Source organism: Monodon monoceros, unplaced genomic scaffold, assembly GCF_005190385.1.
Source record: "Monodon monoceros isolate NGI ecotype Baffin Bay Population unplaced genomic scaffold, NGI_Narwhal_1 Super_Scaffold_21, whole genome shotgun sequence".
Classification (NCBI taxonomy): Eukaryota; Metazoa; Chordata; class Mammalia; order Artiodactyla; family Monodontidae; genus Monodon; species Monodon monoceros.
This window is the reverse complement of record NW_021703778.1, coordinates 113925678-113997766: the sequence shown is the minus strand read 5'-3', so window position 1 is coordinate 113997766 and position 72089 is coordinate 113925678.

The window sequence follows — 72089 nt, the reverse complement described above, 5'->3', positions numbered from 1 at the left end:
AAACACTTCTGCATGTAACTCACATTTTCTGCAAACAAAATAGACCATCTTACCTCTCAAAAAAGAAAGACTAGTGCATTGTTTCAAATTCACACATACATATTGTTTGTATTATTCACCTCTTGATTATACAAGTTTAATTAATTGAAACTATTAAAACATTCCAGATATTTTAGGGTATTTTTTCTAGGTGTCCATTTTAAAAAATGAGCAAGTATCTGAATAGTTCAGACTCCTCAAACCCACAAAGTCTTCAGTTATTAACCTACTCCAAGCAAAGCTTGAAAAGGTCTTTTTTCAAAGTGTCAGAACAAGAGCTGTGTTCTGGTTTTTAATGCAGTGGTAGAAATTCTGTTTTTGCAGGAGAGATTGGTGCGGGCAGAGGCAAAACTATCTCAGTATAGTATATACAATCATGGTAATTGTATATCTTTTGGCTTAAATGCTGGAGCAACACTAAATTACTTACCACAAGCTTAATGAAAACATAACTAATGTCAGACCACACAGTTTCCATTAATGGAGCTACTCTCTATTGTCTTTTAACTCTAACGCCCGGATAAAATCAATGGAACAGAAGAGAGTGGTCAACATGACACACATTTTCATTTTAACTCTGCTCCTAAAAGAGAATGACAAGCATAATTTTCTCTCTACTGCTAGAGATGTCCTGGCTCAGAGAAGCTGCAGAAACAGTGTTTGGCATGGTTGTGACTTCTATCTGATATCTTCCTAAACAGAAGGAATTGATTGCTACAAAATTAGCTAATCTAAGATCTTGGAGGACATTTACCATATATTCATTGGAAGCAAGTCAAAGGCTTTTCATAGACCATCCTTCTGGAAAAGCTTTTGTAAGCTTGGTAACTTTTCATAAGTTAGCATCCTGGGCAGCATAAAAGGCAGTCTGGTAACATAATTATAATATGTTTCTTTTTAAGGTAAAGGTAAATTATTTTTAAAAACTGAAAGTAATTCCTTCTTCTCCTGTCCTATCAAGGACAGGTATTGGCCCATGCTGGTGATGAGCATCAAAGGGGTGAACTGACTGTAGTTAATCTAAAAGTAATAAAGTCAACAAAACGCTCCTCTGTTTTTATTATCACCACACACCAACAGTCCTAAGCGTTGTCAGTGATAAAATACTCAGCATTGAAAAAAATACTGTGTTGGTTTATGTTCAAACAATTGTTATAGTTACAACTGAGTTTACTGATATATCTGTAAAGTTCATACTGGTACATTTTATTACTTATCATTTGATAAAAACTCTATTCTACATGGAATTTAGTTCAGAGAATTTCCAATTATACTTTTCCTCCAGGACTCGGCCACACATTTTCAATACAAGAATAAGTTTGTCAGAGATCAGAATTATTTAAACTTGCTTCAGACTCAGTTCGTGTCTGCAATCCCTGTGGTACTATCGATACATATTTCTGTATTTAAACAGTAGATTGGAAATAAGCAATGATATCTCACAGTGATCATAAAGCCGAAGAAATAAAATGTGAGTTTCTTCAATCCTGTCATTCTAAGTGCAAATCACTTGCTTAATCTTGAGGATTTCACCCTTTGGAAGTGTTTTTTCTTTTTTCTTTCTTTCCTGTTTCTCTCCCTTTTTCTTTCAAAAAAGACATTAATATAATTAAATAGTATTAATCCATTACTTTTTTTTCTTTCTCTTTTTTAAACTTAATATTTAATTAATTTATTTTTGCTGTAATGAATATTTCTTTTCTGGCCATTATTATATGTTTCATTTCATAATTATTACTGAGAACCATTTCACCATATAAAGGAGTGTTTGTTGAAAACTGATCTGCTCTGGTTGTCAAATATGCTAGGGATGCTACTCTCCCATCTGAGGAGTTTCATTCGTCAATATGTCCTTTTGAAAATAGGAGCAGGTACAGTGCTTCATACATGATTCATGTAACTGGTTTCTTCAGACTATGTTCCACGGTGCATCCTTACATTACAAAGCAAGGACTAGGTGGAGTTGGATATACTCTTCCTTGTAGGAGACCTGATATTTGATGTGTTCTTGTTTACCTCTTTGGCCTAAGGTTTTTGTGATAGAGTTCGGGTGGAGTTTCAAAAGAGTGTCAATGGAAGGACATAGAAGAATGTTTCTGAAATACCAGATATAATGCCCCTCATGTGGGCCACTGTAGACAGAGAATTGGAAAAGAAACATACAAATAAAGAAACATGATTCTCAGAAGAATGAAGTTCACAAATAGAAAGCAAATCATGGAGAACCAAGACAATCTGCATACCTAAACACCAAGGCAGGGAAGGAAAGTTCCTTCAAGATCATGTGGAATGGTGGTGCTCAACTTTTATTGGTTAAAAATCACTGTCCTAGACATTGGTAAATGTTTGGGGCCCTCTCCTCAAAATATCAGATATATCAACACAAAGCATACACAAACTTCTATGGTGTTTCATATAATATCTGGAGTTTCATGACTCCATCTTTGTAGTCTGTATTCAGAAACTCTGGTCTAGTTCAGAGGTGATGAAAATGGCTCACAGAGGTGAAGAGATCTGCCCAGCATTCCTGGGAAGATCTCCTTGTTCTAGTCTAGTGCTTTACACCCTACTACTTTAACGTTTGCTGAATAATAGGTTCATAAATAAACATTTACTAAAATAAGATCAGGTAACAAATTTTAAATATACAAATAATTCATGCATTGCTAATTATTAGTTGGTATGCATTTCTCTTATCAATTTCATCTTGTTAAAATATTTTGTATATAAAATACAGAACTATGGATAAGCACTCGACAGCTGAACCACAATCTCTTCATCTTTTAATTGAGATATTGATTACTGCTTGGGAGAATTATATCAAATACTGTAGGTTCTCAGTAAATAATAGCTATTATGAGTTATTATTATTCTCATGATTAGTAAGGCTAGGAGAAACCTTAAAGGTCACATCATCTTTTTACAAACAAGAAAACTCAGACCAGGGCAGTGAATTCTTTAGGGATATGCAGCTAATTCATAGCAGTCTACTGGTAAAGAACTCACTAGTAATATGTATACGCTTCTCAGCCTCCTCTTTTCCCAAAACCTTTATCCACATGCCACATAAGCTCCAGGAACAGAGATAATTTCTGCTCCTACATGCATAAGGAATGCTTTCTCTTTTTCCTGGGATTTCCTTTTTTTTTTTTTTTTTTTTTTGCGGTACGCGGGCTTCTCACTGTTGTAGCCTCTCCTGTTGCGGAGCACAGGCTCCGGACGCGCAGGCTCCTAGCCGCTCTGCGGCATGTGGGATCTTCCCGGACTGGGGCACGAACCCGTGTCCCCTGCATCGACAGGCGGACCCTCAACCACTGCGCCACCAGGGAAGCCCTTCCTGGGATTTCTTGAATTCTTTTAATTTTTTATTTTCTTATTTTTTTTATACCTAGCCCACCTGATGGTGTGTGTGTGTGTCTTTCTCTCATTTCTCTGGCTTGTTTGGTTTTTTTTTTAACATTCCCTAATCAAATATTGGTAAAACATCCACAAGCACTAACTGAGGAAGTCCAGGCCTCATGTCCGAGGTGAAGAGCTCTAAATAAACATGGAGGCCAAAACTTCTCCTATATGCTACACTGGCTTAGAAAAATAAAACTGACTTTCTGTCCAGGCCAGAAAAGGTGAAACTGTCATCCGATTACTATGATGTGTGCACAACCCCCCACCTTATTGACATCCCCCCACCCCACTACCCTGCCACCACCCCTCCCCCACTGCCCAAAGATGGGGAGGAGGACTTAGAACTTTCTGGGAAAATGTATTAGAAAGGCAACAACTCCTCTTCCTACCCCATCACCATTTTCATTCAAGTAAAATTAGGTTAACAACAATTTCCAGAATGGCCTGGAATGGGGGAAAATGCCTCTAAAATCTAGTCTCAGAAGCCGTGTATAGAAGAAACAGACTGGGCTGAGGCGACTTTTGGATTGAGGAATGGTCAAGGTGGAAGAGATTGATAGAAGAGCTAGATAAAGACCCTCTAGGTGAGAGTTTCAGGTCTACTCCAGCAGCAGTTAGAGGACCGAACGCTTTCTCCTCTGCCAGCACCTCACAGCATAGGTGCCATGCCTCCAGCCCTGCCAAACAGGCCTGGAATGATCAAGCAGGTGAGTGTTTGTGAATGCGAAATGAAAATGACCCAGCAGAGGCAGCAACCTTAGAATTAATGACTTAGAGAAAGCAAAGGTCAAGTATTGTTTCTTATCTGTTGGAGAATGCTTTTTTACCAAATGCTTTTACTTTATCCTCCTCCATAAGTATTGTAGGTGTTTTTCATTGAGATATACTTTTTTTGACCTATTTCAAAAACTGGGTAGGGGGGGAAATCTTCTGAACTCTCTGATGCTCTCCTCCAAGTAAAATATAAATGCCAACTGTGCTCTCAAGTTTTATGCCGTCACGGATGGGACGAGATTTTCTATGCTCTGTTAACACTCGAACACAAGTTCCTAGCTAGCCGGCTCATTGTTATTTAAATTAAGTGAAATAAATACATATAAACCTACTATGCATGCCTGATATTTAATAAGTGCTCAACATATATCTAGGGCATGAATGAATAAATGTATGACATCCTGGACTAGATACCAAAATTTAAAACAATTGGTAGAAGTCTGACTTACTACTGTGTTTCTCAAATTATCTTTTTCTTTAAAGTGGTTCAAACAGAATGGGTAATACATATGCTTGCACATATGGCAAAACGTTTAAAAATTGGAATTGTATCTTTCAAATTTGTGGTTTTTAAGTCCTATCTTCTATGCATAGAACAACCATAACAAGAAAATAAAAAGAAAACAAAAGTATTACCCCTTGTATTTGAATATAATGTAAACTTTGATTCTACTACAGATGTGATATTGTAGCTCACCAAGTCTTGTCTCAGTGGACATAGTCCATTTTTTCATCACAGTCTGGAAATCCCAAAGAAACAGACATCTATTTTTTCCTTTTACCTAATTCACCCTAAAAGATTTCTCCCCTACCTGTGTGTATTGATGTTGTTTCAATGTTCACACACAGCCTCCTGGTGAGCCAGGGCTGTGTACTTCTAATTCTTTCTTGTACAATATTTTTCCCATCATATTTTAAGTCCTACACCCATACAAAGGCTATTTGATTGATATTTTGGTGCATAAAACCTAGGAACCAGTTGCTCATCCCAATTACTTATGCATAAGTTTCCAATTTTCATTTTCAAATGGCTGAACAAAAGGCTTTTGTGTAAGAAGCAATACTTCAATAATTCCTCCTTGATAATGATGATATGGCCATTTAATTATTTTTCCTGTTATAAAAAAAATTCATCAAGGATCCAGCCTTCTATTTATCACCAACTGGTCGACACCCACTGGTAATATAAATTGCTCTTTATTAATTTTATGCATAATTAAAATTTCATTTGAATGTACCAGATTATAAAGATGAGGAAAGTTAAAGCCAGACAAATTTGAAAGTGGTAATAATTACACTACCATTTTCATTTGGAATGAATGAGAAAACTACCCTTTTTAAGATTTCATTAAATCAAGCTGTAAATGAAAAGTGAACAAAGCTAAAGAATAATCTACTGTAGGTAGTGAGGAAAGAGGAAACCCCAGAAGAGGTTGCCAAATAATTCAGCTGTTTATGTGCAAACACCCAATGGGAAATCAATAGGATTCACACATTTAAAGCAAATCTTACCCCATGCTTCTCGGTGTCTTTGTAAATATGGCAATAGCAATCAGAGAATTCATTTTGAGCTTTTTTTACCGGTACTAAAATATGTAGACTCAATTTATAAATTTTAATATTAAATAGATTATGCAAAAAAGACATCAATAAAATTCAATTTTATAATGAAAATATTTACTAACTGAAGTCTTTATTGACATTTAGCTTTGAGATCAAGAGTTGGTACAGTACACTATTTACTGATCAATAATAATTTAGGATAATTTCACTGCTTTGGTTTGTGTATATACATAGCTCATAAAAAGGTAAGCTTCATTTGCTCATTCAGAAAAGTTAGACTTACTGAATTATGTTATCAATCACTGGGAGAGAGTCAGGTACCTTCAGAAGCTACATTAACATTTTAAGGTCACTAAGGGGTCATTAGAAAATTACAATAGGGCTTTATGTAGAAAGTTGGATGACAGGTGGATAGGTCAGCACCTCCACCTTTAGGCAAGTTCATGCCCTCGGTTACAAGTTGTTTTGGAAGAAATCACCTATTTGTTTTCCATGCGTACACGCTAGTAAGAAATTGAAGAATAAGAACTAGGACTCAAATCCATGAATGGCATTCATTCATCCTCAGGTGAACTTACATTTGCCCTTATTTTAAGGTATACTGGCCTTGTTCCCATGTGCGTTGAATAAATTTTTCTTCCAGAGTTACAGGAGCTCTTTCAGATCGACAAGCTGAGACTTCCCAAGCTAGAGTAAAAATTTATTTAATGGTACCCAGTCTGCCTAAAAGAGTTAATACAGATGATTTTTTTGTTCCTCCCTTTAACAGAATATGGCCTGAGATTGTTGTGGTTTGTTTCATTCTGAAACAAGGAATAGCTGACCATTTTCTACTGTTAACAGGGAAATATTACAATCAACATGGAAATATTTTATTAAAAATAAATTTGAAAAGTTGGGGAAGAAACAATGAGTCTTTTGTGAAAGACTGAGTTTGTGAAATCCTGAACTGCAGTGCTCAAGTCTTGTGTATGTCGCTCAGACTGTCTCTTGGCAACACAAAATAAAAATAGCAGTAATGAGTTTACAGGCTATGCCTATAATTTAAAAAAAAAAATTTTTTTTAAATCACACTGGTTGACAAGTGTAGAAAACCAGGCAAAAAAAAAAAAAAAAGGAAAAACCTATCAAGTGGGGTAAGAGAGTTCTGGCCTTGCAATTTAAAGTTTAATCAAAAAATGTTTGTAAGGCAAAGAGTGGGGGAAGAAAATATCAGAGATGAAGGAAATCAAACAAGAAATATTCCTTTATATAGCTCTTGTAATTTTACAGATGTATCTAGAATCATAGAATTTATACTGCCCAAGCCATTGACAGTTTTTCGATAAGAAACTAAAAATAGAGTAGGAGTGAGACCAACAAACATCCCCAAGTCAGTGGAGGGTCAGTGACCAGATTTCCTGGCTGGTGCTATTTCCACGCTCCATTCCTCCCTCTTGTTGTTCTGATCAGTGTGGCTGAGCTTTGTCACTGTGAAAGCTCTTAAGGAATAAGCACTGGTTACCATAAGGAACCCCAAATTGGGGTAGGGAGGTGCATAAAAGATTAATGAATGGCTTTACCCACAGATCCAGGCATTATTTTTTTAAGCAACCAAGTCAATGTAAGTTTCCATAAATAAGATTTTTCAGTTGATTCTCTCACTGTGAAAACATTGGCTTTCATTGTTAGAAGTAATTTCTCCCAATTTCTCTCTATATAGGAAATGCTGTAAAGTTTAGTCATGAATAAGCTCATAAAGATGAGAGAAATGCACTGTACAAGATAGAAGGAGAAGGAAAAACAAGGACATGCAAAGGAAAAAGGAGTCAGCCCAGTGACAGAGCTCTGTGCCATCCAACCTAGAGTCCCACTCTAGTTGTGTAAGAGATGGCAGCCTCAGTGGATGCTGGCACATGTACTTTGCATGACCAGGAATTTTATACAAACATATGGTTCTGTGTGATGCTCTTGAAGAAGAACAAAGTAGAGGACTTGTTCTCCCAGATAGCAAGTCTTAGTATAAAGCTATAGTAGGTAAGGTAATATGGTTTCGGCACAGGGGCAAATAAATAGACAAAAATATGTTAAATCAGAGCCTAGAAACAGACTCAAATATACATGAACAATTGATGAAGGAATGGTCTGACATTACAAACAAGTGGGTAAATGATGGATTTTACTAATTATTCTGGGACAACTGGTTATCCATATGAGGTCAAGATGGGGGAAGAATATGGATCCATACCTCTTTCCCACTGCCCTACACACCCATAGAGAAAAATCAGCTCTAGTTAGATTTAAAACCTAAAATAAAAGGCAAAAGCACAAAACTTTTAGAATAAAATATGAGATAATTTTTGAAGAATTTGGGGTAAGAAATTTTAACAATCCACAAAATGCCCAAATTATAGCCATACCTTTTCAACCAACCATATTAAAGTAAGAACTTCTGTTCATCAAAATACTGTAAAGAGAGGGAAAAACAAGACACAGAGTAAGGGCTTCCCTGGTGGCGCAGTGGTTGAGAATCTACCTGCCAACGCAGGGGATACGGGTTTGAGCCCTGGTCTGGGAAGATCCCACATGCTGTGAAGCAACTAGGCCTGTCAGCCACAACTACTGAGCCTGCGCGTCTGGATCCTGTGCTCTGCAACAAGAGAGGCCGCGACAGTGAGAGGCCGGCGCACCGCGATGAAGAGTGGCCCCCGCTTGCCACAACTAGAAAAAGCTCTCGCACAGAAACGAAGACCCAACACAGTAAAAATTTTAAAAAAATTTATAAAAAAAAAAAAAAAAGAGACACAGAGTAAGAAGAAGATAGCTTCAATTAACATAACTGACAGAAGAAAACAGTTCAACAGATAAATACATTAAGGTATATTCACAATGAAACAGCAGTGAAAATCAATGAACTGTAGCTATATATATGCACAACACAAACAAATCTCCAAAATAAAGGAGCAAGTCACAGAACTACCTATTAAATAAGTTTCAATTTACACAATGCTCACAAACAAGCAAAGCTAACATGTGATAAAACTGTAAAGAACCCAGGAGGATGTTTATTGCAAAAGGCAGGATAGTGGGGGATAAGGAGGGAATGCAATAATTGGGGAGGGACACAAATGGAAACACCTAAAATACTGACAAATGCTCTACTTATCCTGGACGGAGAATATATGGATAATCTCTTTATTAAACCATATACAGATACATACTTCTATAAATGGAAAAGATAAGTTACTTTTATTCTAATTTAGAATTTCTCATGTTCTGCAGGTTTGGAAAATAAGTAAGCTATTTAATTAAGAAAAGGTAATATTCAAAATTGGAGAAGGTGGGACAAGATTATATTATATACATGTATAAATGTATGGCCTTGAATGGTCTTTCTAATCAGTCCTGGTTAGAAGTTCAGTGTAATTCAACTCACCCAACATTTACTACACACATTTATTGATATGTAGCTCTAGGAGCACAAAAATAAAAAGAGATAAATCTTTTCCTAAGACTGGCCACAACACTTTTTTGGGGAACTTGCCGCCCCACTCCTATCCCTGTTTTCAGTTTAGTTTACAAATAAGTCATTTGTATTAATGCTTGGGCTTGTTCCATACGGGTGTATTTTCTTAGATGCTTAACCAAGTTCAGTTAGTGTAACTGAATTGTCAGAAAAGTTATAAAATGTAAACTTGAAGGAGTATTGAAGAACTAGGTCTAGAACCCAGTTTACTTGACATTTCTGTCATGGTTTTTTAACATATGACAAACAAACATTTCCCAGGAAAGATTTTCAGCTTGATTAGAGTATGTGTGTGACATTCATAATGCCTATATTCATGAGCTCCTTCAGGGCAAGGGATATGTCTTCTTCATCTTTGAATCCACTGAATCTAGCAAAGAGTCTGATACTTTACTAGGGTATAAATATGCCAATAAAAAACACATGCATGCTTTTCATCCACTCAAATATATATGTGTGGGACTTCCCTGGTGGCGCAGTGGTTGAAAGTCTGCCTGCCAATGCAGGGGACGTGGGTTCGGGCCCTGGTCCGGGAAGATCTCACATGCCACGGAGCAACTAAGCCTGCGAGCCACAACTACTGAAGCCCGTGTGCAGAGCCTGTGCTCCACAACAAGAGAAGCCACCGCAACAAGAAGCCTGTGCACCGCAACGAAGAGTAGCCCCTGCTTGCCGCAACTAGAGAAAGCCTGAGCAACACCACCAAAGACAAATGAATAAAATAAATTTTTTTAAAAAATTAAAAAATATATATAATATACGTGTATATATGTGTATGTGTTTACACATACATATACACACACATATATATGTATATGCCCACATACATATAAGAAAGTCTCTGTGTATATATTTATATACATACACACACAATGAAAGTGTACAAATATAATGTGTAACTTTCTTTTGACTGCTTACTACATGCCACAGACTATGTTAAGTGTTTTAATTATATTGACTCCTCTGGCCAAATGACCCTAAAGGACAGGTACCATTGTCATCCCCTTTTTGCAAATGAGGAAACTGAGACAGAGCCGATATGTAAACCCAGTCAGTTCACTCCAGAGTGATGCTCTTGACCACCACACTATACTATAATGACTCATATAATAAGGAAAGCTAAAATGTAATGCAATTCAATTTAATTCAACTCACCCAACACTGATTACCACTATTGGTCAAGTACTACAGTTAGCTCTAGGAACACAAAAATAAAGAGAGGTAAGTCTTTTCCTAAGACTGGCCACCATACATTCTTTTGGGAACTTTCCACCCCACCCTGTGAACATGTTTAGTTTCAGGACCTCATCACTTCATTCTAGCCCAGAGATAGCCATTTGATAAAGGCCTATCCTATTGAACTACAATATCTTATTCTCCTGGAACCAGTAACTGGTCTGGGAGTGAGCATGTAGACCAGTGAGACCAATCAGAGTTCTTTGGACTTGATATATGGATGCTGGTAAAAAGAAGTTGAAAGATGTTCCCTTCCCCTTGGACTGCTAAATACAGATGGTGAACGGGGGAGGGGGAAGGCGTGTGCATTTTCCTCAGAAAATGCTCATCTGTAGGAAAGAAGGAGAATGTCGGCAGCTAGTAGGAACAGACATAGAACCTAGAGGAGGGAGCAAGAAGCCCCACTATGTGGTTTAAGCCCTGGGATTCAGCCAAGTTTAAAGCCCCTGGACTCCCCAGTAAGTGAGTTAATAAACTGTGCTTTCTGCTGGAGCCTGAAATCCTCTTGTTCCTATGACAAAAAAACCTCAGGAGAGCATCTGCCACTCTGCTCAAGCAGTCAAGTCAGAAGACTAAGTTACAATGTATTCTGGTTATGGATAAAGAACTTACTAGAGTAAATATTCAATTTATCTTCAAGATAAATGCCAATCATGGATCTAGCAAAATTACAGGTAACTCATATTCCTTCTCTTGACTTATATGGAACAATACTATGATTTACAGCGCAGTAAAGGAGAGAATGTTCCCACAATTTCCATAAGACAAAGGGGAGCTGGGGGAAGGCGAGCATTGCGGAGTGGAAATTGTTTACATTTGGGAAGACAGTAGCTAGGCAAAGTTCAAGCTATCTGGTACAATGCTTTGTACCGATAAAAAATAGATAAAAATACAAATCTCAAAATAAAAACACTATAGTTAAAACACAAGAAATTCAGAATCAGGCAGTTGGCCTGGGAAATCTTTTAGGAAGAAAAAGCTTTAGGGCTTCCCTGGTGGCGCAGTGGTTGAGAGTCCGCCTGCCAATGCAGGGGACACGGGTTAGTGCCCCGGTCCGGGAAGATCCCACGTGCCGTGGAGCTGCGGGGCCCGTGAGCCATGGCCGCTGAGCCTGCGCGTCCGGAGCCTGTGCTCCGCGGCGGGAGAGGCCACAACAGTGAGAGGCCCGCGTACCGCAAAAGAAAAAGCTTTAGCTCAGATCCCAGTCTTCCATCCCCTAAGGGGAGGAAGTGCTCAAAACATCAAGCAGAAGCCGAGCTCTAAAGTGTTAGCGTTAACAGGTGGGCCTTTGTGTTACTCCATACCCATGTTTATGTACCCTATTCTTTCACCTAAATAATAATTCAATACATCTTAGGAAACAAAGCTCATTTTTCTTAAGACTGTCCTCAACAAAATACATAGAACAAAGATTTATTTTTGTTCTACTACTTGTTCAGTGGGAAATGTGTAATAATAACTGTAAGTACTTTTCCTTTTCCAGCTGCACTTGGTTTTCAAGTCACTTGGGCAAAAAGAGATTCCTGGAAAGGCTGAGATCTGGGATATTCAGCAATGCAGACTGAGATACTAGGACAAAAACAAAGACCTGTTTACCAGACCTAGAGCTCAGGATCAGAGCCAAGATCAGCATGGAGGGGCTGAGGCAAGGACCCAGTGTACTGTTTCCTATTGCTGCTGTAACAAATCACCAAAATTTACTATCTTACAGTCCTGGAGGTCAGAATCTCTAAAATTAAGGTGTCGGCACGACTTTGTTACTTCTTTAGGCAGTAGGGGAAAAATTCGTTTCCTTGTCTTTTCTAGCTTCTATGAGGACCCTTGTGATTGCATTGGGTCCACCTGGATAATCCAGGATTCACGGGTTCTGAAGGTTAGGATTTGTACATCTTTAGGGGGGGAAGGGGTGCACTGTTTTATTTACCACACATAGATTTGTGGCTCCCTTACTGAAACCTGTCCCAACTAAGGCCAGGATATGAGTTGTGGGATGGAGCTGGCATGGGGAGTCAGTTCACCTGTGGTGGGGAAAAAAAAGGAGGAGGGGTTGGAGACCAAATAAAATTCAATGAGTACAGCTGCAAATTCAGTGTTAAATTGCTTTTAGCCTCTAGCTTGCTAACATGGGTGATTTTTTAGGGTTGTGCTGTATTAACTTTTTAAATAAAATTATACGAAGTCATTTTTACTGTCTGGCCAATATATAATGACATTCAGTTTATGGCACAATAGAAAAAATGGACTTTGGATTATTTAGACTTGGTTTTGAGTCTCAGTTCTTATATAACTGTCATCTTGGGCATTACATATTCTCTCTCAATTTCCATTTCCTCATTTGCAAAGGGGTGGTAATTTCTGCCTCATAGGATTGTTCTGAGGATTAAATGTAATAATTATGTAAAGTGTTTACTTAGCACACTGCCTGGCATATAGCAGACATATAGTTTCAGCCTTCCTTTGAAGCATGTGAGCCTTCTGTTTTTTTGGTAGGAAATCACACTTTAGAAACTACCTGAATAATGACTGTTATTCAAGAAACTCTGTTTTTTCTTGAAAGTGGGAACATTTGTAAATTCTACTTGTTTAAGTTTTTCTTTCACCTCTGCATTCAGAGAAGTTTTAACTCCACAACTATTGGTGTAACTCACCAGATAAATGATAGTTTGAGTACAGTTAGTTTGAATACAATATTAATGCTTCCTTTTTTAAAACTAAAACCAATACCTAGCATTCAAATTGGTAGAACAACTGGATTTTAATGACTACAGTGATACTGGTTCACCTTTGGAACCAGTTTTCAGTTCTTCAAAGAATCCGTGGGGAAATATATTGACAACTTCTTATAGTCCAGTTGTTTGGCTGGCTTAAATGTGTCCCACATCCCCAGTGGTCTGGGAAATCTGTTATTTTCAGAAGCCTTTTGTGTTATGTCCTTGCTTTAACAAACTGAAAATTCCTTGTAAAGGAAAGAACATATTGTATGTCCACGGTGAAGCTCTCAGTAATCTTAAGATTTTAATCTTAGAGAAAAACCTTAAAGATTTTAATCTTAAATACTGCCTTTAGCAACTTGAAAACTTATGTTTTGAAAATAAAATTATGAAACTTAAGCTGGTCACAGCGGATAGCTGACTTGAGTTCACTTTCAGTTCAGAGTCCACAGCCACCAATGAATGTTTTTGCATAATACTGAAGCCTCTTATAGGGATCTATTGTTATTTATTGTAATATAAATAATAGCTATCGAAGATGGCGGAAGAGTAAGACGCGGAGATCACCTTCCTCCCCATAGATACACCAGAAATACATCTACACGTGGAACAACTCCTACAGAACACCTACTGAATGCTGGCAGAAGACCTCAGACCTCCCAAAAGGCAAGAAACTCCCCACGTACCTGGGTAGGGCAAAAGAAAAAAAAGAAAAAACAGGGACAAAAGAATAGGGACGGCACCTGCACCAGTGGGAGGGAGCTGTGAAAGAGGAAAGGATTCCACACACTAGGAAGCCCCTTCACGGGCGGAGACTGAGGGAGGCGGAGCGGGGAGCTTCGGGGCCGCGGAGGAGAGCACAGCAACAGGGGTGCGGAGGGCAAAGCGGCGAGATTCCCGCACAGAGGATCAGTGCCGACCGGCACTCACCAGCCCGAGATGCTTGTCTGCTCACCCGCCGGGGCGGGCGGGGCTGCGAGCTGAGGCTCGGGTTTCTGTCGGAGCGCAGGGAGAGGACTGGGGTTGGCGGCTTGAACACAGCCTGAAGGGGTTAGTGCACCACGGCTAGCCGGGAGGGAGTCCGGGGAAAAGTCTGCACCTGCCGAAGAGTCAAGAGACTTTTTCTTACCTCTTTGTTTCCTGGTGCGCGAGGAGAAGGGTTTAAGAGCGCTGCTTAAAGGAACTCCAGAGATGGGCGCGAGCCGCAGCTAAAAGCGCGGACCCCAGAGACGGGCGGGAGACGCTAAGGCTGCTGCTGCCGCCACCAAGGGGCCTGTGTGCGAGCACAGGCCACTATCCACTCCCCCCTTCCGGGGAGCCTGTGCAGCCCGCCAACGCCAGGGTCCCGGGATCCAGGGACAACTTCCCCGGGAGAACGCACGGCACGCCTCAGGCTGGTGCAACGTCACGCCGGCCTCTGCAACCGCAGGCCCGCCCCGCACGCCGTGCCCCTCCCTCCCCCCCGCCTGAGTGCGCCAGAGCCCCCAAGTCAGCGGCTCCTTTAACCCCGTCCTGTCTGAGCAAAAAACATACGCCCTCCAAGGGCCAAATCCAAAGCTGAGTCCCTGTGAGCTGTGAGAACAAAGAAGAGAAAGGGAAATCTCTCCCAGCAGCCTCAGAAACAGCGGATTAAAGCTCCACAATCAACTTGATGTACCCTGCATCTGTGGAATACATGAATAGACAACGAATCATCTCAAACTGAGGAGGTGGACTTCGAGAGCAAGATCTATGATTTTTTCCCCTTTTCCTCTTTTTGTTAATGTGTATGTGTATGCTTCTGTGTGAGATCTTGTCTGTATAGCTTTGCTTCCACCATTTGTCCTAGGGTTCTATCCGTGCATTGTTTTTTTTTTTAATTTTTTTTCTTAATAATTAATTTTAATAACTTTATTATACTTTACCTTCTTTCTTTCTCTCTCTTTCTTTCCTTCCTTCCCTCCTTTAGACAATGAATCATCCCAAATTGAGGAGGTGGACTTTGAGAGCAAGATTTATGATTTTTTCCCCTTTACCTTTTAGTGAGGGTGTATGTGTATGCTTCTGTGTAAGATTTTCTCTGTATAGCTTTGCTTCCACCATTTGTCCTAAGGTTCTATCCGTCCCTTTTTTTTCTAAATAATTATTTTTTAATTCAATAACTTTATTTTATTTTACTGTATCTTCTTTCTATCTTTTTTCCTTCCTTCCCTCCTTCCTTCCTTCCTTCCTCCCTCCCTCCCTCCCTCCCTCCCTCCCTCCCTCGTTTCCTTCTTGCCTTCTTTCTTTCTTTCTTTCTTTCTTCCTTCCTTCCCTCCTTTCTTTCTTTCATTCTTTCTTCCTACTTCTACTAATTCTCTCTACTTTTTCTCCCTTTTATTCTGAGCCGTGTGGATGAAAGCCTCTCGCTGCTCCAGCCAGGAGTCAGGGCTCTGCCTCTGAGGTGGGAGAGCCAACTTCAGGACACTAGTCAACAAGGGACCACCCAGCTCCACAAATATCAAACGGCAAAAATCTCCCAGAGACCTCCATCTTAACACCAGCACCCAGCTTCACTCAACGACCAGCAAGCCACAGTGCTGGACAACCTATGCCAAACAACTAGCAAAACAGGAACACATCCCCACCCATTAGAAGAGAGGCTGCCTAAAATCATAATAAGTCCACAGACACCCCAAAACACACCACCAGATGTGGACTTGCCCACTAGAGAGACAAGATCCAGCCTCATCCACCACAACACAGGCACTAGTCCCCTCCACCAGGAAGCCTACACAACCCACTGAACCAACCTTAGCCACTGGAGACACACATCAAAAACAACGGGAACTATGAACCTGTAGCCTGCAAAAAGGAGACTCCAAACGCAGTAAGATAAACAAAATGAGAAGACAGAAAAACACACAGTAGATGAAGGAGCAAGATAAAAATGCACCAGACCTAAAAAATGAAGAGGAAATAGGCAGTCTACCTGAAAAAGAATTCAGAATAATGGTAGTAAAGATGATCCGAAATCTTGGAAATAGAATGGACAAAATGCAAGAAACAGTTAACAAGGACTTAGAAGAAATAAAGATGAAACAAGCAATGATGAACAACACAATAAATGAAATTAAAAATACTCTAGATGGGATCAATAGCAGAATAACTGAGGCAGAAGAACTGATAAGTGACCTGGAAGATAAAATAGTGGAAATAACTACTGCAGAGCAGAATAAAGAAAAAAGAATGAAAAGAACTGAGGACAGTCTCAGAGACCTCTGGGACAACATTAATCGCACCAACATTCGAATTATAGGGGTTCCAGAAGAAGAAGAGAAAAAGAAAGGGACTGAGAAAATATTTGAAGAGATTATAGTTGAAAACTTCCCTAATATGGGAAAGGAAATAGTTAATCAAGTACAGGAAGCACACAGAGTCCCATACAGGATAAATCCAAGGAGAAATATGCCAAGACACATATTAATCAAACTGTCAAAAATTAAATACAAAGAAAGCATATTAAAAGCAGCAAGGGAAAAACAACAAATAACACACAAGGGAATCCCCATAAGGTTAACAGCTGATCTCTCAGCAGAAACTCTGCAAGTCAGAAGGGAGTGGCAGGACATACTGAAAGTGATGAAGGAGAAAAACCTGCAACCAAGACTACTCTACCCAGCAAGGATCTCATTCAGATTTGGTGGAGAAATTAAAACCTTTACAGACAAGCAAGTGAGAGAGTTCAGCACCACCAAACCAGCTTTACAACAACTGCTAAAGGAACTTCTCTAGACAAGAAACACAAGAGAAGGAAAAAACCTATAATAACGGACCCAAAACAATTTAGAAAATGGGAATAGGAACATACATATCGATAATTACCTTAAATATAAATGGACTAAATGCTCCCACCAAAAGACACAGATTGGCTGAATGGATACAAAAACAAGACCCATATATATGCTGTCTACAAGAGACCCACTTCAGACCTACAGACACATACAGACTGAAAGTAAGGGGATGGAAAAAGATATTCCATGCAAATGGAAACCAAAAGTAAGCTGGAGTAGCAATTCTCATATAAGACAAAACAGACTTTAAAATAAAGACTATTGCAAGAGACAAAGAAGGAAACTACATAATGATCAAGGGATCAATCCCAGAAGAAGATATAACAACTGTAAATATTTATGCACCCAACATAGGAGCACTTCAATACATAAGGCAAAAACTAACAGCCATAAAAGGGGAAATCGACAGTAACACATTCATAGTAGGGGACTTTAACACCCCACTTTCACCAATGGATAGATCATCCAAAATAAAAATAAATAAGGAAACACAAGCTTTAAATGATACATTAAACAAGATGGACTTAATTGATATTTATAGGACACTCCATCCAAAAACAACAGAATACACATTTTTCTCAAGTGCTCATGGAACATTTTCCAGGATAGATCATATCTTGGGTCACAAATCAAGCCTTGGTAAATTTAAGAAAATTGAAATTGTATCAAGTATCTTTTCTGACCACAACGCCATGAGACTAGATATCAATTTCACGAAAAGATCTGTAAAAAATAAAAACACATGGAGGCTAAACAATACACTACTTAATAACGAAGTGGTCACTGAAGAAATCAAAGAGGAAATAAAAAACTACCTAGAAACAAGTGACAATGGAGACACAACGACCCAAAACCTATGGGATGCAGCAAAAGCAGTTTTAAGAAGGAAGTTTATAGCAATACAAGCCCACCTTAAGAAGCAGGAAACATCTCGAATAAACAACCTAACCTTGCACCTCAAGCAATTAGAGAAAGAAGAACAAAAAAATCCCAAAGTTAGCAGAAGTAAAGAAATCATAAAAATCAGATCAGAAATAAATGAAAAAGAAATGAAGGAAACAATAGCAAAGATCAATAAAACTAAAAGCTGGTTCTTTGAGAAGATAAACAAAATAGATAAACCATTAGCCAGACTCTACAAGAAAAAAAGGGAGAAGACTCAAATCAATAGAATTAGAAATGAAAAAGGAGAAGTAACAACTGACACTGCAGAAATAAAAAAGATCATAAGAGATTACTACAAGCAACTCTATACCAAAAAAATGGACAATCTGGAAGAAATGGACAAATTCTTAGAAATGCACAACCTGCCAAGACTGAATCCAGAAGAAATAGAAAATATGAACAGACCAATCACAAGCACTGAAATTGAAACTGTGATTAAAAATCTTCCAACAAACAAAAGCCCAGGATCAGATGGCTTCACAGGCGAATTCTATCAAACATTTAGAGAAGAGCTAACACCTATCCTTCTCAAACTCTTCCAAAATATAGCAGAGGGAGAAACACTCCCAAATTCCTTCTACGAGGCCACCATCACCTTGATACCAAAACCAGACAAGGATGTCACAAAGAAAGAAAACTACAGGCCAATATCACTGATGAACATAGGTGCAAAAATCCTCAACAAAATACTAGCAAACAGAATCCAACAGCACATTAAAAGGATCATACAGCATGATCAAGTGGGATTTATTCCAGGAATGCAAGGATTCTTCAATATATGCAAATCTGTCAACGTGATAAACCATATTAACAAATGGAAGGATAAAAACCATATGATCATCTCAATAGATGCAGAGAAAGCTTTTGACAAAATTCAACACCCATTTATGATAAAAACCCTGCAGAAAGTAGGCATAGACGGAACTTTCCTCAACATAATAAAGGCCATATATGACAAGCCCACAGCCAACATCATCCTCAATGGTGAAAAAGTGAAACCATTTCCAATAAGATCAGGAACAAGACAAGGTTGCCCACTCTCACCACTCTTATTCAACATAGTTTTGGAAGTTTTAGCCACAGCAATCAGAGAAGAAAAGGAAATAAAAGGAATCCAAATCGGAAAAGAAGAAGTAAAGCTGTCACTGTTTGCAGATGACATGATACTATACATAGAGAATCCTAAAGATGCTACCAGAAAACTACTAGAGCTAATCAATGAATTTGGTGAAGTAGCAGGATACAAAATTAATGCACAGAAATCTCTGGCATTCCTATATACTAATGATGAAAAATCTGAAAGTGAAATCAAGAAAACACTCCCATTTACCATTGCAACAAAAAGAATAAAATATCTAGGAATAAACCTACCTAAGGAGACAAAAGACCTGTATGCTGAAAATTATAAGACACCGATGAAAGAAATTAAAGGTGATACAAATAGATGGAGAGATATACCATGTTCTTGGATGGGAAGAATCAACATTGTGAAAATGACTCTACTACCCAAAGCAATCTACAGATTCAATGCAATCCGTATCAAACTACCACTGGCATTTTTCACAGAACTAGAACAAAAAATTTCACAATTTGAATGGAAACACAAAAGACCCCGAATAGCCAAAGCAATCTTGAAAACGAAAAACGGAGCTGGAGGAATCAGGCTCCCTGACTTCAGACTATACTACAAAGCTATAGTAATCAAGAGAGTATGGTACTGGCACAAAAACCGAAAGATAGATCAATGGAACAGGATAGAAAGCCCAGAGATAAACCCACACACATATGGACACCTTATCTTTGATAAAGGTGGCAGGAATGTACAGTGGAGAAAGGACAGCCTCTTCAATAAATGGTGCTGGGAAAACTGTACAGGTACATGTAAAAGTATGAAACTAGAACACTCCCTAACACCATACACAAAAATAAGCTCAAAATGGATTAAAGACCTAAATATAAGTCCAGACACTATCAAACTCTTAGAGGAAAACATAGGCAGAACACTCTCTGACATAAATCACAGCAAGATCCTTTTTGACCCACCTCCTAGAGAAATGGAAATAAAAACAAACAAATGGGACCTAATGAAACTTCAAAGCTTTTGCACAGCAAAGGAAACCATAAACAAGACCAAAAGACAACCCTCAGAATGGGAGAAAATATTTGCAAATGAAGCAACTGGCAAAGGATTAATTTCCAAAATTTACAAGCAGCTGATGTAGCTCAATAACAAAAGAACAAACAACCCAATCCAAAAATGGGCAGAAGACCTAAATAGACATTTCTCCAAAGAAGATATACAGACTGCCAACAAGCACATGAAAGAATGCTCAACATCATTAATCATTAGAGAAATGCAAATCAAAACTACAATGAGATATCATCTCACACCAGTCAGAATGGCCATCCTCAAAAAATCTAGGAACAATAAATGCTGGAGAGGGTGTGGAGAAAAGGGAACACTCTTGCACTGTTGGTGGGAATGTAAATTGATCCAGCCACTATGGAGAACAGTATGGAGTTTCCTTAAAAAAACTACAAATAGAACTACCATATGACCCAGCAATCCCACTACTGGGCATATACCCTGAGAAAACCATAATTCAAAAAGAGTCATGTACCAAAATGTTCATTGCAGCTGTATTTACAATAGCCCGGAGATGGAAACAACCTAAGTTCCCATCATCGGATGAACGGATAAAGAAGATGTGGCTCATATATACAATGAAATATTACTCAGCCATAAAAATAAACGAAATTGAGCTATTTGTAATGAGGTGGATAGACCTAGAGTCTGTCAAACAGAGTGAAGTAAGTCAGAAAGAGCAAGACAAATACCGTATGCTAACAAATATATATGGAATTTAAGAAAAAAATAATGTCATGAAGAACCTAGGGGTAAGACAAGAATAAAGAGACAGACCTACTGGAGAACGGACTTGAGGATATGGGGAGGGGGAAGGGTGAGCTGTGACAGGGCGAGAGAGAGGCATGGACATATATACACTAACAAACGTAAGGTAGATAGCTAGTGGGAAGCAGCTGCATGGCACAGGGATATCGGCTAGGTGCTTTGTGACCGCCTGGAGGGGTGGGGTTGGGAAGGTGGGAGGGAGGGAGACGCAAGAGGGAAGAGATATGGGAACATATGTATATGTATAACTGATTCACTTTGTTATAAAGCAGAAACTAAGACACCATTGTAAAGCAATTATACCCCAATAAAGATGTTAAAAAAAAAATAGCTATCAAGTCTTGGGCCCTGCTGTGCATTCTACTGGATTTCGGATGGCGTACACTCCAAGTGTCTGTATTCTGCTTCCGTGCTCTCCGAGCAGAACACCGACACAGTTCTCTACACAATGATCAGGGTTTGGTATATCTGAATGAACTTTAAATTTTCTGAAAAGAATATATCTCCGCTTTGTTTACCCCAATGGTAAGGGCATTGCTATATATTGACAACTGCTCCTTTGATTTGAGAAAATTAGCGATGCAATTTCTTTTTGCTGGATCCTTTTCCTGGATCATTAAAATTATCAAGTGTAGTTCAGTTAACAGGCAAATAAGAGTCCTTTGTGGGAAATCCCCCATAATAGAAGATTACACAACATATAAAACAAATTTCCCAAATGTTCTTTGTTGAGACAGATAGTGAAACTATTCAATGTAAGCTACAGTACCTCCAATTGTAATATTTAAACATCTGAACAGTGATTGATGGAGCTTCTTTAGTAATGCAATCATCTCATTAAAAGTCTTGTTCATAGTATAATAGAAATAGACCTTAGTTTGCCATACGTTTGGCCCCTACATCGTCAATAACATCACACTCCAATACACCTTCTCTATATTGTTTTACTGCAAAATAAAATGAATGTCTTACAGCATGTGAGCCCTAAGAAGAGTAATTTAGAACATGAAAAATTTCAGGGGGCCCCAAAGCAGACATTTGAGGCCTGATCAAGTTTTGCTGTGGAGGTTGGATTCAATTGTTTGCCAAGACTATTTGAAAATGAATTTATACTGCCAGCTGCTGCCCAGCTTTTATTGCCAAATAAAACACTCTACTTTATTATAACTGAAAATTGACATAAATAACCTCCCTTTCTCCTGTAGCCTACCCAATAGGGAGGTAGCAAAAAGGAACAAGTTAAAAACAAAAAGTCAAAAATATAGAGAAGGTAAAAAAAGATCATGACACTACAGAATTTGGGGTGCTGAAAATGAGAACATGCAGTTCAGAGAATTAGGCTAAACTCAACCTTTGCTTTTGTCATGAAAAACTAAAAGGTTTATAATGGAGATTTTACTAATACAATATTGTCTCTTTTATTTATTTCTGCTTTATTTACATAGAAACTCAATTAAGTTAAAATCATAGCTCACACAATGGCTACTCAGTGATATGTATAACCTCTGAGGAAGTTGAACTGGTCCATCAAAGAAGGGTGAGTTCATTGTCCCTTGAAAGAAAACTTTAGTGATTTTTTTTCTTTCCTTTTCTTTCTTTTTTTTTTTTTTATTTACCATCGTCAAGTCTGGCTCTCAGTCTTGCAGAATGAGAGACTAAATCTTGTCTACCTGTGTATCAAGAGGTGAACGGACAATTAACCAAGCTTGCAAGATAATGATCTCAACCCAGAACACTTACATATGCAAGACCAGCCTATCTTTCTCCAGAAGCAGAATTACATGGGAAATAAAATTATAATCACAAGGTTAATCTATTAGTTAATAACTATTAATTCCTGTTACAGGGACAAAAATCCTTAAAAATGTTAATTCTCTTTCTATTGGAACAATGACATTGGAAGTCAATGATTAGAAAGCTGACTATTAATTATTTGTGTTACTTACGGTATAGGCTAATATATTATATCACAGAAAACCTGTCAAAAATCCAGAAACAGTAAAAAGCAGATCAGTAAAATAGTATTTAATGAGAGTTTAGTATGCTCAAAAGAATAGTTCACAAATTGGGAGTCTTCCAAAGCTGAGATGAAGTTCAGAGGCATGACGTTACAGGATGGCTTATAAAGTGAAAATGAGGAGTTGTTTAACCTTTACAATGATTAATTATTACAATGTGGGTTCCAGATGGTGGGAGATTGGTTAAAAGTGATTATCTTACATCATTTTAGGAAGATGACTTAAGTATCTTTTATGATTATCTGACGCATCTATAAGAAATAACCTAAGTTTAGTTTCACTTAACGTTCATGAAATAAGCTAGATTTAGTTTTGTTTACACGGCTCAAATGGTTTTGTCTGCTTGGGGGATTTTCAAGTCTGGTCTCCATTTTATTTTACTTTAACAAATGCCAGAATACCATGGCTTTCACATAACCATCCGGACTGGACAGGCTATTCTGCTCCAGGAGGCCATCTAGGGATCCGAATTCTGCTGTGGTGGCATATCGTTATCCCTCAGGGCTGCCCTTGTCCACCTGGTGGGAGCTGTCTCACAACCACCCACATCTTCCAGCCAGAGGCAATGGAGCAAAAGGAAGATGTGGGGGAGGGGATGGAGGTGTGTTTCTGCTTTAAAGCTATGATCAGCAGTTTCACAAAATACTCTGCTCACATCCCATTGTCCTGAATATTGTAGCATTGTAAGAGAAGCTGGAAGATGTAGTCTCTAAGGAGGTGGCCATGTGTCCTGCTAAAACTCAGCTGTACAGCAGAGGTGAGCGGTTCTGTTACTCAAAGGACAGTCTCTGCCAGAGCACGGTATCTGAACAAAATGAGTTGAACTAAATGTTTAATAGAATCAAGTTATTGTAAGCCATTCCAGCTCTAACAGGTGAAATATTCAGTCTGCTTCTTCCTTCCTCGTTGATCTGCGATGCCTCCTTTGACATGAAATGGGCATAATATATAAACATCAATTGTTCCTACCTCTTGAGGTTGTTATGAGGATTAATCCTCAGGTCTTAGCTTTTTCCTCTAGAAAGTCTTCCAGGCAACTTCTAAGTTCCTTATAGCCCAGCATATACTTTTTAAATCATAAAGCTGTCACACACCCTTAAAACTGTTTGCTTATTTATCTGCCTCTGCCATTAGACTATTAAGCCCAGGGAGAACAGGCTTTTAGGTTTTCTTGTTTACTCTTATACCCTAACTCAATGCTTGACACATTATAACTGACTAAGGTACAGCCTGGCCCACTGAGGTAGTTTATGGGGAGGGGGAAGGCACGTTCCTGAGCTGCCAGAGGCAGCAAAAGGGCCCTGAAATATATGGAAGAGAGGAGAAGATGCTGAAAGGTTTTCAGAGAGTGGAACACATCCACTTCACAAGCTTGGTCTGAAGCTCCATGAATATGAATAAGTAAAAATAAGGAAGGGAATCTTCAAGATGATTAGAATGAGGAAAAATTAGGAAACAGTTGTGCTTAGTAAGCAATCGCAACCGGTTTGCACAGTTGACCCCAGTTCTTTTACTGACAGTAGAAGTTGAGGGTAGCTTTATCCCCTCCCTCATCACATGAGGAGATTCTGGGTGAGGTGAGCACCACTCCTATTCTAGGAAGAGCTGTGCCATTTTTTTCTTTTTTAAAAAATTTTTTTAACATCTTTATTGGAGCATTTTTTTCTTGTGTTTATGAATTATACAAGATGAATCTTAGGATGGGCCTCAGATTGGCTGTGTGTCACTTGGCACACTGGTTTTGCATCTTCAAGAAGGGGAAATACCACAGTGAGTTATATTCATAACCACACAGGAGACACATTACTGTGGAACCTGGCTAGCATGGCTGTAGCTCGGCATATGGGTCATCAGGTATAAAACAAGTGATAGGATACCTGCAGGGGTATCACTATGGTTGTTCAGTATTTTTAAAAGTTCCTTGTACCTCAGAGGCCTTAGAGGGCTGAAAGCTCCTACAGACACATTTTCCTATCCCCTCTCCAATATCAAATAGAATCCAAGTTCTGAAGAGAAGAGAGTAGTTTTATCCCCTTCTCTCAGGAACTCCATGTGGGAAGAAACAAACAGGGAGGCAGAATTTAGGGAAACATAGTGGGATGTTTACCACCTTCAGAGCTGTCTAAAATGAGAGTAAACTAATTGCCTCTCAAATACTGAAGTTCACTTCACTTTCAGCCAGAGAGGAAAAGCTAGATCTTAGTTTTCAGCAGTGATTTGGGGCAGAGAGGATGTGATGACCTCTAAGTTCTATTCTGATTATAAAATTCTATGATGTAACTTTTTCTTGATGACTCAGAGGAACATGATGAATGTGAATGATTGTACTGTACAATGATGAAGTGAGGTCCTCAGGGTCTATGAAGTGAGTTCAGCTGCATTTCCCTATAATGCCTTGCTCCAGACTTTGGTGCTTTTGCTGTTAGTTTGTATCCTTCTGCCCTCAACTCTGTCCATCCCCCTGCCCAGACTGGTCAGTTAACACACTACATATTGACTTCTCATCTAAACTGAAATCTTTGGTGGACAAGAAGCAAATTTACTCTGGGAACATAAGACAGGGCTTTGGCCAAAAAATTCCACTCAATGAATATTTGGTGATATTTGATGAATATTTGGTGAATGAATGATGAGTGATTTCTTATGAGAGAATGCTACTCTTTAGTTACGACTGCTTAGAAAGGATCCCTGCACCATGCATTCACCCCAAGTCCAAGCCACATAGACCCCTTGCCCTTTTCTGAGCAAAACACCTTGTGCTAGATCCTTCCAGTGGCTCAAAATTTCAACTGTTTCTTCCCTGTCTTCTCAATGCCTACTCATCATTAAAGCTCCCATTTAAATATCATCTCCCGTGTGAAGCCTTCCTAGGGCATAATTAACTGCCTCTCTTATGCCCTCTTAGAATTTTATGCATACTTTTATTATGTAACTTTAATATTTCATCATAGCTATTTATTCCCACTTATTTCTCCAGTTAACTCTGAGCTTCTCGAGGACAGAGTATCCTACCCTCAGTGCAATGCCTAGCATATCGTAGGTGCTCGGTAGACACTGGGTGGCTAGGTGATTGAATGAGGCAAGTTAATGTCACCTTCTGATGGAGAAAAGCCCATGGCTTTAAGGCATTTATCTCAGGAGGCGTTTTTGTCAGCTTTCTAATTCCCAACTTTATTCTAGGTCTAAAAATCTTATGTCTACATTAACAGGTCATGCTGTACTACAGTGAGGTTTATTGGAGATTCACACACATTCACACACACAAACCCTCAAGCACCCCTATTAAATTTTAAATCTTTTCTATTTTGACACATTTTGAGAAAACCATTTTTTATCATTTTAAGTGTTCTATTTCTATGAGATAAATGTGTTATAAAAAAGCCAATTCGATTATTACTTTTTAAATGACCATAGAATTGTATAAGGTATGGTCTACACAGAGCTTCTTGCTCCAAATTTGAAAGAATATGCAGCTAGAAGAGATTTATCCACAATGTAATAAGTTATTGGAATCATTAATATATAAATAGATTAGATATGGGCCACAACGTGCATGTGCAATCAGGGATGCAAATACTGCCTCTTTCCATCATCCCTGTCATCATATCATTTCAAATATTATGTTCAAAGAACAGTTTAAGTGTTAGTTATCAAAAAACAGTTTAATTGTCTGTACATCTTTACTACAAGAAAATTGTAGAAAGTGAGCTTGAAGCCCAAACCTTAAAAATTAGGTCTGCTAATTAATGACATCTGTTTTCACATAATTTGATTATCAAAATTCTGCCATTTTCCTGCCTTACTGATTCATTTGTGGGAACTTATGAGATCATTTTTGGCACTTAAAATATTGCTGGCAATTCTCTCTTGGTAGGTAGGAGGAGCAGGTATAGTTTTTTCACCATCATCATGCCCACCCTGGCTCACCCCTGCATCACCTTTGCAGTTTTCCTGAGCCGAGAGAGTTCTGCCTTATGGACCTTGTCTTAGTATTTGAGGACACCAGTGACTGAAGGGTGATCCTATGTGGCTTAGGCAAATGGAAGAATTTGACAGGAAAACAGAAGTTTCTACTTCTCCTTTACATGAGCTGCTTATTTCTAACCATGGGTTTCCAGCAACACAAGACATTTCCAGTTATGTCAGAGAACAGTTTTCAAAACAAAAAACATTTACATTCAGTCTGCTTTATTTATTTATTTTTTTGCGGTACATGGGCCTCTCACTGTTGTGGCCTCTCCCATTGCGGATCACAGGCTCCAGACGCGCAGGCTCAGCGGCCATGGCTCACGGGCCTAGCCGCTCCACGGCATGTGGGATCCTCCCGGACCGGGGCACGAACCCGCGTCCCCTGCATCGGCAGGCGGACTCTCAACCACTGGGCCACCAGGGAAGCCCAAGATTTTTTTTTTTTTTTTTGATGTGGACCATTTTTAAAGTCTTTATTGAATTTGTTACAATTTGCTTCTGTTGTTTATGTTTTGTTTTTTTGGCCACGAGGCATGTGGGATCTTAGCTCCCCGACTAGGGACCAAATCTGCATCCCCTGCATTGGAAGGCGAAGACTTAACCACAGGACTGCCAGGGAAGTCCTTAACTTTTTAATAGTTTAGAAAACTTATAAATTGATTGATTGGAGCTCAGAATTAATTTCCGCAGGTAGATAATGTTTTACATGGGGTTGGTCCACAGGTCTACCCACAAAAAAGTTTTTAAAGTGTAGTTTACATGAAATACCACTAGGTTTTATTAAGACCTAAGTACTGTAAAGATTGTGATCCCCTTACACGTGATTCAAGATAATACATTGCCGTTTTTGAAAGACACAAAATTTGTCTACATCCAATAATTAAAATAACCTTTTAAATTTCTGACTGCAAACATTTTAGATAAGTATATCCAAAATGAAGATGAATTCTTTTCATTTCTTGTGCCATAGCTGTGCTGGTGCCTTCAGTAGGGCTTAATCAGCCTATCGCATGATCAAGTGCTAAGCACTCATACATAACAATGCTTTATATAAAAACGGATCCTCAATTCCACATTGGGACGCCTGGTGCATCTCTAGTTCACAGTGTGAGACAAGGTCTGTTCCAGACTCATATTCTCAGTACTTAAATTCAGTGATGACCATGCAAGATTGCACATTGGGTAAAGATTGTCACATCGGGGTCCTTTACTCTGTACACACTAAATAAGAAGTAATGGGATGTCTGTTGCAGACATCCACTGGACTAGTGGTCAAGAAACCTTGACCACGAATTCTCTGTGTGATTTTGAATAAGTCTCTGGACTTCATTATCAGTGTATTGGAGGGTTGGACAAAACTACAGCATCTCCAAGAGACCTTACCACTCTTTCACAAGCGTGTTTCTTATTTCTCGGCTGAGCAAACAGAGTTTTCCTGGATCATTAAGCAGTCCAAAGGCAATGATTCTAAAATGGAGTAGAAATGACTGAACAATCAAACAGTGGGTCCCAATAGTGAGTCTTGGAAAACAGGGAAAATCCTAACCTATAACCACAGAGCCACTTGCAGATGTCAAATTGCTATTTTCCTATTTAATAATTTCCACATGCAAAGTCTTATCCCTATTCTAAATATCTAGTATTAGTATAATGAGGCAATCTTATTCAAAAACAGATTTAAGCAAATAGTCATAATAATTCTAACTTTACTGATAGAGTTATTCAGTAGACCAACAGAAGTCAGTTTGGTGACTGCCTATATCCATTCTTAAAAAAAAAATTCCCATTATGAGAGTCATTGCACAACTCTGATAGTATCAAAGTGACTCTTACTCATTAGAAGGTCTATTCCAAAAATCTTTATTATAATTTCATCATCTTGTGCTTTCATGAATCACAAAACTTTTCTGAAATTTAAACCAAACTGAGGCATGAGAATGGCTTGTTTTTCTAGTGAAATATTATCTCTGTGTTAAAGTGGAAGCTAACATTTATTGAGTATTTCTTTGTGTAGGTTTTATGCCAGCCAGAACCTACCAGACCTAATGAGACAGCCAGGCATTAGTATTACTTCATTTTATACATGACTATTTGAGACACTTGTTATTGGACAAATATTCCACCAGAATGGAAATCAGTTTTTCTTTTTTGTTTGGGGACTTCTGGTTCACCCTTGATTCTTAGGGCAAGAAAGATCAGTCCAAAGGGCTCACTTTTGTTAGAGTTACAAAACGTATGACCCAGTTTCAAGGCCAGTCTGTGTGACCGAGTCATGATGTTGGCAATTTATCCACCAAGATGAGGCTTCAAGTTGGTGAAAGTAAACCTGAGGGTTAACATTGAACAGAGATCTCTTGTCATTATCAATTGTCACTTTATCTTTTTAAATAATGTCAAAACAGTTCATACATTATATTTATAATATTTAGCTGAACATATCTAAGTAAACAGAAATATAACTAAAGTTTAACTATGCAAATCTTTAGCTTTAGTTACCTTTAAAAAATCTAAAAGTACACATTTCCTTATTTAATGGTGAGACATATGAGTCACCACAGTACAAAATTAGTCATGACTGAAAGACTAGCTTTGGATAATTATATTCATGACAAAAATAATGATATTACCAAAATATAAATCTGCTCAATAAAGGGCATGTACTCACATAATTTTATAGAGCAAAGAAATCACTGGTGTAATAAACTTTTCTCAGCTACACCTTCAGAACAGGGATATTATTTTTCTTAAATAGCTTAAACATTGAAAAATTCATATCTAATATAGCCTTTCCCTTTTGATTTTGATCCCAGAGAAAATCTCTCCACGTGTATTATTTATTTTATATAAGATATTCAGACATATTTTTATTTAACATTAACTGTGGTTAACAGAAATAACTGCCAAGCTCAGATTAATATTAGTGTTTGATATTATTTTCATTGTTTATGTTAAAGAGTCATACTAATTTTCAGTAAAATTTTATGTTATGTAGTCACATCCTTCTCCTTATTTGCAGTGGGTTCATGTACTAAAGTATTAGTTACTAATACTAACAGTTTTACCAATTCCCAGGGTTTAATTAGAATACCATACAATGTACATAAGATGTAAAAACACACAAAAGCACACATGCACAGTGCTGTGATTTTAGAGTCAGAGAAACCTGTATTAAAATCCTTTAGACACCACTAATTCACTACAAGAGGTCAAGGAACCTAGTAGTTGCTGTAAAATATAAACACTAGTCCTTACATCTAGAGCACAGAGTGATGTTACCTATCAATGAGGTCGCCAGTGGGTCCTCTTGCTCAAAATGCTTCTTGTGCCATCAATTTTAGGGGGACACTGCTCCTTCTTTACCAAGTCATTCTTTTATTGGTCTTCTAACTTTTTTTTGAGTCCATTTTTTGCACGAACAGTAAAGTGACATTTATGAAATATGAAAGATGTGTCTCTCTTCTGCTTAAAATCCATCCATCCATCTATGCATTCATCCACTTAACTATTTATTCTTTATTATATTGTCTCAGGTCATTTCAATTGTTTTGATTTATAATTCAGCTCTATAGTTTATTATTTAATAACCTGTATGATCCAAAGTGTAGTCAGTACAAGTCATAAAATAAGGAGAGAATAAAAAATTAAACAGACATTTTTCCATTCTCTATAATTTAAAGAAAAGTTATATTAGATGATAAGGCCTGCAACTGCATTAACCATTTTGTGATCTGTTCAAGATTTTGGATTTGGATATAATTACCTGAAATTAAATAAAATCATGCCTGCAACATAATTTTTTAAAAATACAACACAGTAAGTCATTTCAAAATGAACCTCTCACACATCATGTACAAGTAATTCTGGTTTTATCATATTATAAAAAGTCCAAATAAAATGAGATATTCTTGGGCTTCCCTGGTGGCGCAGTGGTTGAGGGTCCGCCTGCCAATGCAAGGGACACGGGTTCGTGCCCCTGCCCAAGAGGATCCCACGTGCCGCGGAGCGGCTGGGCCCATGGGCCATGGCCACTGGGCCTGCGCGTCCGGAGCCTGTGCTCCACAGAAAGAGAGGCCGCAGCAGTGAGAGGCCCGCGTACCGCAAAAAAAAAAAAAAAAAAAAAAAAAAATATATATATATATATATATATATATATTCTTACAGTAGTGCAGTCGTGGACACAGATGCCTAACGTTTTATTAGCCACCCATTTATTTATTTTATTTATTTATTTATTTTTAAAAGGAGAAAAGCTGTGGTTTTCTTTTTTTTTTTTTTGAAGATGTTGCGGGTAGGAGTTTATTAATTAATTAATTAATTTTTGCTGTGTTGGGTCTTCATTTCTGTGCGAGGGCTTTCTCTAGTTGTGGCAAGTGGGGGACACTCTTCATTGCGGTGCGCGGGCCTCTCACTATCGCGGCCTCTCTTGTTGCAGAGCACAGGCTCCAGACGCGCAGGCTCAGTAGTTGTGGCTCACGGGCCTAGGTGCTCCGCGGCATGTGGGATCCTCCCAGACCAGGGCTCAAACCCGCGTCCCCTGCATTAGCAGGCAGATTCTCAACCACTGCGCCACCAGGGAAGCCCCACCCATTTGTTTGTTACTGGAGAAGCCTGTGCTGGATTCTCTAGTATGATCTTTATTCTCTCATTTCAGTATTGAGAGGTTCACTTCACTCATACACCCTAAACCTATTCTAAAGGGAACCAAAACCCTAGATTGCCATAATCACTAATGGGAAATGTATGCTTTAGATTTCAATATATCCTGCATGCAAATTTAGAAAATGACACACTAGGATACACTGGAAACTATTTTGCACTATGGTATTATTTTTTTAATCTAAGAAAAAATTAATTTTAGAATATAATATACCTAAGCAGTCAAGTTAGTCACATCTTCAGTGCATTTAAAACATACATAACAAATTAGTTTATTCTGCTTGTCCTTTTCCAAAAAGAAACATCCATTTTGCTATAAACTCTGACAAAAATATACACTTTAAACAATCCAGTCATTTCTACTCCAGAAAGTTATCACAAAGCTCAGAAACAAGAGCATATTTACAGAGCAGAGTTTAGTTTCCACCTACCCTGCTGCTATCAAGGCTGGGTACAGTGAGATATTTTTCTTTATATATTTTCTTATTTCTTATTTTGTCCTTTTCTTTTCTTTTTTAAAAAACACTTTAACATTTCTTGTAAGTCCACTTTAGTGGTGATGAACTCCTAGTTTTTGATTGTCTGGAAAACTCTTTATGTCTCTTTCAATTCTGAACGATAACTTTGCCAGATAGAGTGTCCTTGGTTGTAGGTTATTTTTCCTTTGAGCTTTTAAAATATATCATTCCACTCCCTTCTGGCCTTCAAAGTTCCTTCTAGTGTACTTTTCATTTCAGTTATTGTATTCTTCAGTTTCAATTGGTTCTTTTTTACATTTTTTTGTTGACGTTCTCACTGTGTTCCTTTATTCTTTTCCCAAGTTCAGTGAACATTTTAATGGCATTTCTCACAGAACTAGAACAAATAACCTTATAGTTTGTATGGAACTACCAAAGACCCCGAATACATAAAGTAATCTTAAGAAAGAAAAACAAAGTTGGCGGTATCATGCTCCCTGACTTCAGACTATTCTATAAAGCTGTAGTAATCAAAACAGTATGGTATCGGCACAGAAACAGACACACATATCAATGGAACAGAATAGAAAGCCCAGAAATAAACCCACACGTGTATGGTCAATTAATCTATGTCAAATGAGGCAAGAATATAAAATGGGTAAAAGGTACTGGGAAAACTGCACAGTTACATGTAAAACAATAAACTAGAACATTTTCTTACATCATATACAAAAATAAATTCAAAACGGATTAAAGACATAAATGTAGGACTTGAAATTATAAAACTCCTAGAAGAAAAAGCAGGCAAGGGCAACAAAAGCAAAAATAAACAAATGGAACTGTACCAAACTAAAAAGCTTTTGCACAGTGAAGGAAAACATCAACAAAACAAAAAGGCAGCCTACTGAATAGGAGAAATTGCAAGTGATATATCTGATAAGAGGTTAATATCCAAAATATATTAAGAACAAACCCAAATCAATTTTTTACAATCTAAAAAGATGGGCAGAGGCTCTGAATAGACATTTCTCCAAGGAAGACATACAGATGGCCAACAGGTACATGAAATGATGCACAGCATCACTAATCATCAGGGAAATACAAATCAAAACCACAATGAGATAGCACCTCACACCTCTCAGAATGACTACAATCAAAAAGACAAGAATTGTGTTCGTGAAAAGGTGGAGAAAAGGGAACCCTTGTGTACTGTTGGTGGGAATCTAAACTGGTACAGCACTATGGGAAACAGTATGGGGGTTCCTCAAAAAAATAGACATAGAACTACGATACAATCCAACAATTCCACTCCTGGTTATTTATCCAAAGAAAATGAAAACACTAACTCAAAAAAGACATATGCACTCCAATGTTCAGAGCAGCATTATTTACAATAGCCAAGATATGGAAGCAACCTAAGTGTCCACTGACAGATAAATGGATAAAGAAGATGTGGTATATATACAGTGGAATATTACTCAGCCATAAAATAGAATGAAATCTTGCTATGTATGACAACATGGATGGACCTGAATGTTAATATGCTTAGTGAAATAAGTCAGAAAAAGACAAATATTTTATGCTTTCACTTATATGTTGAATCTTAAACAGAAACAGACTCCCAGATACAAGAACAAACTAGTGGTTGCCAGAGGGAAGAGGGTGGGAGGAGGGGTGAAATAGGTGAAGGGGATTAAGAGATACAAATTACCAATTATAAAATAAATAAGTTACAGGGACATAATGTACAGCACAGGGAATACAATCCATATTTTATAATAACTTTGCATGGTATGTAATCTATAAAACTAGTGAATCACTATGTTTTACACCTTAAACTAATATCACATTGTAATTCAACTATACTTCAATAAATTTGAAAAAAAAAAGGAGTGGGTACAAAGCCTGCTGTTGGGCACTATTATGGAAACTTGTCTTCCCTCTTTGTACTCTCTTTTTCCTTCCTCAGTGGTGTTACTCACAGCTCTTGCTTCAGAATTGTTCGCGTATAAAAATCACATAGGTTCAGATGTAAACAGCTCACTACAGAGCTTCAATATCTTGAATTTGGCAGAGGTGTGCCCCTTAATAAGAGAATATAAATCTTAAATCAAAGCAGAGCTTCTCAAGTGTAGTAAACTCTCAGAAACATCTGGAATCCTTGTGAGAAATGCACATTCCTAAATCCCACTCCTGAGGATTCTGATTCAGCAGATCTCAGGGAACCCAGGTGTCAGGGAACCCCGGTGTCAAGGAACCCAGGTGACTCTGAAAATTAACCACACTTGGAAAACACTGACCTAAAGAATTATGTTTTAATTGTAGATTTCAGACATCAATGAGTGAGTCAAAGGTTCTTTCTGACAGGGCTGGCATAAGGTTGTGGTGATGGTTTTAAAATTGTTTACTGCAGGGAATCAGGGGACTAGGATAATGTGTTTTGTAATTTCCATATAAAATACGTGTAATTGATCATTGAGATCTGCCTTTCAATTTCCCATTTTAAGTAGCTTTATAATTAACAAATAATAAATGATGGACCTCTCACAGACAGCTAGCATTTTCTGCCCCTTAATACTGAATATAGCTATGAACATTAGAACAACTTCTATTTAAGACTATTTAACATATCAGTTAGAAGCTAACCCCTAGTGTTTAATTTGAAAAGGAACCTGTGCTGGAAGTCAGAATCTAATTTTCAAAATGGAGAATGAGGTTGGAAATAAATCTGATGATTATTGAAGCAAATTGAGTGTGACATGGGAACGATGTAAGAGTCCCTTGGGAAATAATGGTTGGGAAGGATTATTAATAGAGAGTTTGGGCTTATTTTTCTGTTCCAAGATTTGGAACACTGAACTTAAGCTTTATGTCATGAACTGTAGGTGACAGAGTCACTTTCCCTTCAATATTCATCACATATTAAATGAGTTTGACCTTGTATGAGACTCAGGGAGATGTGAGTAAGAGGAGTATTCCACTTTGCATTCATAGTTTCAAGAACTTCAAAGAAATAAGTGGTAAAGAAAATCCAAACATGCCATGTCATCATTTTGTTTGCTTATATGTTCGAAGTAATTTAGAATTATAAAATATGTCACGGGCTTCCCTGGTGGCACAGTGGTTGAGAGTCCGCCTGCCGATGCAGGGGACATGGGTTCGTGACCCGGTCCTGGAAGATCCCACATGCCGCGGAGCGGCTGGGCCCGTGAGCCATGGCTGCTGAGCCTGCGCGTCCGGAGCCTGTGCTCCACAACGGGAGAGGCCACAGCAGTGAGAGGCCTGCGTACCGCAAAAAAAAAAAAAAAAAAAGAAAGAAAGAAAAAGAAAATATGTCACATTCAACTCTCCCTTAAGGGAAATACCCTGGTAAGATTGGGTGGTTTTATTGTTCATTATTACTGTTGTTTTATGAGCATAAACTTCATTAAAAGAGTGGGAATAAAATAACATTCAGACTGTTTGTTCTTTATAAAACCAAAGGCATATGAGCTCTGAACTGGCTACCAATTAACTTTGCGAGTTTGGGCAAGTTGACTTCACCTCTAGCTTGCAGCTTCCTCATCTGTAAAATGAGGGAGTCAGATTAGACAACGTCAGCATCCTATGTGGCTGGAATATGGTGCGAAGGAGTGACTTGACCTGACTCCTGGTTTAGGCAGGATGGTGGGTAGTGAGGGTTACTCATAGAAGTTGTATGAGGGTGTGTTTATGCATTTTACACAAATTCACTACATTACCTGGATAGGTCACATTTTACAAAAGCTTTAGCAGGCGTGGCAAACTCTTCTTAGCACTTTACTTACATTAACTCATTTAATACAACAAAACTATAAAGTGCATACTATTAGCATTGTCATTTCCATTTTATAGACAAGGACTTTGAAGCACAGAGAAGTTAAGTAATAAGCCCTGAGTCACCCAGCTAGTAACTGGCAGAGCCAAGATTTGGATCCAGACTGTGAGGTCCCAGAGAACGTGCGTTCTTAACCACTGTGCTGTACCACCTCTCTGCTAGGCTGTGTGAGGAACTTGTTTAGATCTCATTGCTAAAGCTGAGTTGTGGGTGTGCTGAGACATTGATGTGGGGTCAATAACTTTATTGAGAAGTTAAACCAGGGTTGCTAATCTGATCTGGGGAACCAGAAGTGCAATGTCTGTTACAGGAAACCAAAATGGCAGTTACACCAGGTACAGCCTCAGTGATGCCCAACAGGTGTCAGGGGCCCTCTCAAGGCGGGGAATAGTGAGGAGTTGATCCCAACATCCAATGTGATGATGCCCCCAATTTCATGACCCTCCACAGGTCCTTAATAAACTGCTGCATTTGTAAAACATACTAAGACCACCAAAAATGCTGTCACTCTAACCTAGAAACCAAACACACAATATGTCTATGATTACTTGTGCTTTTTCTTTTCCTAAAAGTTCAGTCTAACTTAAAAAACAGCATTGACAGTGATCAGCCTAGTGTTGGTCTTACTTTAATGGAATTCTTTTCATGTTTTACTATTAAGTGTATTTGACATTAATTTCTGAATTGTGAGCGTGTGTGTGTGTTTAATGCTAAGGGTATTTCTTTCTCTTCCTCTTTTCAACATTATTTTTTAAGAATGACTGTTGAATTTTACTAAATGCTTTTTTGGTACTTATCAATATTGTCATAGCTTTCTTTTTCTACTCTAACTACTTTAATGTTAATATTTAATGAACATTTCTATTGTTGAACCATACTTATATTTCATAACAGACCATGCTGGGCTACTTTAAAATATACACTAACAAGTAATATTACAATTTTTTAAATACAAAAAAAAATTTAGTCCTACCAGACAAAATTGTGCTTAATCCTACCAGACAAAATTGTGCTATAATATAGCAGAAACCACTGAACCAATTAGTACATGCTCCTTTCTTCTTTTGTCTGTCAAATGTTCACTTCTTAGTGAATTATTTCCCTAGTCAATAACAATATTTAGATCCATGAAACAAAATAAAATGAAGTATAATAACTGTATGAGAATGTTGCTCTTAGGAGATTCTTAACTTATGGAACCTCAGCTTAGAAGATTACCTCTCTGCCTAGGAAAATTCAAGATGTGAGAAGGGACAGCTCATAAGCATAAAGGCTCATCCATCATTTTTTAAGAGAGATTAGACTAAAGGGAAAAACCAAACTTCCCCTCAGTGCAGAGGTATGTTTTCTGTGAGATTAATGCTTTTTGAAAAATCTCCTTTGCTCCTAGAAAACAGATGAAAGAAACACTAAAGCAATTGGCTCTGCAAAAGAAGAAAATCCTTATCTTTTCTGGACACAATAGGCAGCAGCAGGTGGGTACTTGCTTTCTTTGTGGAAGATGAGGTGATTTTTAAAGATTTAGAAATTGGAAAGCTTCCTCTGAGAACTCCAAACGTGAATGTGAGACAGGCTATGCCTCCTTCAAAAAGAGAACAGTAGAGCGCTCAGCTTGAAAATGCAGGTTCGGGACTCAGAAGACAAGTTCTGCCACTAATTATCCATGCAACTTTAGGTAAGTCCCCTAACCTCTCAAAGGCCTGTTTCTTTATCCTTAAAATGGTGAACATAACACATTCTCCTAAGGGTGAACTAAGCAATGTACAGTACTTAGCTCAGTGTCTGGTACAGAATAAAGTACTCAGTAAATGTTAGCTAAATACATATACATACGCTCACAGGCACACATTATGAAATACTTTCAAAGCTTGGAGAAACAACCAGAAATGCCTTGCTGAGTCCTCTGGTTCCAAGGATACAGCTGAAGAAGTGCCCTGAGACACAAAACGGATTGTAATTCTAACTAATCCAGCTAACCCAGCCACTATGGGACAAGCAGAGCTGTACCTAAAAGCTTCAAAGCCAGGGGAATGATTCTTGTTATGAAAATTTACCAAAGCCATGTTTTCCCCAGTGAACAGACACCTTTTACAGCACAAAGGTCTTCCTCATAGGAGGATCTGACTTCTTTCTGGCTTAGAAACTAATTACAAGTCTTTGCTATAAGAAAGAGCACACAGAAAGGGAGAGGAATCTAATGCAGATACTCTGCCCCCACCAAAATTCAAACATTAATATATTTAAAAGTAAGAATTAAGTATTTATCAAATTATCCATTGATGGAATTAAATGTTATTACTAGGGTAAGTATTGGTAAAATTAAATATTGATCAAAAATGATTCTAAAATTAATTTCACTGAAGTGTGACAGAATAGGAAGGCAGCCTGGCCTGTGATGAATACTATACTTGGGAGAGGTGGGCTTTATTCTTGGCTTCACTTTTCTGGGTGTGTGGAACATTTCAGAGATACTGTGAAATCCAGCTGTGAGACCCCCAGAAAATAACCACTTTGTTAGCCTTACTTCATTTCTACCTCTGTGAACTGGGCAGGTGAGGCTAAAAGCTCCCAGGCAGCTCTAGAATTCTCTAATACCAAATTGTGGCAGGGTGGGTCACACAGCACAGCTCCAAGTGGCAAGTTACTCCTGAAGTTTTGCAAGCCAGCAGAGCATATTCTAGGATGGCCAGAATGGGGCCTGAGGAAATTAGTCAGCTCTGAGCCCCACCGGCCATGTTCCCTGCACCTTGGTTTGCTCATTCGTAAAGGGAAGAGATGACCAAATTCTTTTCCAGGGCACCTGTGAGTCCTTGCATTTCTACCCTGAGAGCCCAAAGCTCTTGCCTTCAGAAAAAATGCAGTTAGGTTCCATTTGGAACTGCCAAATTAGAATAAAAATGAGTATTAAGAACCAGCACCTGGATTATAGGAGGAGGAGCTTCAAGAGAGCGGAAGAGTAAGATGCGGAGATCACCTTCCTCCCCACAGATACATCAGAAATACATCTACATGTGGAACAACTCCTACAAAACACCTACTGAACGCTGGCAGAAGACCTCAGACCTCCCAAAAGGCAAGAAACTCCCCACGTACCTGGGTAGGGCAAAAGAAAAAACAGACACAAAAGAATAGGGACACGACCTGCACCAGTGGGAGGGAGCTCTGAAGGAGGAAAGGTTTCCACACACTAGGAAGCCCCTTTGCGGGCGGAGACAGCGGGTGGCGGAGGGGGAATCTTCGGAACCACGGAGGAAACCGCAGTAACAGGGGTGCAGAGGGCAAAGCGGAGAGATTCCCGCACAGAGGAGCGGTGCCGCCCAGCACTCACCAGCCCGAGAGGCTTGTCTGCTCATCCGCCGGGGTGGCCAGGGCTGGGAGCTGAGGCTTGGGCTTCGGTCGGATCGCAGGGAGAGGACTGGGGTTGGCGGCGTGAACACAGCCTAAAGGGGGCTAGTGCGCCATGGCTAGCCAGGAGGGAGTCCGGGAAAAGGCTGGAGCTGCCAGAGAGGCAAGAGAATTTTTCTTGCCTCTTTGTCTCCTGGTGCGCGAGGGGATTCAGAGCGTCACTTAGAGGAGCTCCAGAAACGGGCGTGAGCCACGGCTATCAGCACAGACCCCAGAGACGGGGATGAGATGCTAAGACTGCTGCTGCAGCCACCAAGAAGCCTGTGTGCGAGCACAGGTCACTATCCCCACCTCCGCTCCCAGGAGCTTCTGTAGCCCGCCACTGCCAGGGTCCCGTGATCCAGGGACAACTTCCCGGGGAGAACACACGGCGCACTTCAGGCTGGTGCAACGTCACGCTGGCCTCTGCCGCCACAGGCTCGCCCCACATTCGGTCCCCCTCCCTCCCCCCGGCCTGAGTGAGCCAGAGCCACCGAATCAGCTACCTTAACCTGCTCCTGTCTGAGCGAAGAACAGACGCCCTCAGGCAACCTACACACAGAGGCGGGGCCAAATCCAAAGCTGAACCCCAGGAGCTGTGAGAACACAGAAGAGAAAGGGAAATCTCTCCCAGCGGCCTCAGGAGCAGCGGTTTAAATTTCCAGAGTCAACTTGATGTACCCTGCATCTCTGGAATACCTGAATAGACAAAGAATCATCCCAAATTCGGGAGGTGGACATTGGGAGCAATGATATATATTTTTTTCTCCCCTTTTCTCTTTTTGTGAGTGTGTATGTGTATGCTTCTGTGTGTGATTTTGTCTGTATAGCTTTCCTTTTACCATTTGTCCTAGGGTTCTGTCTGTCCGTATTTTTTGTTGTTGTTATTGTTTTAGTATAGTTTTTAGCACTTGTTATCATTGGTGGATTTGTTTTTTGGTATGGTTGCTCTCTTCTTTCTTTCTTTTTTTTTATTTTTACTTAAAAAATTTTTTTTAATAATTATTTTTTATTTTTCATTTTAATAACTTTATTTTACTTTACTTTATTTTATCTTCTTTCTTTTTTTTCTCCCTTTTATTCTGAGACATGTGGATGACAGGCACTTGGTGCTCCAGCCAGGCATCAGGGCTGTGCCTCTGAGGTGGGATAGCCAAGTTCAGGACACTGGTCCACAAGAGACCTCCCAGCTCCACGTAATATCAAACTGCAAAAATCTCCCAGAGATCTCCATCTCAACACCACGACCCAGCTCCACTCACTGACCAGCAAGCTACAGTGCTGGACACCCTATGCCAAACAACTAGCAAGACAGGAACACACCCCCATCCATTAACAGAGAGGCTGCCTAAAATCTTAATAAGGCCAAAGACACCCCAAAACACACCACCAGACGTGGACCTGCCCACCAGAAAGACAAGATCCAGTCTCATCTACCAGAACACAGGCACTAGTCCCCCCCACCCCCTACACAACTCACTGAACCAAACTTAGCCACTGGGGACAGACAAAAAAACCAACGGGAACTAGAAACCTGCAGCCTGTGAAAAGGAGACCACAAACACAGTAAGTTAAGCAAAATGAGAAGACAGAGAAACACACAGCAGATGAAGAAGCAAGGCAAAAACCCACCAGACCTAACAAATGAAGAGGAAATAGGTAGTCTACCTGAAAAAGAATTCAGAATAATGATAGTAAAGATGATCCAAAATCTTGGAAATAGAATGGACAAAATGCAAGAAACATTTAACAAGGACCTAGGAAAACTAAAGAGCAAACAAACAATGGTGAACAACACAATAAATGAAATTAAAAATACTCTAGAAGGGATCAATATCAGAATAACTAAGGGCAGAAGAATGGATAAGTGACCTGGAAGATAAAATAGTGAAAATAAATACTATAGAGCAGAATAAAGAAAAAAGAATGAAAACAATTGAGGACAGTCTCAGAGACCTCTGGGACAACATTAAATGCACCAACATTCGAATTATAGGGGTCCCAGAAGAAGAAGAGAAAAAGAAAGGGATTGAGAAAATATTTGAAGAGATTATAGTTGAAAACTTCCCTAATATGGGAAAGGAAATAGTTAATCAAGTCCAGGAAGCACAGAGAGTCCCATACAGGATAAATCCAAGGAGAAACATGCGAAGAAACATGTTAATCAAACTATCAAAAGTTGAATACAAAGAAAAATATTAAAAGTAGCAAGGGAAAAATAACACACAAGGGAATCCCCATAAGGTTAACAGCTGATCTTTCAGCAGAAACTCTGGAAGCCAGAAGGGAGTGCCAGGACATATTTAAAGTAGTGAAGGAGAAAAAGCTACAATGAAGATTACTGTACCCAGCAAGGATCTCATTCAGATTTGGTGGAAAAATTTAAACCTTTACAGACAAGCAAAAGTTAAGAGAATTCAGCACCACAAAACCAGCTTTACAACACATGCTAAAGGAACTTCTCTAGGCAGGAAACACAAAAGAAGGGAAAAGCCTACAATAACAAACCCAAAACAATTAAGACAATGGTAATAGTAACATACATATTGATAATTACCTTAAATGTAAATGGATTAAATTCTCCAACCAAAAGACATAGACTGGATGAATGCATACCAAAAAAAGACCTGTATTGTCTACAAGAGATTCACTTCAGCCCTAGGGACACATACAGACTGAAAGTAAGGGGATGGAAAAAGACTTTCCATGCAAATGGAAATCAAAAGAAAGCTAGAGTAGCAATTCTCATACCAGATAAAATGATTTTAAAACAAAGATTATTAAAAGAGACAAAGAAGGACGTTACATAAAGATCACGGATCAAACCAAGAAGAAGATTTAATAATTGTAAATATTTACGCACCCAACATAGGAGCACTTCAATACATAAGGCAAATAATAACAGCCATAAAAGGGGAAATCGACAATAACAAAATCATAGTAGGAGACTTTAACACCCAACTTTCACCAATGGACAGATTATCCAAACTGAAAATAATTAAGGAAACACAAGCTTTAAATGATACATTAAACAAGATGGACTTAATTGATATTTATAGGACATTCCATCCAAAAACAACAGAATACACTTTCTTCTCAAGTGCTCATGGAATATTCTCCAGGATAGATATCTTGGGTCACAAATCAAGCCTTGGTAAATTTAAGAAAATTGAAATCGTATAAAGTATCTTTTCCAACCACAATGCTATGAGACTACATATGAATTACAGGAAAAAAATCTGTAAAAACATACAAACACATGGAGGCTAAATAATACATTACTTAATAACCAAGATATCACTGAAGAAATCAAAGGGGAAATCGAAAACTACCTAGAAACAAATGACAATGAAAACACGACAACCCAAAACCTATGGGATGCAGCAAAAGCAGTTCTAAGAGGGAAGTCTACAGCAATACAATCCTACCTTAAGAAACAGGAAGCATCTCAAATAAACAACCTAATCTTACACCTAAATCAATTAGAGAGAGAAGAACAAAAATACCCCTAAAGTTAGCAGAAGGAAAGAAATCATAAAGATCAGATCAGAAATAAATGAAAAACAAATGAAGGAAACAATAGCAAAGATCAATAAAACTAAAATCTGGTTCTCTGAAAAGATAAACAAAATTGATAAATCATTAGCCAGACTCATCAAGAAAAAAAGGTAGAGGACTCAAATCAGTAGAATTAGAAATGAAAAAGGAAAAGTAACAACTGACACTGCAGAAATACAAAGGATCATGTGAGATTACTACAAGCAAGTATATGCCAATAAAATGGACAACCTGGAAGAAATGGACAAATTCTTAGAAATGCACAACCTTCCAACACTGAACCAGGAAGAAATAGAAAATATGAACAGACCAATCACAAGCACTGAAATTGAAATTGCCATTAAAAATCTTCCAACAAACAAAAGCCCAGGACCAGATGGCTTCACAGATGAATTCTATCAAACATTTAGAGAAGAGCTAACACCTATCCTTCTCAAACTCTTCCAAAATATAGCAGAGGGAGGACCACATCCAAACTCATTCTACGAGGCCACCATCACCCTGATACCAAAACCAGACAAAGATGTCACAAAGAAAGAAAACTACAGGCCAATATCACTGATGAACATATATGCAAAAATCCTCAACAAAATACTAGCAAACAGAATCCAAAAGCACGTTAAAAGGATTATACACCATGATCAAGTGGGGTTTATCCTAGGAATGCAAGTATTCTTCAATATATGCAAATCAATCAATGTGATACACCATATTAACAAACTGAAGGATAAAAACCATATGATCATCTCAATAGATGCAGAGAAAGCTTTTGACAAAATTCAACACCCATTTATGATAAAAACCCTGCAGAAAGTAGGCATAGAGGGATCTTTCCTCAACATAATAAAAGCCATATATGACAAACCCACAGCCAACATCGTCCTCAATGGTGAAAAAGTGAAACCATTTCCACTAAGATCAGGAAAAAGATAAGATTGCCACTCTCACCACTATTATTCAACATAGTTTTGAAAGTTTTAGCCACTACAAACAGAGAAGAAAAAGAAATAAAAGGAATCCAAATCAGAAAAGAAGAAGTAAAGCTGTAACTGTTTGCAGATGACATGATACTACACATAAACAATCCTAAAGATGTTACCAGAAAACTACTAGAGCTAATCAATGAATTTGGTAAAGTAGCAGGATACAAAATTAATGCACAGAAATCTCTTGCATTCTATACACTAATGATGAAAAATATGAAAGTGAAATTAAGAAAACACTGCCATTTACCATTGCAACAAAAAGAATAAAATATCTAGGAATAAACCTACCTAAGGAGACAAAAGACTTGTATGCAGAAAATTATAAAGCACTGATTAAAGAAATTAAGGATGATACAAATAGATGGAGAGATATACCACGTTCTTGGATTCGAAGCATCAACACTGTGAAAATGACTATACTACCCAAAGCAGTCTACAGATTCAATGCAATCCCTATCAAACTACCACTGGCATTTTTCACAGAACTAGAACAAAAAATTTCACAATTTTTATGGAAACACGAAAGACCACAAATAGCCAAAACAATCTTGAGAAAGTAGAACAGAGCTGGAGGAATCAGGCTCCCTGACTTCAGACTATACTACAAAGCTACAGTAATCAAGACAGTATGGGGCTTCCCTGGTGGTGCAGTGGTTGAGGATCTGCCTGCCAATGCAGGGGACACGGGTTCGAGCCCTGGTCTGGGAAGATCCCACATGCCGCGGAGCAACTGGGCCTGTGAGCCACAGCTACTGAGCCTGCACGTCTGGAGCCTGTGCTTCACAACAAGAGAGGCCACGATAGTGAGAGGCTCGCGCACTGTGATGAAGAGTGGCCCCCTCTCGCCGCAACTAGAGAAAGCCCTCGCACAGAAATGAAGACCCAACACAGCCAAAAATAAATATATTAAAAAAAAAAAAGACAGTACAGTACTGGCACAAAAACAGAAATATAGATCAATGGAACAGGATTAAAAGCCCATAGATAAACCCACGCACATATGGTCACCTTCTCTTTGATAAAGGTGGAAGAATATACAGTGGAGAAAAGACAGCCTCTTCAATAAGTGGTGCTGGGAAAATTGGAAAGCTACATGTAAAAGAATGAAATTAGAACATTCCCTAATACCATATACAAAAATAAACTCAAAATGGATTAAAGACCTAAATGTAAGGCCAGACACTATCAAACTCTTAGAGGAAAACATAGGCAGAACACTCTATGACATAAATCACAGCAAGATCCTTTTTGTCCCACCTCCTAGAGAAATGGAAATAAAAACAAAAATAAACAAACGGGACCTAATGAAACTTAAAAGCTTTTGCACAGCAAAGGAAACCATAAACAAGAGCAAAACACAACCCTTAGAATGGGAGAAAATATTTTCAAATGAAGCAACTGACAAAGCATTAATCTCCAAAATTTACAAGCACCTCATGCAGCTCAATATCAAAACAACAAACAACCCAATCCAAAAATGGGCAGACGAACTAAATAGACATTTCTCCAAAGAAGATACACAGATTGCCAACAAACACATGAAAGAATGCTCAACATCATTAATCATTAGAGAAATGTAAATCAAAACTACAATGAGATATCATCTCACACCAGTCAGGATGTCCATCATCAAAAAATCTAGAAACAATAAATGCTGGAGAGGGTGTGGAGAAAAAGGAACCCTCTTCCACTGTTGGTGGGAATGTAAATTGATACAACCACTATGGAGAACAGTATGGAGCTTCCTTAAAAAACTAAAAATAGAACTACCATGCGACCCAGCAATCCCACTACTGGGCACATACCCTGAGAAAACCATAATTCAAAAAGAGTCATGTACCAAAATGTTCATTGCAGCTCTATTTACAATAGGCAGGACATGGAAGCAACCTAAGTGTCCATCAACAGATGAATGAATAAAGAAATGCGGCACATATATAACAGTGGAATATTACTCAGCCATAAAAAGAAAGGAAACTGAGTTATTTGTAGTGAGGTGGGTGGACCTGGAGTCTGTCATACGGAGTGAACTAAGTCAGAAGGAGAAAAACAAATACTGTAGGCCAACACATACATTTGAAATAAAAAAAAAAAGGTCATGAAGAACCTAGGGGGAGATGGGAATAAAGACGCAGACCTACTAGAGAATCGACTTCTGGACACGGGGAGGGGGAAGGGTAAGCTGTGACAAAGTGAGAGAGTGGCATGGACATATATACACTACCAAACGTAAAATAGCTAGTGGAAAGCAGCCGCATAGCACAAGGAGATCAGCTCAGTGCTTTGTGACCTCTTAGAGGGGTGGGATAGGGAGGGTGGGAGGGAGGGAGATGCAAGAGGGAAGAGATATGGGGACATATGTATATGTATAACTGATTCACTTTGTTATAAAGCAGAAACTAAGACACCATTGTAAAGCAATTATACCCCAATAAAGATGTTAAAAAAAAAGAACCAGCATCTGTGAGTCTTTTCCTAATGCGTGTATAAGGTATAAGTGGGTTTAAATTTTCTGACACATTTAGACTGAATGGTAAGTCACCCACCATCTGGCCCTGGGAAAGTTATGCAAAGTGCTGCTCCCCACCTGGGCACGGAGAACATTTTTATTAACATCCTGCTGGGCAGGTGCATGCATAAAAAGATACTGTGATTGGTCCAAGGTCAAAAGCCAAAGAAATTTGAAAAACACTTGGACTCTGAGAACAACAAAATAAACCCTTTTTCTGATGAAAATTATGTCTGTGAAGCTAAATGGCTGAAGTAGGAAAGTACATAGGTTAGACTTCAATAAAGAAAGTCTTTAGCTTAGATTTAAAAACATAACTATGGTGAAGGTTTAACTGTCCTTTCGAAAATCCATCTTCCTTCAGAATTGCTGGTAAGAGATGACTTCAAAAATGTTCCTCATCCCTGATATGATCATATTAACACTGCTGGTCACCATCACTAGATTCCATTTTTGCCAGTTGGCCTTTGGAAAATGTCTGCTTGCCTGGAGAAGTATAGCCCTTGTTACATATATTCATCATATATTTGTGCTTCAGAGATAAACTCACACCTCTGAATTTGATTACTTTTCCTTAATTATAGATTTCTATGGCTCCCACGTGTCTGGAATAAATCTGATTAAAAACAAGACTCCTGCTCCCTGTGCCAGGCTGAGACTGTTCCGCTTTGCTTATTAGTAGGACGAGCACTTGGATGGTGGTCTGCACTAGCATGCACTCAGTCCATGAACAGGGAAGCCCTTCCTTCTCCAGTTTCTTCTGCTTGCTCATTGATTCCTTTAACAGGGAACACAACTAGAAGTACAGCTTAAATTCAGGTATCACTGAGAGAGGTGATGTGTTCACAGGAATTCAAAGAGCCAGAGAACTAATCCCCTCCTCTTCCATACTTCACAGAAGAGATTTTAACCTTTTTTGAATATTTCTATATCATCCTGGAATAAAACACAACTGCCCAGAATACTAGAAATGAGTCAAATGTGTATTTGACTTCTCAATATGTCAGAGCCCATGAGGTAGGTGGGGGAATGTGTCTTCTGCCACTGTCTCAGCCCCGAACTAAGGATGTTCAACCAGGGAGCTCCTTGAGCCAAGGTCACCAAGCTGCCCCTTATCTCCCAGGGATGTGTCTGCCTTAATAGCCTTGTGATGGATTTCAGGTGCTGGGACCCTGTGTCCATTACTCTCCTTGAGGTAGGACGTCTGCAAGACTCCTTCTCATGGCTGCCCAATAGGTCAGTCAACTTAATTTGCTCCAGATCTCACAGCTAGCTAGTGGCAAAGGAATAAGACTTGTCAATCCAAGTCCTATCGCCACACATCCAACATATATGATCAGAAGCCTAGAGGTGCCCTATGCCGGGCACAGCCCCCTTCCGTGTTCTGCCTCTCACTCCAGACTCCCCAGTCCACAAAGGCAGGCAGGCATCGTGAAGCTGTGGCACCCTGGGGTTGGGGGTGGTGCAGGAGAGAGCCCCTGTCAGAGGCAGTGCCTTGCTACTGAGTGCACTGCTCTCCCACTGCTTTAATAATTTGTTGTAAAACAAACAATGTCACCAGGGGAATTGCTGCCAGTGGATAATGGCCTCTTGCTTTGCAATTAAGCGCTGACATTCAGTTGTGCCTCACCAGCCATGGTATACTGCTGCTTCCTGTTCCAATGTTCTCACCCATGAGCGTTTTCTGCTAATCAAATTTATTATCCTATACCGCAGATCTTGACATTCACTTCCTTTTCAGACTGGTGGTGAAGATTTAGAGAATATAATTTTTAAGCTACCTGTCCTTTCCAGCCTGGCATTCATAGGGCCCACAAAGAAACACAAACAGATTTAAATAAAGCGCAAAAGCTCCAAAAGTTTATGTTGGTAAGAAATACCAGTTGTCAGGGGATTCAGTAGCAAGACAACTTTTTCAAGTGGATAAGGAGAAAGAGATTTGTGAAAGTACCTTTCATGTCATGCTGAGATTATTCCCTACTGACCACTTAACTCAGGTTCAAGTCCATAAACCTGGCCTCGGATATGACATCTTGTGGCATCTCACAGGATCTCTCAACTCAGACCTAACAGGAATAACGCTCTGATCTGCAATGATGTTTCAGTTCTTTCATCAGAAAAGGGTATTTCATGTACCACCTATGTCTCCCTGGTGAGTTCAGAATCATTAAAATACTAGTTACTCCATAGAAGTGGCTACTTTCTTAGCAGCTCAGGGGCATAGAACTGTGCATTACCCCAGGCTCTGAAAACCTCACACCTGTTGCCCTGAAAAGAAGGGATAGAGAGCCATACTTTCCACAAGTATAACCACTGTTTGAAATGTCTGTGCAAGAGCTAGGAAGATGAGCTCCCGAGGTCTCGATTCTCTCATTTGTAACTTGAGGGCAGTAAAACAGATGATCTCACAAACCTCCTAGACCATGATTTGTGATAACCAAAAGGTCTCATGAATAGGCACCAGGAGCCCATTATTCTCCCTCATTTCTCCACACCAATCTCCTTGCCCCGAGTAACAAGCCATTTTTAGGGGGCAGCCCCTTCTCCTCATCTTGTTTAGGGTCCAGCCCCCAGCATCTGCTGTCTCCAGCCCATAGCCACCTTATCCTCCTCCTCCACCTCCTCATTGCTTCCCTGGTTTGCTCTCTCATCACTTTGCTACCCTGTAACCCAAATTTATCCCCAGCCTGCCCCAGAGATCCATTTTGTCGTTGTTTTCTATCTTCTTTTCCAGAAGAAAATGAAACAAATTTGCTGTACAGTTAAATGCAAACCACCTTCAAGTAGTTAACAGGTTATTATAAATTCACACTAAATTTTAAAAGACAAAGAAAATCCTTTCCTGGGCACACAGGGAAAAGCATATGTGTTGCAGAGCAGGGGATGAGGAGGAGATTGTGAGGGAGGAAAGGAACAGTCATTCACTGAGCATCAGGTAATGTCAGGAAGTATACTAGGTGTACTGCTCTTTAATAAATTATTATATCGTTCTTTTAGATTTCAAAAGCAATGTGTACATTTTCACAGAATGCAAACACAACCAGTGCATAAAATAAAGTCAACTGTATTCTTATCACCCCCCCAACACCACCCTCTTCTTCTAAAATCAGCATCCACAATAGTTTTGTTGTGTATTGATTCAATAAATATGTGTTGACTATTCACTTTTTATCAGGCCCTATTATGACAGAGGTGTGTTTTTGGTGTGTGAACTAAACAGAAAGAAATACCTGCTTTCCTGGAGCTTACATTCTAGTGGAGGAAGACAGATAGTTTAAACTAAATAAGTAAAATAAATATTATATCAGAGATGATAAGAGCTATGGAGAAAAATAGAACAGGGAAGGGGATAGAAGGAGCAGGGGTACAGGGCAGGTGAACAGTTTTGAATAGTGCCATCAGGAAATACCTTGCTGAGAAGTTGGCACTTGAGTGAGTATATGATATTGGAGAAGTGAGTGAAAACATCTTTCGGTAATTTTCTCTGTTCTCATAAGTATTCCAAATATAAATGCTTGCATATTGTTTGCCTAAATGCTTTTTACACAATGGGATTATATTATACTATACACATTACTTTGCAACCTGTGTTTTCACCTGAAAAGTAAATCATTGACACCTCTCTGGGTCAATACATATAGATCTAGTTCATTCTTTTTAATAACTACATAATTTTTCAGTTTGTGTGTATCATAATTTACATAAATGTTCCTATTGATGGAATTCAAGTTATTTGCAGTGTCTACACTCTGTTTTATTTTCTTTGGAAATGCATGCAATGTTGTAAAGTTTTCTAGGTTTTATTTTATTCATGCCAAAGTTCTAGATATTTTAAATATTCTATCTATTTTATTCAGGACAACTTAACTAAGAGCTAGATTTATTATATTCTTTTATAGAAGCAAAGAAGCAGACATTTAGAATAGTTAAGCTGGTTTGCACATGGCCATTTAGCTACTGAATAAGAAAACAAAAATTTAACCTCAGGACAGTATTGTGTCAAAAAGTCTATATTCTTTCCAAAACTACACCAGATCTCAGAGCTGAGGACAGAGCAGCATTACCATCCCCAAGACAGTGGGGAGAATAAGAGCAATGGAGTTCATTTTTCATAGCACTGAATTTATTTAACTTAAAGACTGCCATTTATTTTGAAATCATGCCCTTCCTATGTTTTTGGCAATAAATTTACTCGATTTAATGAAATAAGGTGACAGCAGATGGTGGACAGTACTGTCTAATGAAAATACTTGGAAAAGAAAAAAAATTTCAATTCTAGCTTGGTTCCCCAAATATACCTATTTTAATGTTCCATGAACCCCTGGAACCACTGGAGTAGAGAGTATGGTGTGAAGCTCCCTGGTCTAGGCAGCCACAGATCTGAGCCCCTTGCAGGTTTGCCTCTGTGCCTCTGTCTATCTACCTCAAGACACCCTTTTCTAGTCTTTAAAACTGAGATCATAATACTTCTCAACTCCATACATGTAGAGTGTTTTTATTTTGCTTAACGATAGACCTATGCCTATTTACTGATAGATAATATCTGAAGAAAAAGATTCAGCCAAACCCTGTGGATAACAATGAAATTTCCTAGGTAGCCTCATCCAACAGAGGGCAGACAGCAGAAGCAAGAAGAACTACAATCCTGCAGCTTGTGGAACAAAAACCACATTCACAGAAAGATAGACAGGATGAAAAGGCAGTGGGCTATGTACCAGATGAAGGAACAAGATAAAACCCCAGAAAAACAACTAACTGAAGTGGAGATAGGCAACCTTCCAGAAAAAGAATTCAGAATAATGATAGTGAAGATGATACAGGACCTCGGAAAAAGAATGGAGGCAAAGACCGAGTACATGCAAGAAATGTTTAACAAAGACCTGGAAGAATTAAAGAACAAACAAACAGAGATGAACAATGCAATAACTGAAATGAAAACTACACTAGAAGGAACAAATAGCAGAATAACTGAGGCAGAAGAACGGATAAGTGACCTGGAAGAAAGAATGGTGGAATTCACTGCTGCAGAACAGAATAAAGAAAAAAGAATGAAAAGAAATGAAGACAGCCTAAAATACCTCTGGGACAACATTAAATGCAATAACATTTGCATTATAGGGGTCCCAGAAAGGAGAAGAGAGAGAGAAAGGACCCAAGAAAATAGTTGAAGAGATTATAGTCAAACACTTCCCTAACATGGGAAAGGAAATAGCCACCCAAGTCCAGGAAGCACAGCGAGTCCCATACAGGAAAAACACAAGGAGAAACACGCCAAGACACACAGGAATCAAATTGGCAAAAATTAAAGACAAAGAAAAATTATTGAAAGCAGCAAGGGAAAAATGACAACGTACAAGGGAACTCCCATAAGGTTAACAGCTGATTTTTCAGCAGAAACTCTACAAGCCAGAAGGGAGTGTCACGATATACTTAAAGGGATGATTTGAAGAGACTATAGTCGGACACTTCCCTTAAAGGGAAGAATGTACAACCAAGATTACTCTACCTGGCAAGGATCTCATTCAGATTCAATGGAGAAGGACCACAACGCTATGATATTAGAAATCATTTACAGAGAAAAAAACATAAAAAAACAAACACGTGGAGGCTAAACAATACATACTAAATAACCAAGACATCACTGAAGAAATAAAAGAGGAAGTCAAAAAATACCTAAAGAAAAATGACAATGAAAACTTGGTGATCCAAAACCTAAGGGATGCAGCAAAAGCAGTTCTAAGCAGGAAGTTTATAGCTAAACAAGCCTACCTCAAGAAACAAGAAATATCTCAAATAAACAATTTAACCTTACACCCAAAGGAACTAGAGAAAGAAGAAAAAACAAAACCCAAAGTTAGAACAAGGAAAGAAATCATAAAGATCAGAGCAGAAATAAATGAAATAGAAACAAAGAAAACAATAGCAAAGATCAATAAAACTAAAAGCTGGTTCTTCTAGAAGATAAACAAAATTGATAAACCATTAGCCAGACTCATCAAGAAAAAGAGGGAGAGGACTCAAATCAATAAAATTAGAAATGAAAAAGAAGTTACAACAGACACCGCAGAAATACAAAGCATCCTAAGAGACTACTACAAGCAACTCTATGCCAATAAAATGGAAAACCTGGAAGAAATGGACAAATTCGTAGAGAGATATAACCTGCCAAGACTGAACCAGGAAGAAATAGAAAATATGAACAGACCAATCACAAGTAATGAAATAGAAACTGTGATTAAAATTCTTACAAAAAACAGGGCTTCCCTGGTGACGCAGTGGTTGAGAGTCCGCCTGCCGATGCAGGGGACATGGGTTTGTGCCCCGGTCTGGGAAGATCCCACATGCCACGGAGCACTGGGCCCGTGAGCCATGGCCGCTGAGCCTGCGCGTCCGGAGCCTGTGCTCCGCAATGGGAGAGGCCACAACAGTGAGAGGCCCGCATATCGCAAAAAAAAAAAAAAAAAAAACTTACAAAAAACAAAAGTCCAGGACCAGATGGCTTCACAGGTGAATTCTATCAAACATTTAGAGAAGAGCTAACACCCATCTTTCGCAAACTCTTCCAAAAAGTTGCAGAGGAAGGAACACTCCGAAACTCATTGTATGAGGCCATCATCACCCTGATACCAAAATCAGACAAAGATACTACAAAAAAAGAAAATTACAGACCAATATCACTGATGGATATAGATGCAGAAATCCTCAACAAAATACTAGGAAACAGAATCCAACAACACATTAAAAGGATCATACACCATGATCAAGTGCAATTTATCCCAGGGATGCAAGGATTCCTCAATATATGCAAATCAATCACTGTGATACACCATATTAACAAACTGAGGAATAAAAATCATATGATCATCTCAATAGATGCAGAAAAAGCTTTTGACAAAATTCAACACCCATTTATGATAAAAACTCTCCAGAAAGTGGGCATAGAGGGAACCTACCTCAACATAATAAAGGCCATATGTGACAAACTCACAGCAAACATCATTCTCAATGGTGAAAAACTGAAAGCATTTCCTCTAAGATCAGGAACAAGACAAGGATGTCCACTCTTACCGCTATTATTCAACATAGTCTTGGAAGTCCTAGCCTCAGCAATCAGAGAAGAAAAAGAAATAAAAAAATACAAATTGGAAAAGAAGAAGTAAAACTGTCACTGTTTGCAGATTACCTGATACTATACATAGAGAATCCTAAATAATGCCACCAGAAAACTACTAGAGCTAATCACATTTGGTAAAGTTGCAGGATACAAAATTAATGCACAGAAATCTCTTGCCTTCCTATACACTAATGACAAAAAATCTGAAAGAGAAATTAAGGAAACACTGCCATTTACCATTGCAACAAAAAGAATAAAATACCTAGGAATAAACCTCCCTAAGGAGACAAAAGACCTGTATGCAGAAAACTATAAGACACTGATGAAAGAAATTAAAGATGACACCAACAGATGGAGAGATATACCATGTTCTTGGATTGGAAGAATCAATATTGTGAAAATAACTATACTACCCAAAGAAATCTACAGATTAAATGCAATCCCTATCAAATTACCAATGGCATTTTTTACAGAACTAGAACAAAAATTCTTAAAATTTGTATGGAGACACAAAAGACCCCGAATAGCCAAAGCAGTCTTGAGGGTTAAAAAAGGAGCTGGAGGAATCAGACTCCCAGACTTCAGACTATTCTACAAAGCTAGAGTAATCAAGACAATATGGTACTGGCACAGAAACAGAAACATAGATCAATGGAACAAGATAGAAAGCCCAGATGTAAACCCATGCACCTATGGTCAACTAATCTTTGACAAAGGAGGCAAGGATATACAATGGAGAAAAGACAGTCTCTTTAACAAGTGGTGCTGGGAAAACTGGACAGCTACATATAAAAGGATGAAATTAGAACACTCCCTAACACCATACACAAAAATAAACTCAAAATGGATTAGAGACCTAAATGTAAGACCCGACACTATAAAACTCTTAGAGGAAAACATAAGAAGAACATTCTTTGACATAAATCACAGCAAGATCTTTTTTGATCCACCTCCTAGAGTAATGGAAATAAAAACAAAAATAAACAATGGGACCTAATGAAACTTAAAAGCTTTTGCACAGCAAAGGAAACCATAAACAAGACCAAAAGACAACCCTCAGAATGGGAGAAAATATTTGCAAATGAAGCAACTGACAAAGCATTAATCTCCAAAATTTACAAGCACCTCATGCAGCTCAATATCAAAACAACAAACAACCCAATCCAAAAATGGGCAGACGAACTAAATAGACATTTCTCCAAAGAAGATACACAGATTGCCAACAAACACATGAAAGAATGCTCAACATCATTAATCATTAGAGAAATGTAAATCAAAACTACAATGAGATATCATCTCACACCAGTCAGAATGGCCATCATCAAAAAATCTAGAAACAATAAATGCTGGAGAGGGTGTGGAGAAAAGGGAACACTCTTGCACTGCTGGTGGGAATGTGAATTGGTTCAGCCACTATGGAGAACAGTATGGAGGTTCCTTAAAAAACTACGAATAGAACTACCATATGACCCAATAATCCCACTACTGGGCATATACCCTGAGAAAACCATAATTCAAAAAGAGTCATGTACCAAAATATTCATTGCAGCTCTAATTACAATAGCCCGGAGATGGAAACAACCTAAGTGCCCATCATTGGATGAATGGATAAAGAAGATGTGGCACATATATACAATGGAATATTACTCAGCCATAAAAAGAAACAAAATTGAGCTATTTGTAATGAGGTGGATAGACCTAGAGTCTGTCATACAGAGTGAAGTAAGTCAGAAAGAGCAAGACAAATACCGTATGCTAACACATATATATGGAATTTTTAAAAAATGTCATGAAGAACCTAGGGGTAAGACAGGAATAAAGACACAGACCTACTAGAGAACGGACTTGAGGATATGGGGAGGGGGAAGGGTGAGCTGTGACAAAGCGAGAGAGAGGCATGGACATATATACACTACCAAACGTAAGGTAGATAGCTAGTGGGAAGCAGCCGCATAGCACAGGGAGATCAGCTCGGTGCTTTGTAACTGCCTGGAGGGGTGGGATAGGGAGGGTGGGAGGGATGGAGACGCAAGAGGGAAGAGATATGGGACCATATGTATATGTATAACTGATTCACTTTGTTATAAAGCAGAAACTAAGACACCATTGTAAAGCAATTATACCCCAATAAAGATGTTAAAAAAAAAAAAAAAGACAACCCTCAGAATGGGAGAAAATATTTGCAAACAAATCAATGGACAAAGGATTAATCTCCAAAACATATAAACAACTCATGCAGCTCAATATTAAAAAAACAAACAACCCAATCCAAAAATGGGCAGAAGACCTAAATAGACATTTCTCCAAAGAAGACATACATATGGCCAAGAAGCACATGAAAAGCTGCTCAACATCACTAATTATTAGAGAAATGCAAATCAAAACTACAATGAGGTATCACCTCACACCAGTTAGAATGGGCTTCATCAGAAAATCTACAAACAACAAATGCTGGAGAAGGTGTGGAGAAAAGGGAACCCTCTTGCACTGTTGGTGGGAATGTAAACTGATACAGCCACTATGGAGAACAGTATGGAGGTTCCTTAAAAAACAAACTAAAAATAGAATTACCATATGATCTAGCAATCCCACTACTGGGCATATACCCAGAGAAAAACCACAATTCAAAAAGATACATGCACCCCAATGTTCATTGCAGCACTATTTACAATAGCCAGGTCATGGAAGCAACCTAAATGCCCAACAACAGACGAATGGATAAAGAAGATGTAGTACATATATACAATGGAATATTACTCAGCCATAAAAAAGAACAAAATTGATTCATTTGTTGAGACATGGATGGATCTAGAGACTGTCATACAGAGTGAAGTAAGTCAGAAAGAGAAAAACAAATATCGTATATTAACACATATATGTGGAACCCAGAAAAATGGTACAGATGAACTGGTTTGCAGGGCAGATATTGAGACACAGATGTAGAGAACAAACATGGACACCAAGGGGGAAAGCCACGGGGTGGTGGTGGTGGTCGTGTGATGAACTGGGCGATTGGGATTGACATGTATACACTGATGTGTATAAAATTGATGACTAATAAGAACCTGCTGTATAAAAAATAATAATAAGAACAAAACAATGAAGTTTCCAAGTTTGGAAGAAAACTGAAGCTGAGTAATATTTGGAGTCAAGGACTAGGTAATTCAGGTTATAAATAAAAATAATAATTGAAAATATTTATTGGAAATATATTGTATTGTCAAACATATATCCTATTTAATATATGTGGAAAATTTTCTTCTTACTTAACTATTTGAGCTAAGTTTTTAAGAACTGTATATGTATTTGAACTTGATTTTTAATGCTGGATAAAATGTTCATCCTGATGGTGTCCCTAATTTGGAGGAAACATCACTTGTGTAATTCTGGATATCAGTACACTCCCAAAGCTGGAGTATTTGAAGTTGAGAAGAAAAAGGAAGAAAGGAAGAAAGGAAGAAAGGAAGAAAGGAAGAAAGGAAGAAAGGAAGAAAGAAAGAAAGAAAGAAAGAAAGAAAGAAAGAAAGAAAGAAAGAAGAAAGGAAGAGAAGAAAGGAAGGAAGGGAGAGAGAAAGAAAGAAAAGGAAGGAAGAAGTAAAAATAATTTTAACAGCCTAACATAATATAAACTAGCCCAATAAAAAGATTACTTTTCATGTATGTGTGATAAAATAACACACTGCTAAGAGAGAAATTTATAATAATCTACACATAACTGCTTAATCTCTTAGTAGTAGAACAGTTAGATCCCATATTAATATTGCATCCACTTTAACCAAGAATCTAGTCATATTAGGAAACTACTCTGGACTTCCCTCTTCCTGTTCACTTGCTCTTTAGTAAATGGAAAGTGTGGAGTCCAGGGATCACACTTTCCATTTGACATCATCAAACTAATGAATTCTCTAGTAAAGAGCTGAATTTACTACAATCTGAAAAAAAAAAAAAAAGCCTTGATAGGAAGTGAATGTAAACCTAGAGTGACAATGCCTTTCAGACACACATGTGATTTCCCCAGAGCATAAAAGAGCCTAGAGTGCATGCTCATCTGTAATTACAACAGAGAAACAACTCAACAGAAGATGTCTGTAAGCAGTTTGTGCCCTGAGATTTACAGTCCTAATCTGCTCTGTTGGGTGGAGTCAGCAATGTGCCCTGACTCTGCCACTGAGGGACGTGGAGTCATTAAGACAGAATCAAAATGCTAATTGTAGCAGGAAAGAAGGAACTGATGCTGAAGGCGTTCCCAGGAGCTCCAACTGTTGTTATTGCTACTGTAGAATTAACACTGCCATCTCAGAAGCACCTTGATGGCTGAATTGAGCCCATGCCCTGTGCAAAAAATCAAGAGCCTAAATTTGGCATTTTGCAAACATTTTATAAATAGAAAAGCAAAAGCAAAGAAATGCAATAACTTTGATCTTGTGCTTTTAACATTTGGAAAAATAAAATAATCCTGTTTCTTTGTTTACTCTAAGACTCTGCCATAGGCCTTGCTTGGAAAATGGGAATAAACTTGCCTTACTTTTTTTTAGAGGTTGGGTTTTGTGTGTTAACATGTTCCTTCTCTCCCTGTTATAAATCTGTAATTGTGGAGATGCCGTGCAACTTGGTAACTTCTTGAAGAGCAAGAGTTAAGGCAATAGAGAATGAGAGTTAATTTCATATGTGCTTATGTGGAAATGCTATTAGTCTAAAGAAAAATCTATGTCTTCATGATAGATAACATAAGATAAAGTTTAGATTCTATGCTTCCCAATTACCTCAAAAGTACTAATTAATCTCGGGAAAGTCAATAGTTTAGATGTTGCCAGAAATTTTCAATCTGTTTCAAGAAAACTTCCATAACCAAGAGTTTCCCTCTTTACTTAGGCTTACTGAAAAGCCCTTAGGATCTGCATATGGAGGTCGAATATGGCAGGTTCTCCATTTACTGTATGACGTAGTGGGTTTCTCTACTACCACTGCAAGTAAATTGTTATCGGCTTCTTTGTTCTCGTTGCTTAGTTTGTCCACAGCTTCCAAATAAAAGTATACAATGCTTATATAATTTCTTTAGGTAGTTCAAGAGCTCACTAGTTGGTATTATTACAAACTCATGAACTTTGGTCAATGCAAGGAGCCACTAACTGATGTCAACAGAAACAGTGGGGACCAGAAAAATTCCATTTAGCTTTAGAGTGGAAAATTTGCACAATGATGCTAACTACCTGTCTTCCAGAGTGTTGATAGTTCTGAGGTGTTGGGTCAGATAGAATCACTAGAGAAATTATTAAAAACATGAATGTCAGGAACCCATAGATGCTGATTCACATTTAAGGGCCAGGATACCAGTATTTTTCAAGCTTCCTAGGTGATCCTAATACATTAAGAAAAATTGAGAAGCACTATTCTAAATGATAGGTAGTGATTTATGTAATGAATTTATTTCCAGAAAATAAAGAGTACGCTTAGAATGGTAGTATCTTCCCCTCAGGATCTGAGGGTTTTCAGGGCTCATTATTGCTTTTGAAAACAAAACTATTCTTTGGGAAAAAAATTAATAAAGAATCTATATAACTCCAGTGTCTCTTCTTCCACCCCACAGGGCACAGGGTACCATATATATATATATATATATATATATATATATATATATATATATTGCAAAAGACTTTTAAAATCTTTCCTACTCATCACATAATTTAGCTGAAAATAGCTAGGAATACTAGGGGGAAAATAAAGAGCAAAACAAACACACCCACATAGAAATATACATTTAATTAAAATTTAAAACAAAAAAACCTAATTTTCCTCTCCTATGGTTTATTCTCCCCAAAGTAGCTACAGCAATATTGCAAGTGGGAGGAAAACAGACTTGGATTGAACTACAGAACAATGGTGTTTTGGTCCGGTGGAGTAGAGTTCCAAGGCTTCTTCTTAGGAAAAGTCTGTCTCTGCCTTGATTTCAGGCAGAGCTCCTTTTTGCCTTCCAAGTTCAATGCTGGGTTGCTAAGAAAAGCTGTTTGTGCTAACAGACTGACCTTTCTACAGTTTGCTTTACATTTCTGCAGAAGTGGGAACCATTGCAAATGTTTATTAAAATCTAATTTTATAACATACATTATACAAGCATTATATTCTATTTGATTAAGTCACCTCTGAGTTCTCGGGTTAGCTAATTACTACAGCAGGAATCTTTCAAGGTATTAGTAGTTTAGATTAGTGGTACCCAAAGATTTCCAACTGTGTTCTGGGTCACACACACAGCTTACCCTTCAATAAAAACCAGTTCCCTGTCCTTGAAAAAACCTCTCCTAGTGATAACTGTCATTTTTCACTTCTCAGCAACAGCTTTGATTGCTTTCTTAAAAGAACATGGAAGAAGAGTATAGATGTAAATCTATAAATTGAAAAGCTATTTCTCATGGGAATCCGTAAGAGCTCTGAAAATTGCATGCAACTAAAATAGAGAGAAAAAAATAAGCTTTTGCTGATTTCTTTTTTTCTTCAGCAGCATTACAGGACATACATTAGAATGGGGACTTTTGTATTTAAATCGACAATCCTGGTGTTTCAAGCCAAACCTGTGAAATATTGTCTTTTCAGTGATGATACCTCCTTCTTAATTGATAAATGGTAGAATCTGAACAATGTCTTGCCTTTTCACTTACTATTGTGGAGACCTTTTCTTCTGAGAAACTCCATGAGATTTTAAATCTTTATTTCATCCATTAGGCTATTGATGGTTTGCCTGTCTGTTTGCTTGTTTTGGTAAAATATGCATAACATAAAATTTACCATCTTAACCATTTTAAGTGTACAGTTCAGTGTTGTATAAACATCACTGTCCTCCATCTCCAGAACGTTTTTCATCTCCCCAAACTGAAACTCTGTACCCATTAAACAATAACTTTTATTCTCCCCTCCCTGCAGCCCCTGGCCAACCACCATTCTACTTTCTGCCTCTATGGATTTGACTGCTCTAGGTACGTCATGTAAGTGGAATCGTACTGTGTTTGTACTTTAGTGTCTGGCTTCTTTCGTTTAGCTTAATGCCTTCAATTTTCCTCCACGTTGTAGCATGTGTGAAAATTCCATTCCTTTTTAAGTTTGAATAACATTTTATCATATGTTGATACCACATTTTGTTTATCCATTCATCCATCAATATACATTTGAATTGTTTCTACATTTTGGCTGTTGTGAATAAAGCTGCTGTGTACATTGATGTACAAATATCTGTTTGAGTCTCTGCTTTAAATTACTTTAGGCATATATTGCTGAAGCAGAATTGCTGAATCTTACAATAATTCTATGTTAATTTTTTGCATTTTCCTAATGGCTAATGATGTTGAACGTCTTTTCATGTGCTTATTGACCACCTGTATATATTCTTTGAAGAAATATATATTCAGTTCTTTACCCATTTTTCAACTGGGTTGTTTGATTTTCTGTTGTTGAGCTGAAGCTCTTTATATATTCTGAATATTAACTCCTTATCAGATATAGGATTTGTAAATATTTACTCTATTCTGTGGGTTGCCTTTTCACTCTTTTAATATTGTTCTTTGATGTACAAAATTTTTCAGTTTTGATGAGGTCCAGCTTACTACTTTTTCTTAGGTTTCCTGTGCTTTTAATCTCATATCCAGGAAATCATTGCAAAATCCAATGTGATGAAGCTTCTCCCCTGTTTCCTTTAAGAGCTTTATCTCTTGCAGAGTTTCTGCTGAAAGATCAGCTTTTAACCTTATGGGGATTCCCTTATATGTTATTTGTTGATTTTCTCTTGCTCTTTTTTTTTAACTTTGTATTTAATTTTTGTGTCTTGGGTTGTTTCTCCTAGGATCCAGAGTTCCTGGATCACAGGACTCTGCAAGCCAGAAGGGAGTGCCAGGACATATTTAAAGTGATGAAAGGGAAAAAACTACAACCAAAATTACTCTACCCAGCAAGGATCTCATTCAGATTCAACACAGAAATTAAAACCTTTACAGACAAGCAAAAATTAAGCAAATTCAGCACCACCAAACCAGCTGTACAATAAATGCTAAAGGAACTTCTCTAGGCAGGAAACACAAGAGAAGAAAAAGACCCACAAAAACAAACCCAAACAATTAAGAAAATGGTAATAGGAACATACATATCAATAATTACCTTAAATGTAAATGGAGTAAATGTTCCAACCAAAAGGTATAACCTGGCTGAATGGATACGAAAACAAGACCCATATTAAGCTGTCTACAAGAGACCCACTTCAGACCTGGGAACACATACAGACTGAAAGTGAGGGGACGGAAAAAGATATTCCATGAAAATGGAAATCAAAAGAAAGCTGGGGTAGCAATACCCATATCAGATAAAATAGACTTTAAAATAAAGAATGTTATAAGAGACAAGGAAGGACACTACATAATGATCAAGGGATCAATCCAAGAAGATTTAACAATTGTAAATATTTATGCACCCAACATAGGAGCACCTCAATACATTAGGCAGATGCTAACAGCCATAAAAGGGGAAATCAACAGTAATACAATCATAGTAGGGGACTTTTAACACCCTACTTTCACCAATGGACAGATCATCCAAAAGGAAAATAAATAAGGAAACACAAACTTTAAACGGAACGTTAAACAAGATGGACTTAATTGATATTTATAGGACGTCCCATCCAAAATCAACAGAATACACTTTCTTCTCAAGTGCTCAAGGAACATTCTCCAGGATAGATCATATCTTGGGTCACAAATCAAGCCTCAGTAAATTTACGAAAATTGAAATCATATCAAATTTCTTTTCCAACCAAAACATTATGAGACTAGATATCAGTTACAGGAAAAAAACTGCAAAAAATACAAACACATGGAGGCTAAACAATACGGTACTAAATAACCACGAGATCACTGAAGAAATCAAAGAGAAAATTAAAAAATACCTAGAAACAAATAACAATAAAAACACAATGACCCAAAACCTATGGGATGCCACAAAAGCAGTTCTAAGAGGGAAGTTTACAGCAATACTGTCCTACCTGAAGAAAGAAGAAACTGCTCAAATGAACAACCTACCCTTACAACTAAAGCAATTAGAGAAAGAAGAACAAAAATACCCCCAAAGTTAGCAGAAGGAAAGGAATCATAAATATCAGGTCAGAAATAAATGAAAAAGAAACAAAGGAAACAATAGTCAAGATGAACAAAACTAAAAGCTGTTCTTTGAGAAGATAAACAAAATTGATTAGCCAGACTCATCAAGACAAAAAGAGAGAAGACTCAAATCAACAGAATTAGAAATGAAAAAGGTGAAGTAAAAACTGACACTGCAGAAATACAAAGGATCATGAGAGATTACTGCAAGCAGCTATAGGCCAATAAAATGGACAACCTGGAAGAAATGGACAAATTCTTAGAAAAGCACAACCTGCCGAGACTGAACCAGGAAGAAATAGAAAATATGAACAGACCAATCACAGGCACTGAAACTGAAACTGTGATTAAAAATCTTCCAACAAACAGAAGCCGAAGACCAGATGGCTTCACAGGTGAATTCTATCAAACATGTAGAGAAGACCTAACACCTATCCTTCTCAAAATCTTCCAAAATATAGCAGAGGGAGGAACACTCCCAAAACTCATTCTACAAAGCCACCATCACCCTGATAACAAAACCAGACAAAGAAGTCACACAAAAAGAAAATTACAGACCAATATCACTGATCAACATAGATGCAAAAATCCCCAACAAAATACTGGCAAACAGAATCCAACAGCACATTAAAAGGACCATACACCATGATCTAGTGAGGTTTATCTCAGGAATGCAAGGATTCTTCAATATATGCAAATCAATCAATGTGATACACCATATTAAAAAATTGAAGGAGAAAAACCATATGATCATCTCAACAAATGCAGAAAAAGCTTTCAAGAAAATTCAACACCCATTTATGATAAAAACTCTCCAGAAAGTAGGCATAGAGGGACCCTACCTCAACATAATAAAAGCCATATATGACAAACCCACAGCCAACATCATTCTCAATCGTGAAAAACTGAAACCATTTCCTCTAAGATCAGGAACAAGACAAAGTTGCCCACTCTCACCACTATTATTCAACATAGTTTTGGAAGTCCTAGCCACAGCAATCAGATAAGAAAAAGAAATAGAAGGAATACAAATTGGAAAAGAAGATACTATACATAGAGAATCCTAAAGACACTACCAGAAAACTACTAGATCTAATCAATGAATTTGGTAAAGTAGCAGGATACAAAATTAATTCACAGAAATCTCTTGCCTTCCTATACACTAATGACAAAAAATCTGAAAGAGAAATTAAGGAAACACTGCCATTTACCATTGCAACAAAAAGAATAAAATACCTAGGAATAAACCTCCCTAAGGAGACAAAAGACCTGTATGCAGAAAACTATAAGACACTGATGAAAGAACTTAAAGATGACACCAACAGATGGAGAGATATACCATGTTCTTGGATTGGAAGAATCGACATTGTGAAAATGACTATACTGACCAAAGCAATCTACAGATTCAATGCAATCCCTATCAAACTACCAATGGCATTTTCACAGAACTAGAACAAAAATTTCACAATTAGTATGGAAATCCAAAAGACCCCAAATAGCCAAAGTAATCTTGAGAAAGAAAAATGGAGCTGGAGGTTTCAGGCTCCCAGACTTCAGACTATATAGAAAGCTACAGTCATCAAGACAGTATGGCACTGGCACAAAAACAGAAATATAGATCAATGGAACAGGATAGAAAGCCCAGATATAAATGCATGCACATATGGTCACCTTATCTTTGATAAAGCAGGCAAGAATATACAATGGAGAAAAGACAGCTTCTTCAATACGTGGTGCTGGGAAAACTGTACAGCTGCATGGAAAAGAATGAAACTAGAACACTTCCTAACACCATACACAATAATAAGCTCAAAATGGATTAAAGACCTAATTGTAAGGCCAGACACTATAAAACTCTTAGAGGAAAACATAGGCAGAACACTCTATGATATAAATCACAGTAAGATCCTTTCTGACCCACCTCCTAGAGAAATGGAAATAAAAACAAAAATAAACAAATGGAACCTAATGAAACTTAAAAGATTTTGCACAGCAAAGGAAATCATATATAAGTTGAAAAGGCAGCCCTCAGAATGGGAGAAAATATTTGCAAATGAAGCAACTGACAAAGGATTAATCTCCAAAATATACAAGCAGCTCATGCAGCTCAATATCAGAAAAACAAACAACCCAATCCAAAATTGCGCAGAAGACCTAAATAGACATTTCTCCAAAGAAGATATATAAATTGCCAACAAACACATGAAACGATGCTCAACATCACTAATCATTAGAGAAATGCAAATCAAATCTACAGTGAGGTATCACCTCACGCCAGAGTGGCTATTATTAAAAAATCTACAAACAATAAATGCTGGGAAGTGTGTCATGAAAAGGGAATCCTCTTGCACTGTTGGTGGGAATGTAAATTGATACAACCACTATGGAGAATAGTAAGGACTTTCCTTATAAAAATAGAACTACCATATGACCCAGCAATGCCACTACTTGGCATATACCCTGAAAAAACCATAATTCAGAAAGAGCCACATACCACAATGTTCACTGCAGCACTATTTACAATAGCTAGGAAATGGGAGCAACCTAAGTGTCCATCGACAGAAGAACTGATAAAGAAGATGTGGCACATATATAAAATGGAATATTACTCAGCCATAAAAAGAAATGAAGTTGAGCTATTTGTAGTGAGGTAGATGGACCTAGAGTCTGTCACACAGAAAGAAGCAAGTCAGAAAGAGAAAAACAAATAACGTATGCTAACCCATATATATGGAATCTAAAAAAAAAAAAAAAAGGTTCTGAAGAACCTAGGGGCAGGAGAGGAATAAGAAAGCAGAGGTAGAGAATGGACTTGAGGACACAGGGAGGGGGAGGGGTAAGCTGGGATGAAGTGAAAGAATGGCAAGGACTTAAATACTACCAAATGTAAAATAGATAGCTAGTGGGAAGCAGCCGCATAGCACAGGGAGATCAGCTTGGTGCTTTGTGACCACCTAGAGGGGTGGGATAAGGAGGGTGGGAGAGAGACGCAAGAGGGAGGGGATATGGGGATATATGTATACATATAGCTGATTCACTTTTTTATACATCAGAAACTAAGACAACATTGTAAAGGAATTATACTCCAATAAAGTTGTTTTAAGAAAAATCAGTTGATAGTATATGTGAGGGTTTATTTCTGGGATCACTATTCTATTCCATTGGTCTATATGTCTGTCTTTATGCCAGTACTACACTGTTTTTATTACTGTAACGTTGCAGTAAGTTTTGAAATCAGAAAACGTGAGGTGCTTAACTTTGTTTTTCTTTTTCAAGATTGTCTGGGGAATTTGGAGTCCTTTGAGATTCCATACGAATTGTAAAGTGGACTTTTTCTTATTTTTGCCCCCCAAAAAAGTCACTGGGGTTTTGATAGAAATTGCCTTGAATCTATAGATGACTTTGGGTATTATTGACATCTTAACAATATTAAGTCTTCCAATCCACTAACATGGGATGTCTTTCCATTTATTTTTACTTGTTTGTAAAATGAGTGATTCATCAGCCACTGAAAAACATTTCTCTCATGCTGAAGATCTTCTTCCAATTAACACAGGACCTCTTACATTAGATAAGAATTCATTAAATACCAAAGAATATATGAGCAACTAAGTCTAGTAAGTATGCTGATGAACAACAGAATAACATTTCCTTCACATAATGCACAAATAGTCTTAAGCATCCTCTCTGTTTTATTTTTGTCCTTTACCTAAAAATGCAACCAACGAATATAGCTCACTTTCAGTGTGTGCAGGAGACTGAAGGTGTTGATTTGTGGCCACAGGTCTTTCCTTATAAAACTGTGGAAGGCTTTTTGTACCCACAATTCAGTTTAGCAAATGGCCCTAATGATATACACACATATATTATTATACAGTCTGTATTATTAATTACACAATTCTTGCTCTTCCAGAGCTTACAGTCTAAACTGAGAGGGAGGGAAATAAGACAAGCGTACATTTAGAGATTTGGTTGTATTTAAACAATTGTTTCCACAATAACACTTGGAAATAGCACAGTGATATCTACAAGTCAGTTCTTTTCAATTTTTTTCACTTTTACCCCTCCCACCCATGCTTTATTTGACTCTACATCTAGTAAATCTTATTTTGAAAAATAAGTCAGTAGTAGTTTAAAATTTTTACTTAAAAAATTTAATAAAAAGTCTATATTTGGGGCTCCCCTTGTGGCGCAGTGGTTGGGGGTCCGCCTGCCGATGCAGGGGACACAGGTTCATGCCCCGGTCTGGGAGGATCCCGCATGCCACGGAGTAGCTGGGCCCATGGGCCGTGGCCGCTGGGCCTGCACGTCTGGAGCCTGTGCTCCACAGCGGGAGAGGCCACAGCAGTGAGGCCCGTGTACTGCAAAAAATAAAAAAAAAAAAAAAGTCTATATTTGGTTTTGTAGTTCTTTGTCTTTTTCCTTTTTTCCTGAGAGTTGATATTCTGGTAGCCTTGGGCTTTGTGTCAGCTATTTTGTTATTATTGTTGTTAGTTTCCAGGCCAGAAATGAAAATATATTGTGTAAAGGTACATATTATAATGGTCCTGAACTTTACAATAATTGCTTTTAGGTGTCATTAATAGATCTTTCCTTCTAATATACATATAACCTAAGTTATTAAAATTTAAAAATGCAAAACTACTTCTAGAAGATCCTTATCACAGTTCAAATAGTTTTCTGTTGATCAGCATGGAGACCATTAGTTGAGCTGTCTTTGGTAGAAATGTTGCCAACTCTGCATATTTGCTGCAGAATGGCCACAATTCATGAATATCTTACTACTGTCCATAATTTGACACTTGGAATTGAGTGAAATCAATTACTTTTTTATAGTCCATGATATTTTAAAATTATTTTTGATGCCTAAGATTTTAAAAGCCAAATGAAACTAAAGCATATGTCGTTTTAAAATCCCAGCACTCTGTCATTTAATTGACTTGCTTGTGATTTTTTTATAGCAAACAGAAAAAATGAATAAGATGATTTGAGAGTTCTCTGCAGTACAGTATATCACATCATTTTCTAACATTTAATGGACATGACTTTACAAATATTTTGGGACACAGTATAGCTTTTAACTTCATTTTTTTTTTTTTTGCTGTGTAATTAAAGCATATAGCTGGGTACACAATTTAATAATGTTCCTTCTTTCCCTCCTGTAATCTCAAATTGGATGACTAAATTCTTTAGCACAGTGGATATTTGGTCTATAAAACTATACCTGGAAATGAAATTCTCATGAGACTGTATACAAGCTGATACATGTTTTAGAAGCAATCTGGATATCTTAGCTAGCTTTATGACTAGGTTACAGTTAGCTTTCCGAAGCTCAATATCATGGGTGAGCCTTCAGGTACATGCCTAATGGGAAACAGCTCCTCAAAACACCCAGACCATCAGGAAAGGGAAGCTCAGAGTCAAGTGGCAGTAAATACTCAAACTCTCTAAATCAGCCACTATAAGAAGCATGAGGATAGAGTCTGTGTCTAAACGGCTTTAGCTAAACATAAGACTTCATACAGTGCCTTGAGTGCAGTAAACGCTAAAATCATGATATGATGGAGTTCTTTCCTTCTATCATTTAACAAAATGTAATCCATCCAATGTATGGTTACTGTCTACTATGTGTCAGGCAGATGCCCAGCACCAAGATAAGATGGATGACATAGAGTTTGCCATCAAAGGGTTCACAGTTTAGTGAAAGAGACAGGCATATAAATAAATTAACTACAAATATGCACTATTTGCTCTAAGAGAAGGAGGTATAAATTGCTGTAGGTACCCGAGTACAATAGCAACGTATTTTATCATCACCATCATCATCACTACCAACATCACTATCCATGTTCTACATTTAGAAGTAAAAATTATCTCAAGTATTATAAGATTAGAATGTAACTTTATAGGTTTTCTGATACTTACAATATGAAGGTCTGCATGCATGTTTAAACACACCAGTGTGTATACTATTTTATATGGCACTGAATGCTCTCTTCATGCACCTCTTGACAAATAATTGTGGAAGATACGGTTGTGACAATTGTTAGGAAGACAGGTGACTAGGCATCATTTAATACTCAATCTCATGATGGCAGATGTCATGTACTCTAAACAATGCACCATTTCACAGAATATTTATCCTGACAAATGGAAAAATTATGACTATTCCTCATTTCAGGTTTTACCTATGAGAGTGGTACATGAAATAGTCACCGATCATTTCCATCTATCACATTTTTAGCAACTGAAGTTTAAATAGTACAAGTAATTGCCCTGGAGGAAGTTTGGTTCCACTTTGACTCAATAATTTTTCAGAGTTCAATTTTGGATTCCTCATTATTTCACTTTTCTTTCAAGCCAACCCTCTACCTCCCAACAGCAACCTGCTGCTCTAACTCCAAGTGGTAGAATTTGATTGGGGATCCATTCAGAGCTTGTCATTATCACTCAGGATTAGCTTGAAAGCTTTACAATGGGGCAAAATAATACTTTCACTCTCACCCTGTCACTCTTTATTATCGTGATCCTAACTACTGTAGAAAATGGCATTTCTCAATTTGATCAGGGAAGAGAGAATATGGGGCTAGAGGCAGATTAAGAGTTATGTAAGCAGATTTAGAAAATCATAAGTGGGTGGTAAGGTAATTAGCATTTATCAAACAGCAAATAGGTGCCAGACACTGTGGGGAGGTATGTATATAGCACACATCATGTTAAAAAAAATCTTGTGAGGGGCTTCCCTGGTGGCGCAGTGGTTGAGAGTCCACCTGCCGATGCAGGGGACACGGGTTCGTGCCCTGGTCTGGGAAGATCCCACATGCCGCAGAGCGGCTGGGCCCGTGAGCCATGGCCGCTGAGCCTGCGCGTCCGGAGCCTGTGCTCCGCAACGAGAGAGGCCACAACAGTGAGAGGCCCGCGTACCGCAAAAAAAAAAAGAAAAATCTTGTGAGGTTAGAATTTGCGCCTATATTTTAACAAAAGATGAAAATTGAATCTCAGAAAATCACGAAGCTATTAAATGGCCAATACAGGATTCAGAATCAATGGGAATATTGAATAAGCGGCAAGTACAAAATTGAGACGCGTGGCATGTGACAGCATTAGAAGTCTGAATCTGAACCTTGGAAAGTACAGTATTAAAGTAAGAAACTAGATTTGGGTAGGTAGAAGTTGAGGAGAGAAAGTACCAATTGCTAGAGCCCTCTATCTAGCTCTCTGACTCTTCTTTAAAATAGGAATTATGACTCTCATAAATCAAAGGAGCCAAAGTAGAGATAAGAAGCAATGATGACTGTCCAATGTTCTAATAGATTGGGAATGGGGGTTACCCTTACATTATCTAGAAGTAGGAAGACATTTGTTAGCTTGGAGAAAAACTGCCATTAGTTGGGGACTATAATGAAAGCATCTAAGGATGGCTGGTGTTAATGCCTCAGTGGGTAACAAAAGGAGACATTTAAAATGTGTAAGGAATTGTCATGCACACCAAGATCTCACAGAAATAGGGTGGCCTTGATATGCTGGATTGAGAACAGAAGGTTGGATTCTTTATTAAAAAGCTACATCACAGACTTACTAATGATCTCAAGCAAATCATTCAACTCCCCAAATATTGTGTCCTCATCTATACAAACAGAATGATTATATCTGCTACTAAAATATCACTGAAAAGTTGATTTTTTAAAAAATTGACTGTTTTACAAGAGGGAAACTTTCAATATAAGCTTTTTGCATCAGGTCAATGACTAGTCAAAAATATATTGTGATGCTTAATCTTACGTATCAATTTGCCTAGAATATAGAGAATAGTTGCTTAGTCAAACTCTAGATGTTGCTGCAAAAGTGTTTTTAATGCATGAGTAACTTTAACATTTACAGTAAATTGCTTTAAGTAAAGCATAATATGGGTGGGTCTCATCCAATCAGTTGAAAGCCTTAAGAGCAAAGACTGTTTCCTGAAGAAGAAGAAAGAATTCTGCTTCCAGACTGCCTGAGTTTTCACCCTTCAAAGTTAGGACTACAACATCGAATTTTACTTCAATTTCCAGTCTGCCAGCTTGCCCTATGGATTTGAGACTTGCCAGCTGCCATAATCATGTGATCCACTTCCTTAAAATCTCTCTAGGTATAAACACATATATAGATATAACTTATTATCCTAGTGATATTACCTCCATATTTTGAGTTATTTGCAGAGAGATTTTTAAGTCACAGTACTCTAAAAATGTTAATATATTTTCCCCCGATTTTATTAAGTGCTCTATTTATGGTATTTATTTTAGTGATTACCAACTGTTAGGAATATACCTAGTTCAAAAGAAAGTAAATAAAAACATGTAAATGAAAATGAAACATCAATTTTTATGCATCTATGAATTAAATTTGAAATTCACAGAAACTCATGGAGATAGTGAATACTTTAGCATTTAGAGGAAGGGAGAAGATTTAGTCGTGTATTAGAAGATAATATCCAAATGAATAAATTTTCTTTTTGGCAGGTAAAATATTCCATAAAGTTTTGAAATAAAAAGCAATTTCCGGGCTTCCCTGGTGGCACAGTGGTTGAGAGTCCACCTGCCGATGCAGGGGACACAGGTTCGTGCCCCGGTCCAGGAAGATCCCACATGCCACGGAGCGGCTAAGCCTGTGAGCCATGGCCGCTGGGCCTGCGCGTCCAGAGCCCGTGCTCCGCAATGGGAGAGGCCACAACAGTGAGAGGCCCGCGCACGGTAAAAAAAAAAAAAAAAAAAGCAATTTCCATTTTTTATTGAATAATGCCTCATATCTAGCTGAAGATTTTTATTACTGATGTCTCAACTGCACTAGCAAGACTTTTCTTCACTCAAATATTTGCATCAACTTGATCAACTTTACTTTCAGCTCAATTCTTCTTTGATTTATCATATGAAGGGAAAACATCTTTTTATTTGATTTAAACAAGAATTGATTTCTTTTCCTTTAATTCTTTAGAATTGAAAAACTCTAAAATGAGTTTTATTTGAGCCCAAATCATTCATTCATTCATTCATTTAAAAACTTAATAGTAAACATCTATTACTGGAATTGGATCTAGAGGATTTTAAATACCAAGATTAAGACCAAAAGCTCTAAGCTGTGGTCACTACCCTATAATGCTTATCCTCTCTGTGAGGAGAGACAGTACACTTGTAGTCTAACGACTAAGGAAGCTGCATCTAATTAAATCTCACAATAAGATGTAGTACTACAGTAATTTGGAGAAGAAATTAATGCGTATTTAGTGTGAGAAAGAAAAAAGTATCCCCTGGCACCCAGGAGCTTGCCTGGTATTATCATGCTTTGGTGCTGTTATAAGTTGTATCTGCAGTCACAGTAAGACTTTGATGTCCTCCTGCCAAGCATAAACAATTTCACAGAACATTAACGTCAGACAAGGCCACTCCACAAGGCTGTGATAGATCAAGGCAAAACCAAGACCACTCTGCCAGCATGTCTGAACACAAGCAAAACATGAATATCGTCCAAGCCGCAAAAGTGACAACACGTTCCGTGTCTGGCCAATATGAG